The following is a 60,948-nucleotide window of genomic DNA, read 5'->3' as shown; positions in this document are numbered from 1 at the left end:
TGCGACGATCTGGGCAGCGCGTGAGGACTTACCGTCCACTAGAAATTTTTTTTGTCGATGGTTCCTGGGTCGCCTAAGTCCGTTTGTCTTGGTTCTGGACTTAGTTTGGACCATTGCTTTTTGCTTTCCGGTGAGGTTGTTTCATACCCCTTAATGCTCCTTTTTTTGTGTGGTTTTGTGATCTGTTTTGGTGGGTATGGTTGAGTATAAATCTGTTGCTGCTGTTGCCTCGGAATCTTGTGACGAAGAGGGTTTTTGGTGAAGGGCTTGCGTCTAGGGGTCTTTATGTTCTTGACCTCTAGAATGATGGAGTCCGTTGTGTGTTTTGGTGCTGTCTCATTTTGTGTTTTGGTGTTGTCTCGTTTTGTGTTTGGTGCTTTCTTATTTTGGTCTTATCTCGTTTTGGTGCTGCCTCTCTTTTGTTTAGGTGATGTCTCTCCTTTTTTTTTTTTTTTTTTTTTAATGCCCGTTGTTTGGAGCGTGCTTCCCTTTTGTTTGGAAAGATGCTTCCCTTTCGTTGGTAAAGAATTTGTATATTTTGGTTCGGAGTTTGTCTTCTTTACCTTGTGTGTCCAAGCTTGTTCAGTCCACTTTGTGTTCACCCGGAGTTGTGGTATTGGTGGTGTTCAAAGCTTTTGTTGCAGGGGGAGTATGAGTATCCAACCTCAAGCTCGTTCAGTCCACTTTGTGTTCACCTGTTGTTCGTGGGATTTGTGGCGTTCAAAACTTTCGTTTCAAAGGACTGTCCTAAATATACTTGAGTTATTTCGGTTTTTAGTTATTTTGGGTTATCACTCATTTGTGTAACAAGTTGAGAATTATTAAAATATATGCTCCAACTTGAGAGGGGGGGGGGGGGGGGGGGGGGGTGTTATGGAATATATATTTCATATATAGAATCTCTATATATTAGGCAATCTTAGGGATTTAGGTAGGTAGGAAATATGGAAACTTGTTTCCTTTTCGTAGTCTTCTAGCACATATTTATAGGGCTTTGTATTCTTTTTTTTTCTATATGACAGTTTGAAACAATATACGACAGCACATTAGAAAAATATCTCTTCACTTTCGTAACAATAGGAAACAACCATGTGTAACGAGAATAATCATCAACGAAGATAACAAAATAGCGATAACCATTCTTATATAATAGAGGAACTGGACCCCAAATGTATGTGTATATTAAATCAAGAACATTCGAACTAGATGACTCAACACGTGGCAAGGGAAAATGAACAGACTTGCCCAATTGACACGCGTTACACAAACTGCTATTACATCGAATATTACGACTAGACCCACTAACCAAACAAGATTGAAGAATACATCTGAGAACACGATGATGAGGATGACCTAGACGATTGTGCCAAATTGATGCAGAGGCACGAGCGGAAAGAAACACAGAGGGAGACGAACTTGACAACGGTAGCGTGTATAGACCCCTAGAGCTATTGCCCCGAAACAAAATTTCCTTGGTATTGATATCCTTCACAACAAAAAAAAAAGAGGGGTGAGACTCAAAAAATACTTTATTATCCGACGCAAACTTTTGAACAGATAACAAAGAATTTGACAAAGTAGGGACACGAAGGATATTAGAAAACTTAAAAGACCTATATGGGTATTAAAGGAAGCATGACCAACACAACTAATAAATAAACCCATACCGTTACCGACACACAATGTGTCATTACCAGCATATTCTTCAGAGGTAGATAGGGCAGCAATGTCTGGAGTCACATGATAGGTTGCCCAAGTTTTTGGGATCCACATCTGAGAACCACTAATGTCTAGACCATTATTCTTATAGCTTAAGTTAGCTTGAGTGGGAGGATGATAGCGGTTATAGCACACGACTGCCTCGTGACCAGTGCGCCTGCAAATCTGACATTTAACCTGTTTACAACCTCCATCGTTGTCGCGAACGCGGCCACCACGCCCATGACCTTCGACCTCCTTGCTGTCGACCACCTCCACCACGTTGAGAGTTACCACCGCCACCACGTTGAGATTTACCACCACCACCGCGCTGGTTGCCACTTCGACCAGACCTGCTAACCCCGCGTTGGGCAATGAGAACTGTGGGCGAGCCACCGTAATCTCAGCTAGCGATGAACTCCTGCTCTCCAAGAAATTCCGCCAGTTCTTGCAGTTAACACTCGGAACTCTAGACGCAAGCCTTGGCAAACGAACAAGTTTTGATCGTCTAGGCTTACCGTCCGACCGACGAAGGTGAGGTTTTTGATGATAACCTGAGCCCGGCCGATGTAATCCGGTACGGAGGAGTCCCCCTGATCCAAACCCTGAAGTTGGCTAAGAAGGTTCAGCGTGCGAGCTCGAGAGGACGACGAGAGAGCTTGCACGTCGGCGTCCCAGAGAGCACGGCGCATCCGACGACCAACGGCCAATGGCATGACCTCATTGGAGAGAGAGGAAACAAGCATGGAGAGAAGATCTTGGTCCTGTCGCATGGATGCGGCATAAGCGGGATTCGGCCGCGGCTAGGAGCTATCGTCGGCGTCGGGAAGAAGAACCGACGGAGAGGGTTTCGTGCCGTCTATGAAACCCATCAAATCGTGCCCATGAAGAAAGGCAACGACTCGCGTACGCCAAAACAAGAAATTCTTGTAGGTCAACTTGATTCTGATAAAGTGGCGAGTGGTGGAAAGAAAACTCTAGCTTACTAATACCATATGAGAACTGTATCAATTATATTGAATGAGTTGATTACAATGAGTACAGATAATGAGAATATATACAAGGAGGAATTACAGAATGACTGGGATAAGGAGTTATAAACTGACTCAAATACATAGAGTCCTAATAATAGTCACCACAAGTTTAATGTAGTTAGATGGAAACTCATGTCAACCCTTAAAAAAAGGATAAAGACTTCAAGTTTACTCAATACTATCTTTTAGAAAGCATTCAACCTAAACAAATGATGGTTATTTACAAACACTTAAGTCATAATGCGTGTTAGAGGTGACCACGCCCCGCAACTGTTATAACATGAATTAGGGTCTATATTGCATGGAAGGCATATAATGTTGCAAATAAGGCTGAAAAAAAAAATAATCCTATGGAAAAAGGATTATTATTTTTCTAGGAAAAACTGGAAATTCAGGGAAAGAACGAAGGGATTACGGTGTAGTTGGTTAGCACGAGTCAAGTGAATCACTCTTTCCTTAAAACCTTATTTGCTGTCTCCCAAAAGGTGGTAGGAGCGTTCTGGCCTAGGCTTCCCGGGATAAAACGTACTACAATTCCAAGTTTAAGCAGTCAAACAATGGAATCCGGCGAACTAGAGCTTGTGATGAACACAGTCACACAGGAGGCTAAGAAAAGAGTTGAAGCAAAGTTTTGAGATTACAAAACAAAAATCATAGCATTTGAAACCGGCGTATACGAGTCAAGACTTTTCAAGTGAATTTTTGGATTTGATTTGCACACCCACCACCTCTCACCCCCTCTTGCGCGCGAGAGAAAACCTCTATACTATTCAATTCAATAAGCTTTAAAAAGGTTCTTGTATAAATAGTGGTGCAAACCCACTTCCCAAACCAATGTGGGACAAAGGCTACTTTAAAGCCCTTTCCCATTCATTTTTCCAACTCAAATGGATCTACTTTGAGGATCAATATCTTATTCATCCATTATCCGTTTTGAGCGTACAATATATCAATCTCTTCGTCTCACTAAGAAGAACCCAAATTCACTTTGACCCGACCCAAATCGGAAGTCGACCGTACTAATATTTGTACCACAAAATAGCTACTTGTAATGCAATTTCTTGCTATTTTAAGCTATTCTTTCCAACATATAATTTGCTAACTACAGACACATAATATGTTAGTTATATATCATGTGTCTGTTAACATATTATGTGTCGGTATTTAACAAATTATATGGCTTACTATGGATACATAATAGGTTAACTGCAGACACACAATGAAATGTCATTTTAGACCAAGGTCTACAAGGCAAGGTAAACCCTATCCATGTCATAATTTGCCCAAACTAACCTAGGGGTGTGATTGAGTGGAAGGGACTCATCTATCATTAACCAAAGGTCAAGGGTTCGATCCTTATTTTAGGTATAGAGTAGCCTTAAATCTTTATGCTAGCTGTCCCACCTAAAAGATAGGTGATGTCATTTTTGAAAATTAATAAAGATAAAAAAAAAGGAAAAAATTTAAAAAGCTAGAAGCATATTTTGAAACTCTCATGATTATTTGCACCCAAAGAATTAATGCCCCCGCTTCAAACATTTCTGATGATTAACATGATCGAAGCCCGTGCCTCTCACTTGCAAAGCGAGCGCTCTACCATTTAAGCTACATCCCCTGTTCATGCTTTTGTAGTCAAAATGCAATCTATATATAATACAGAAATAAGTATTTAAAAAATAAAACATCCCATGTTCATGTTTTTGTAGTAAAAAAAGTATTTTTATCAAAGCCAGGTTTCAATCCTAGGACCTGTGGGTTATAGGCCCACCACACTTCCACTGCGCCACTCTGATCTTGGTTTTTGTGCCCATTATTAACCTATTTACCCTCTCTCTCTGGTGGAGTATTTCTCATTTATTTGATTATGGATGTAAACACTATTATTTACAATAATCCTTTATTTATTATCGGAGATCATGTTGATAAGTTCATTGAAGAAAACCCCGTGCACACCCAAAATACCTTTGGTACACCAAAAAAAAAAAGGCACAAGTGTCAAATAGACCCATCTACTACTGCGAAGTGCTTAATTCTCACCACGAACTAAATTAAGTGTCAAATAGACCCATCTATCAGCTAAATTTGTTCGATTGACATTTTTTATAGGTTGCTAGCAGGTTGTCTATTTAATTATTAAAAATAAATAAATAAATAGAATATTTTTTTAAAAAAATAATAATAATAAATAATAATATTAAAAAAAAAAAAGAATATCATCCACCGGCGGTCCTCGCGGACAGCCGGTGGCTGATATTCTTTTTTTTTTTTTTTAATTTTTTAATTTTTATTTTATTTATTAATTTATTTTTAATAATTAGATAGGAAACCTGCTAACAACCTGTAAAAAATGTCAATCGAACAAATTTAGTTGGTAGATGGATCTATTTGACACTTAATTTAGTTCGTGGTAAAAATTGAGCACTTCATAATAGTAGATGGGTCTATTTGACACTTGTGCCAAAAAAAAAATAAATGAATAAATTACCCACACCCCAAGTCTGGGTTGGATCCTTGCCGATTTGAGTCTAGGGCTGAGGCGAGATTGGCCTTGTTAATTAGGGATGTGCATGGGATCATATTTTTAATTATTTTTATAAATTATTCCATTTTATGGGTCTAATTCGACTAACGATGCTTGACTAAAGTTATTTATCATTCAAATTTTCATAGTATTAAGTTTAGTATTAGTAGATAAAATGGATATATTTAGAAACTATGTTAAAGTACTATTAAATACAAAATCAAATTTAAAAACAATAATAAAATAATAAAATAGTAAAGAAAATAAGTAAAAAAGAAAAAGATAGTTTGATCCGTAAATACTCAACATGATAGGTAAAATAAGACAAATGAAGTTATATATATATATATATATATATATATATATATATATATATATATATATATATATATATATATATAGCATTTTTAAGTAATTTATATAGATATATAGATAACTGTACAAAACAAAATCAATAAATTTCATTAGCTTATTTGGTAATAAGAGTGTTTTAATTAAGAGAAATTACACTTTGGTCCTATAGCTATAGAGGTCTTGTTAATTTCAGTACTTGATTTTGAAAAGTAACAATTTAGTCCCATAACTATACAGTTTTTAACATATTTGGTCCACTCGATCAAATCATTGGTTAAATGTCGTCGAAAAAATATAAACTATTTTTAATTATTTAACCATAGAGGCAAATTAAAGAAATGTAAACTATTTTTAATTATTTAATCTTGTGAAAGAGAAGAAAGAAGAGTAGGGAAAAGCAATGATGCCTTGATGAACTCATACGCAGATTGACCGATTTGCCCCATCATCATTAAATAATTAAAAATGATTTATATTTTTCGGCGATATTTGGCCGGTGATTTGGTTGGGTGAATTAAATGTGATAAAAGTTGCATAGTTATGGTACTAAATTCTTAACATAATGCACATAAACTCTTAACAGAATACATATAAACTCTTAACATAAATACAACGTCGTTTTGGGCATGGTGCACGATATAACGATTGGTCCAGATTTCAGCAATTATACTGTGGACCGCGGTTCACAAAGTTTTGTGGACCATGGTTCAAAACGGCAGACACTATAGTGTATCTAAACTGACACTGTCTCACGTAGTCACGTATTATTTTTATTATATTATCAAATAAAACTGCAATTGAATTGAATTGAAATGAAACTGTAGTTGTGTTGAAATGAAACTGCAGTGTATATAAAATGAAACTGAATAACAATTTCACATATTTGAGTGTATATTGTCCAGCGAAACTGTAGTTATATCAAAATGATATTGTAATTGTGTTGAAATGAAACTGCAGTGCATATTTGATGCCTGGATCACAATACATTGTGGACCGCGGTCCATAGTATAATTTGCCTCCAGATTTAGCATAGGCTAGACTTACAAATTGCCAAGTCCAAACATTTTTTGTCAAGTTTATTCAAGGTTGGTTCGATCCTAAAATAAGTATTACTTTAATCTTAAACAAAAACATTATAAATTTATTTTCACAGAATGTTGTTACTAGTCATACTGTTTGTAACGATTTGACGCCTTACCATATAGAAAACATATCACAGGAAGAATTTATTTACAGTTTTCACGTTTCCGTACACCAAATATAATGACCAAATCGTACCAAAATCGTTTGTAACATATCAAATGACCTAGCTTCTCTATACAAATAATAGTTGAGCACCATAATTGCTTTAGTTGAAAGGTCAAATCCCCATCTTTTGCATTAAAATAAACATTATGAGATATGTTTGTTGAGATTTTTTTATTACTATTAACTCTATTACAAGATAGTATCTGTTTTATACTTTCTCTATCTGTTACAGTCCAAAGAGCAATACTCTACCACAGCGGTTCGATCCACAGAGGTGTCATCTGAGCACAATGTGCTTGGCGCTTGTTGGGAATTTAATTCAAAACTAATATAATGTTCTAACAATTTCACGTTGTAGTAATTGGCAGAAAAAAAAAAAGAAGTTTAGATGCATAAAGGTATATAAGTGATTTCTCTTACTTAAATATCATAAATAATCAAAATAAGTTTAGATGCACAAAGAAACACATATATCTTATAAATATTAGAATATAAAATTTTAATTTTTGATGATAAAAAATAAAACTATCTAGCATAATTTTTTTTTTTTTTTTAAAGAATGAATTGAACGTAGCTTAGTAGGTTGCATTTCGAGAATATTACATTTAGCATTTAACAAATGCAAATAGTTTTTTTCTTGACAACTCTTTCTATTATAATTAGATTTTAACATCGATATTATAATAAATAAATTAAAAAAGAATATTTTGTTGACAATAAGGCAATGATTCATATATTATATTCCATATCAAATAAGATATAAATGAAAAGTAAAACTCTTTTTTTTTTTTAAATAGTGAATTTTTAATTAAAAAATTAAAACTAATAGAAGTTAAATTTTCGAATAAGAAAATCATATTAAAATAGATACAAGTTATTCATTAATTAAAAATTATAATCAAACTAAACTATATTTGTAGACCAGGACTATGTGGTCTAATGGTATCCGGGTTGGACTTCCATTTGGAAGATTGTGATTTTGAGCCTCAGTGGAGGCGTTATTGGCTCTTTGTGTTTCAGTAGGTTGAGAAAGTATATGAACAGATACTACATTGTAATAGAGTTAGTAGCATTCAAAAAAAAAACTATATTTGTAGAAACTACTTATACACTACATATGTATGCATGTATTTGTATTTACATATATAGTACGTAGAAGAGAAACTGGTAAAAGAAAAAATATTGAGGGTAAACTTGTTTAGAAATTCTAAATTTACAACACAAAGATCTGTTGGAAATAATGAACCAAAAGTCGATTTAATATCCCAAAATAATATTTATATATACACACGAAAATATATAAAATAGTATTGGATATATATATATATATATATATATATATATATATATATATATATATATATATATATATATATATATATATATATATATATATGAAATTGTTTTCAAACAATTTGAAATATTTGAAATAACATATTAATAAATAATTGGACATGTTTTATTTTTCATAATTTTTAGTTTTACAATTCAAATTTTTATATAATAAAAATTATTTTATTACAAATTTCTGTAATAAAATATTTTAAAATATTTGGAAGTAATTTATATATACTAGAATAATTGTGAAAAGAAAATAATTGTTAAGGTGATGTAAAAGTATAGCTACTGAAATTGCACCGTGAATATTGAATACAAGATGAACCTTAGAATTCTACTTGATTTTAGGTTATGCAACAATCGCGTTCATTAATTAGATTTGTTAATTAAATGTAAATAACGAAAATTGAAAGCATAAAATAAAACAATAACACATGAGAATTGTTACGCAGTTTGGAGCGCTTCTCCTACGTCTGCGGGGCAACCCACGTTTGTCCAATCAACTATAGATTAGGGGTGTAAATGAGCCGAGCGGTTTGTGAGCCGCTCGGTCAAAGCTCGGCTCGAGCTCGGTCAAAATCGAGCTCGAGCGGCTCGTTTATTAAACAAGCCGAACTCGAGCTCAAATATTCTATGCTCGTGGCTGGTCGAGCCGCTCGCAAGCCATAATTAAATAAATAGATAAATATTATATATATGGTAAGGATCAATGACTACTATTGACTTGTAATTAAAGTAGAGTTGTAAACTTGTTTTTAGTGTTTGGACTCTTTAAACATTGAAGTTTGGACTTTTAAATTTTTAAAGTTTTTATTATCTATGTATAGATAAAATAATGTTTATTATTAATTGAAATATGAATTCACATAGGTCAAAATCGAGCACGAGCTCAAACAATCGAGCTGATCGAGCCGAGCTCGAGCGGCTCGAAAAATTTGCGAGCGGAGCTTGAGCATCATTTTTTGAGCTCGACCGAGCTCGAGCTCGAGCTCGAGCCGAACCATGCTTATCGAGCTCGAGCTCAAGCCAACCCAATCTCGAGCTCGGCTTCGGTCGTTTACTGCCCTACTATAGATGTTCACTAAGGAGTATTACAAGAGGTAAGTACAAATGTCTCTCAACCTTTACCACTACAATCCTTCCTAACACCTATTCAGGACTGAACCGTGCATGCCATAGCAATCTTCAAGCGAAGCTTCAGCTGTACCAAGTACTGACTATGTAGCTCAGGCAGAATTTCTCAAGAAATAATAAAATAACAATAGATATTTATGCAGTAGCTTTCTAGAAATTCCTTTACTCAATATATCAATTCTCAAAAACGGCAACTTTCTTCATTTAGATGGCTCCCTTTTATAGTAGTAGATATGCAGTACATTGATCGTCATATTCAGCATTCCATAACCTTCATTAATCCACAGCCACTCGTTTTATTTTGAATGCCTCATAACACGCACTACATTTCTGACTCCTTCATTTTCAATCTTAATTTCACCAATTAATTGTAGCCATTCAAATTAATTATTAGTTGATAGAAAATGGTCCAAAGAATTTCTTAGTCTAACTTAAATCTAAACATAAATAAATTAGCCAACTAAGGTTTAATGTGTACAAAATATGTACACTTACAATCTCCCCCTTTGACAATTTAATTCGCAAAAACTATAGTATCTTATACCTTGGGCAAAAAGGATAAACAATTTAATTTTATTCAAGGCCCTTAGTATATGTACTGAACAATACCTAAGGAGAACAATAAATAAGCAAATTCCAAGAACTCTTTTGGACCATGTTCCATCCATGAACCCACTATTATTAAATTTCATATAACCTGTACTGTCGAAGAATCCATGAGGCTTCACAATTCAGAGAATAAGCATTGCCCAAACACAATACACAGTAGACGGATTAGCCAAATAAAGACTTCAAGAGATATAAATAAGAATCCCAATAATATAAATAATGAATCCAATAATAATCAGAAGCCAAATCCCAATAATATGAATTATGAATCCAATAATAATCAAAAGCTAAAAATAACCACCATCCAACCATCAGCCAACTGCTACCAATCAGTGCGACTCCGATGAGAATTCAAGATTGCAATTCAATAGGGAAAGATAGGATTACAAGAGTGTATATCTGAAATTACCTCTAACTGATCCTATCTACCAGGTTATTAACAGAAGACTAATCCTAACCACATATAAACAACTATAGGTTAAAACATAAATATAATAATAACACTAATATTATTCACACACCCCCTCAAGCGGACGGTGGCAAGGACACAACGTTCAGCTTGTCTCGAAGAGTAATAAACCTGGGCCCTGCAAGAGGCTTCGTCATGATGTCTGCAAGCTGATCTTTCATCGATACAAAATTAACCACAAAATCACCACTGGCTACCTTGTCTCGAACAAAATGGTAGTCTATCTCAACATGTTTTGTCCTGGCGTGAAACACGGGATTAACACAAAGATACGTCGCGCCTAGATTGTCACACCACAAAGTCGAGGACTGCCCAGAATGTAGCCCTAACTCCCGAAGAAGGGAAACAACCCACGTTACTTCAGCTGCCACATCGGCTAAGGCCTTATATTCTGCTTCGGTCGAGGAGCGCGCTAATGTCCGCTGTTTCCGAGAAAGCCACGACACAAGGTTTGTCCCTAAAAAGACTGCATATCCACTGGTGCTCTTCCGATCGATGGGACACCCGGCCCAGTCGGAGTCCGAATATGCGTGAATAGAAGTAGTCGGTGAGGGAATCAGACGCAAGCCATAGTCTAACGTGCCTTTGACATACCGTAAGACGCGCTTAACCATGCCCCAGTGATCTACTGTCGGAGTGTGCATAAACTGACATAACCGGTTTACGGCATATGATAAGTCCGGCCGAGTGATAGTAAGATACTGTAAGGCCCCAACAATCCTTCGATATTGCGTTGGATTATCAAAAGGTTCGTCTGACGGAGCAACCGGCTGAGTAGTCGAAGCAGGAGTAGATAAGGGTTTACAGTCGACCATGCCGGCCCTGTTCAAAATATCTTTCATGTAACGCCGTTGAGACAGAATAACGCCTGCTGAGGTGTCAACTGTTTCAATCCCCAAGAAGAAGCTGGGTTTCACGAGATCTCGGATTTTGAAAGCAGTCGCAAGACGGCACAACAGAGTATTAACAAGCATTGCACTGCTCCCTAGCATAATGATATCATCCACGTACACCAATAAAAACACTTGACATCCATCCAAGTTGTAGTAGAATAGGGATACATCCGTCTTCGAGGCGCTAAAACCGGTAGTAAGAAGAAAGTCATGCAGGCGTTTAAACCACGCTCGGGGTGCTTGCTTGAGCCCGTAGAGAGACCTCTGTAGGTGGCATACGTGATCCGGATGAGCCGAGTCTTCATACCCCGGAGGCTGCTTCATATACACGGTCTCAGCTAGATGCCCATTCAGAAAGGCATTGTGCACATCCAGCTGCCGTAGCGTCTACTTGTTGGATATAGCCAAAGAAAGAAGAAGACGAACAGTTGTCGATTTAACAACTGGACTGAACGTGTCGAAAAAATCTTCTCCGGCTACTTGATTATAACCCTTGGCCACAAGCCGTGCTTTATACCGTTCGATAGACCCATCAGCATTCCGTTTGGTGCGGAATACCCATTTGCACCCAATAATATTCATCGTGGGTTTAGGCGGGACTAGACTCCAGGTATTGTTGTGCAATAGGGCGTTAAATTCTTGATCCATAGCATCCCGCCACTGTGGATGACCAACAGCTTGGAAATAGCAAGTTGGATCAGCTGTAACGGCTGTGAGGACCTGAAACTCTTCATCAGTACCTCGAGTCTGACCACGTAGACGCATGATATGAGCTCGTTCTTGTGGTTGAGCCCGACCCCGACCCCGCCCCCGAGTAGTCGAGATAGCGGGCTCAATTGCCAAAGGTGGCTCTTCTTGAGCTATAGGACTCGGGTCAGAGTCTTGTAATATATCGGGTTGCACTGTAGTCTGAATATGAGCGGGCACAACGGGTCCAGATGCCCACGGTACAGGGTGTACCTGAGCCACACGAGGAGCTATACCTGTAACAAAAGGAAAAATGGTTTCATCAAACCGCACGTGGCGGCAGACATAAATTTTTCCACTGGTTAGGTCCATGCATCTGTAACCTCGGAAGGATAGAGGATACCCCAGGAAGACACAAGGTGTAGACCGAAACTCTATCTTATGCCGATTGTAAGGCCTAAGATAGGGAAAACACAAACAGCCGAAGACACGTAGAAACTGATAGGGTGGTATTTTGTGATGTAGACGGGAATAAGGACTGTCATATTTTAGGACAAGAGTGGGTAGGTAATTAATGAGACATGTTGCTGTCTCAAAGGCAAAATCCCAATAGTGTTGAGGGACTGATCCTTGAGCTAAGAGAGATAAGCTCGTTTCGACAATGTGTCTGTTGCGGCGGTCAACTCTTCCGTTTTGCTCGTGTGTGTATGCACACGACTGGCGGTGATTGATCCCGAGGGTTTGAAAAGTGGTGTGTAATTTTCGGTACTCACCCCCTAAATCGGATTGTATGGACTTGATAGAGCGCGAGAATTGTCGCTCTACCAAAACACGAAAAACATCAAAGGCTTTATAGATGTATGATTTTACCCTTAATGGATAAAACCATCAATAGTGTGAAAAATCATCTACAAAGAGAAGAAAATAGCGGAAGCCACTAGACGAGATAACTGATGAAGGCCCCCATATATCCATGTACAGTAAGTCAAGTACATTATTGCTAGAAGTATTGAGTCTATCTAATGGAAAACGACAAGACTTGCCGAGATGGCAAGCCGTACATGACCCGAAACTAACACTATTTTGCGTAACTGAACAATGTTGCAGAATTTTATTCTGGACCAATTTGTGAGGGTGACCAAGCCTGCGACGCCATATCGTGGGTGTTGCCCGAGAACTGACGAACGCGAAATGACTTCGGGAAATTGGCAACTTGTAAAGACCTCCAGAAGTTGGGCCTTTAAGAAGCACCGCCTTGGTTTTGGAATCCTTCACAACGAAACAACTGTCATGAAATTCAAAAAACACAGAATTGTCTTTAGCAAATTTTTGAACAGATAAAAGGGGGACAGTTAATTCGGGGACATGTAACACATTAGACAGAAACAGGTGTTTTGACACAGAGGGGATCGATGCATGGCCAACCCGCGAAATTTCTAAACCTGTACCATTTCCCACTCTCAACGTGTCCGGACCGGTATATTCCTCCAATGATGTTAACATTCCAGCTTCCGGAGTCGCGTGAGCCGTGGCCCCAGTGTCAGGGTACCACGCCTCGGTTGATGGTACGGTAGTGACCGGAGTTTCGCCCGAAACGGCGACATGTGCCTGCGTAGGTGGTTGTGTTGTATACCGTTTGTAACAGTATACTGCGGTGTGTCCTTGTGCCTTACAAATTTGGCACCGGGGACCACCACCACGTTGATTGCGGTCGCCACCCCGCTGATTCCGGCCGCCACGCCCACCGCGCCAGTTACTCTGCCTGCCTCCGTCGGAGTTGCCGTGACCGCCGGTGTGGCGTCCTCCGTTTCCACTGCCTCGGCCGGTGTAGAAGGCCGAGTGCGACCCGGTTGCAGCGCCATCTGCGAAATCATCAGCAAGGATGAAATCGGCAGCTTGGAGATGATCCGCAAGGTGCGGAAGGGAAACCGGAGCGTGAGCTGTCAATGACGCCGCATATGCCCTGTACTCCGGACGCAAGCCCCGTATCACATACAGATTTTGCTCGGCCATGGACAGCGGCTGACCGGCTTGTGCAAGCGCTTCCACCAATAGCTCTGCTTTGCCGAGGTAATCACCGGGCGTGGACACCCATTGCCGGAGCGCCTGGAACTGCCCAAGCAGACTCAAACACCGCGCCTGCGTGTTAGAACCGAGGGCGGTGCAAATGGACCTCCATACGTCTGCGGCAGTGTCACGGCCAACCGCGAGGTGAAGAACCTCGTCCGACATCGATGATATGAGAAGGCTCAATATCGATTGGTCCTGAAGAACCCAGGCCTTGTGCGCCGGGTTGGGGGTCGTCGGAGCAGTGGTGGTGCCGGTTCCCGATTCGCCAGAGGAGGTTGCAGAGATAAACGCCGGCGGACAGGGTGTGGTGCCGTCCACATAGCCAATGAGATCCTGACCTCTGAGAAACGGGAGAAGCTGGGTCCTCCAAAATAGAAAGTTTCTCGAGGTCAGTTTCATCGAGATGAAATGGTGAGCTCCCGACAAAGGGTTACCGGTCGCCGGAGCTGAGCCGCTGGCAGCGGCGGATGGGGTCCTCTCGGAGGAATGCGACGACATGGTGGGAGTAGGGAGGGGGTTGGTTGTTTGCGATGGAGGATCGTGTTTAGGCTGATACCAGATGAGAATTCAAGATTGCAATTCAATAGGGAAAGATAGGATTACAAGAGTGTATATCTGAAACTACCTCTAACTAATCCTATCTACCAGGTTATTAACAGAAGACTAATACTAACCACATATAAACAACTATAGGTTAAAACATAAATATAATAATAACACTAATATTATTCACAACTCCAATTCCAACAGTTTTACCAAAACTCCCCCTTAATCCATACTCCCTCTTTGTATATACTCCCCCTTTTTTGCCAATGAATTGACAAAGGTGAACATCTATATTCGTGGATTGAGTCTGACGGAGTGCCCTATTGGATTGGACCTGTACAAGAAAATTAGAAACAAGAAACGCAGAACTAGATAACAATTAAATAACAAATAAGCACCTATAGACACGAATATCAAGTTGGAGCAGATAATGCAAACAGAGCATACCCAAGTAGTAAGCACATTTAGATAAATCACATTTGCACACAAATTCATATTAAGCAAAGTCAAACACAGATTCATACCAGATAGCACGGTAAAACACACAAACAAAACAAGCACGGTCATGTAAAGCATATTCAGCCAGGGATTCAAATAGAGCAAAATCAAGCACAGATTCATATAAATTAACTTCAGGCAAGAATTCATAACAGTTAGCACAATAAGTACACAAGCAAACACAGATACGGTCATGACCGGACCAACAAAAACACATTCACATAGTAACACAGAAGAATACAAATATTAAACAAATTTTGCATCAAATTTTCATTCAAATAACCATAGAGAATTCAAAGATTCAACACAAGAAACATCAATAAAATAACCTAAGCAAAAATAGGTTTATCAGTTCAAAAGCACTCAAAATAACGCAAGTAGAACATTTAGTAAACACATAGAAAACAATCAAGAACAAAACGCAAAGAATCAATCCGCAGTTTAGTAAACACATAGAGTAGTAGACAACGAAAAGGACTAATTGCGAGAAAGTTAAAAAATAAAATAGAGGGAAAATCAATCATAGACAAACTCCAAAAAAAAAAAACAAAAAAAAAAAACATATATGCAATGTGAGAGCATGTAGGAACAGAACCATTAATTCAAAAGATAAATTCTCTGATCCTGGCGAACAAATAAGCAAACCACAGTTTCACGATCCTCTACTGAAGTTAAATATCGTGTCATGGCAAGTGCAGCAAGTGAAATTACATGGCTCAAACTACTCTTATCCGAACTAGATATACCAGCTCATCTTGCTCAATCTACATTGTGACAATCAAGCATCTCTCAACATTGCCAACAATCTCGTCTTCCATGAACGAACCAAGCATGTAGAAATTGATTGTCATCTCATTCGAGAAAAGATTACTTCTGGTACACTATGCACCACTTTTGTTCCATCTGATCAACAAATTGCCGAACATCTTCACAAAGGGTCTCCTCTCTCAAACATTCTACGCCATCACTTCCAAGCTCATGTACCACCCTTGAGCTTGAGGGGGAGTAAAGAAGAATAATATCTATATTTATATTACATATCTTCTACAATATTATATATATGTATTCGTATTCATAATTATTTTCATATTCTTACGGTCATAGTTTAGGTAAATTCCTAGATCATTGGTTCTCTTACCTTTTTCACCGTTCTTTACCGTTAGCATAGTTATATATATACACACATTGTATTCTTCTTTGATAGACAATTCATATATGCAATATATATTTTCCTTCTCTTTCTCTGCAACAATGCTTTGCAGTTTATATCCTCAACTCCTTACGCTTATAAGCTAACGAGTGTCAGGTCGGGGATTTCTGCCTTGTTATCAAAAAGGGAGTTGGGTAAAGCAAACTCTCTCAAGGATTTCTTGTTCGTTGTGCAGGTTTTACAGGTCGGATGCTCCTCAAGAAAGCTGGTCGGACCCGATCGATAAACTTCCCGACTGAGGTCTTTTACCCGATTATTTGCCCTTATCTTACGAAGAGTCAAAGATCTCAAGAAGAGGCACGTGGCGATGCTACACGTTGACAAAGAGGGCTTGCTGGATGGTGATGCGTGGATGCTACGTGGGTTACATGCCGGCCGGCCGGAGTTGTGTCTCCGGCCTAGCAGCTATAAGTACCCACGGCGGCTATAGTGTGGAGGGACTTTTGGAACGATCGATAGACTATCTACAGAGCTGTCCGACTGCAGTCAGTCGGCCCTCGGGATAGTCATTTAGATTGTATTAGGTCCTTCCTTGGTCAATAAAAGTCTTTATTTGCTTTGACTTGATCTTATTTAATATCTTGACCGCATTACGTGGAATTTATACTATCATTTTGGCGTCGTCTGTGGGGACCCGAGTACGAAAGCTAACGTTTGACGAGTACAGGTTCTTTATATCACAATGTATCCATATATGTACCAAATGGCCGAGGATGAGCAAGCCGATGCAGCCAGTTCATCCGACCACCAACGTACTCAGTACCAGGGTCAGACCATAGATTTGAACCTCAACCTATCACCACCACATCCGGTGGCCCAGAACCCCGTCAACTACATCCAACCGGGATACCCGCTGCCCGGTCAGCTGTATCCATTCCCCGGGCAGTATCCATACCCGATCCCTACACCACAATATGGGTGCTGGCCCGGTACACCAATGTATTATCCACCGCCAACCGGTTATCCAAAATACATGCCTATGCACACGGCTCCAGCTTCCGCTCCCCCGATTTACCCGACCATGCCGACCGAGCCGAAGCTTCAGCTCACTTCCTGGGCTAGGCGCTCGGCTCGCTCGAGGTTGGGGTCGCAGGGTGCCGAGGCCATGGAGGAACCACGGCAGGCTCAGCACGTTCAGCCGGAAGCACACGCTCAGGTAGCTGAAGACTCTGAGACAGAAGCCAACCGGGCGATGGCATTCGAGCGCTCCGACCAGCAATGCGGCAAAGATTGGGACCGCAAGATCCGAACAGATGCACGGTTGATTTTCCGATGCAAGCGGCAAGCCAGGAGGGATCGTCTGCGCATAGTGGGTCTAAAACTCATTAGCGACGACGGGCTCGGGAACCAGCTCAAACAGCCGTACAAGATGAGACCCGAGGATTGGTCAACGAATTTCGGGCGGAATTCACTCGTTGGCAAAACGAGCACGCTGTGAGGCCTCCGTCCAATCAATCAGCCTCCCTGTTGAGGACACCCTTCACGGCGGAGATTATGGCTCAGCCTTACCAGCTCGATTTGCGAGTCCCTGGCAACAAAGAATATGATGGGCGCACAGACCCTGAGGTTCATGTGAACACCTACTACGGAAACATGCTGATGATGGGCGTGTCCGACGCCGTAATGTGTAGGGATGTTTATTCCACGCTCACCGGTCGGGCGGCGGAATGGTTTAGATCACTTCAGCCGGGCTCCATTTCTGAGTTTGCCAGTCTGGCAATGAAATTCAACCGGAAGTTTGTGACCTCCAAGGTCATAGGGAAGCCCTACATGTACCTTGAGAAGGCCAAGCAGTTGGAAGGAGAAAGCTTGTCCGAATTCTTGGTCAAGTGGAAAGCGGCGGTCGGGGAGGTTGAGCCGATAGACGATATGACGGCCATCCACATGCTACACATCTCCCTCCGGGCCAGTTATTTGTACCAGGACTTCATTCTCCATCCGCCAACCACTTATGAGGAGGCCCTCCGTAGAGTGACGGATTACGCCAATACCGGTGAGGCTAATGCCGTCAAGAGATCACAAGAGGTCGGGATATCATCCCGGAAGCCCTCCGGTCGGGTAGATCATCGATCGGGTGATGACCATCCCCGACCCTGTACCCGGCCGGGAGAGTTCACGACATTGAACCGGTCAGCGGCGGAAGCCATGCAGTACGCCCAATCCTGCAGCCTCATTAAACTACCTCCTCCCGGACCAGAAGGCAGGGACAAGTCAAAGCATTGTGCTTATCACCGTTGTGTCGGGCACGATACGGAAGAATGCACGCACTTGAAACAACTCTTAGAAGATCTGCCCAGTCTTGGAAAGTTGGATAAGTGTGTGGGAAAGCGGGAGGAGACCAAGAAAACGACCGACAAAAAAGATCATAGACGCTGTCATTATCGTTCTGATCGGTCGGATCAAGATCGCAGAGATCCTGATCCTCCATCCAGCAGCCGACCGGCACCCAAACCGACCATCCATGTTATATTCGGAGGTTTGGAGGACGCATCCCAATCCCGGGAAAGTTGCCCGGTCGCAATCGTGGACTCCCGTGAAACCGGGAAACGACAAAAGATGGAGCCTATTACCTTCTCATTGGAAGACCAACAGGATAGTGGAGACCACGGGATGGAAGCCCTCGTGGTCACAATTGAAATTATGGGGACCGATGTCCAAAGAGTGATAGTGGACACCGGGAGCAGTGTGAACGTCCTTTATTTGGACGTGTTTGAGAAGCTAAAATTGGATAAGGAAGAGCTGATTTCGGTCGGCGTACCCTTGTCAGGATTCACCGGGGCCACCATACGCCCCGAGGGAAAAATTATGCTCCCGGTAAAGATCGGCACCCCGCCCAAGTCAGTGAAGACCGAGCTAGAGTTCGTTGTGGTCAATCTGCACTGTGTCCACAATGTTATTTGGGCCGACCGGCCATCATAAGGGTCGGCGGAATCATTTCTATGCTGCATTTATGCATGAAGCTCCCGACCCCGGTCGGGGTTGGAGTTGTACGCGGCGATGTCCAATCGGCGCGAAAATGCTATACCCGGGCAGTTAATCGGCGTGATGCTGGTTCCTCCCGAGTAAACAGCATTGTCAAGGAAGCCGTGGGCGAAAGAAAGGAACAACTCGAACCCTCCGAAGAGATTGAAGAAGTTCCTTTGTCTGAGGAACGACCGGAGAGGAAAATCAAGATTGGTCGGGCCCTCACCCCCGAGCTGCGATTAGAAGTATTGGCGATCCTCCGGGAATTCGCTGATAGCTTTGCATGGGGGCCTGAAGATATGCCCGGGATAGATCGCACCGTAATTTGCCACAAGCTCGCTGTAGATCCCACGGCAAAGCCAGTTGTTCAGAAGACTCGGCATCTGTCATCTGACCGCCGAGAGTTTGTTAGAGAGGAGGTGAAAAAGATGGCAGCGATCGAGCACATCCGACCGGTCACTTATCCCGAATGGGTGGCCAATATTGTACTAGTTCCCAAGCCTCCATCTTGGAGGATGTGCATCGATTTCACCGACCTCAACAAAGCATGCCCGCTCGACCCGTACCCGCTCCCGAGTATTTATCAGATGGTCGATGAGACGGCCCGGGCCGAGCTCATGAGTTTCATGGATGCATTCAAAGGCTATCACCAAATTATGATGCACCATGAAGATGAAAGCAAGAAGGCCTTCGTTACACCGGATGAGCTGTATTGCTACCGAGTGATGTCGTTCGGTCTCTGCAATACAGGAGTAACTTATCAAATGATGGTCAACATGCTCTTTGTGGATTTATTAGGCCGAACAATGGAAGCTTATATTGATGACATGCTGGTAAAGAGTTCGGACCGAGCCGACCACACTCGGGATCTACGGCAATGTTTTCAAAAAATGAAGAAATACCAGCTCCGGTTGAATCCTACCAAGTGCACGTTTGCGGTGCAAACGGGAAAGTTCCTCGGCTACATGATGACAAAGAGAGGAATCGAGCCCAACCCCGCTAAGGTCAAAGCTATTCTTGATATGCAACCGCCCACGACCGTTCGGGAGGTTCAACAATTGACCGGCCTGTTGGCAGCCTTGAGCCGTTTCCTTTCAAAGTTGGCCGAGCGCACCTTACCATTCTTTAAGGTATTGCGCAAAGTTAATGGGTTCGTGTGGGATGACGAGTGCAGAGTGGCCTTTGACGACCTCAGAGAATATCTGATGTCTCCGATCGTGTTGTCAAAGCCCAAGGTCGGTGAAGAACTCGATGTTTATCTCACCGTTTCTGATCGAGCTGTAAGTGCAGTTCTATGCCGAACCGACTCGGAAGGAGTGCAACGACCGGTTTACTATGAGAGCCATGCGCTCCATGGTTCCGAGCTCCGTTACTCCCGGCTAGAGAAGATGGTCTATGCTTTATACATAGCGGCAAAGAAGTTGGCCCCTTACTTTCAAGGTCGACCCATTCATGTATTAACCGATCAGCCGATCGTGGCGGTTCTGTTGACTCAATATGCAATTGAGTACCGACCAAGACCAGCTATAAAGGGTCAAGCGTTGATAGACTTCTTGGTCGAGTGTACCGCTCGGGAAACGCGACCCCCGGCGGTCGAGGATCCTGAGGCGGCATGGTAGTCGTTGGCCACCGATGGATCAAGTAGCAAGAAAGGAGCAGGTGGGGGAGTCATAGTTACAAGCCCTGAGGGTTTCAAAGTCTACTACGCATTGATGTATCAGTTCCACCCAACCAACAATGAAGCCGAATATGAGGCCTTTGTCAATGGCCTACAGTGCGCTCGAGACTTGGGGGCAGAATACATCCGGGCTCAGACTGACTCGGTACTAGTGGTCGGGCAAGTCTTGGGTGATTATGAAGTGAATGGTGAGCGGTTACAAGCTTACCGGGACCTCGCCATGGAGAAGCATACTTTGTTTCGGGGGTACACCGACTAGATAATGTTGATGCCGACATCTTATCTAAGTTGGCACAAGACGCCCCGGACCACATGTCAAAGATTGCTCGGACTCTAATGATCCCGAGGCATAGCATCCACCGATTGCCGGTCGTACCTATCCAACCGGCAGAGGAAACTTGGATTTTGGACCTTATGGAATATCTCCAGCACGGTCTGCTACCGAACGACCCTCAGCGCGCTCGAAAGGCCAAGCTAAGAGCTCCAAGGTTTCAGGTTCAAGAAGGACGTTTGTATAGGCGGTCGTATGGAGGCCCATTGATGCGCTGTTTGACTTCGTTTGAAGCGGATTTAGTGATGAAGGAATTGCACTCGGGCATCTGCTCGTCGCACCAGGGAGGCCGATCATTAGCCCGACGTATCATGGTGATCGGGTATTACTGGCCATCTATTCAGCTTGATTGTTAGAAGCTCGCAAGAGGGTGCGAAACATGTCAATCATTCGCTCGAATGCTTGGACGACCGGCCACGTTTTATCAGCCGGTCACGACTGCAATTCCTTTTGCTCGATGGGGGGTGGACATTTTGGGACCTTTCACACAACTTTCCAGTCGGAGACGTTTTGTCATCGTGGCCATAGATTACTTCTCTAAGTGGATCGAGACCGAGCCATTAGCCACGATCAAGTCCCAGCAGTGCGCCAGGTTTCTAGGGCGAAATGTTATTTCCCGATTCGGCATGCCCGTCCATCTCATCAGCGACAACGGCCGGCAGTTCGTAAGCCAGTACTTTCAGAATTTTCTTGCAACGATCAGGACAACCTCCATCCGATAGTCGGTGGCTTACCCCCAAGGGAATGGACAAGTTGAGAATGCCAACCGTACAATTCTGGAGGGTTTGAAGAAGAAGTTGCATTCCACCGGTCGTAGCTGGGTTGATGAGCTCCCATATGTTCTTTGGACTTATCGCACGACCCCGAGGGAAGCAACGTTGGAAACGCCGTTCGTGTTAGTATATGGAGCTGAAGCTCGGTTACCGATCGGGGCGTGGATCCCGACTGCCTGGGAACGATCTTACAATGCCGAGGAAAATGAACACTCCATGGCCGTGGATCTGGACGGCGTCGAAGAAAAGAGAGAGATGGCCGCTCGGCGTATGGCCGAGTATCAGAAGAGAGTTAAAAGCTTAGAGGACGTCCGGGTCAACCCTCGCTATTTTCAGGTGGGAGATTACGTTTTACGACGTCGCGAAGCGAGTTAGCCGTTAGAAGGGGATAAATTTGGGAGGGTCCGTACGTTGTCACGGCCGTCGTGCGCCCGGGAACTTACCGATTGGAGACAACGACCGGGAGACTGATTGAGGGCACGTGGAACTCGGAGAACCTTGTTTTATTAAGACATTAGCATGATTATGTAATTGTAGATGGAGTGGGGGCTCGACCTGCGAATGGGCCCGTCCATCTTTAATTGCTTTTGTAAATATTGTAAATATGTATCCACGATCGGTGATTGCTCGACCGTTTGCACACGGCGGCCCGATCGGTTTTCCCTATCGCTTAAATACGAAGTAGGTTGGTTTAGATCTGCTTCAGAAAATGGTCTTGCTCGTGCTTCACCCGACCAAGACACAACATCAACATACGACAGGGGTGAAAGCCCCACGACCACAATGTCGCTTAAACTTGCCCGATTACACCGGGGTTACATTTCAGTTATAACTGATCAAGGTACATACCTCTCCCTTGGTTCCGGCCGATAGGGGTATACAATTAATTAGCTCTAATAGCCATCTACATCTTAGCCGGACGAATTTTAATAACTGGCACAATGCGCTCATCTTCGGCGGACACTCAGGTTATGCCATCGATCGGGGAAAGCAGAGCCATATCAAGATATTCACGATTAGCTTTATTTCTTTCCACCGCCGCACTCACTCGTGCCTTGTGTGCACGGCAGTGTGGGGGCTAAGGTGAAGGAAGGAGACAGGAGGCCAAATGGTCGGGCAAGACCCGAACGAAAAGGCGAGTAAATTTTCAAGAGGCCAATAGGCCAATGGGTCGAGATACGAACGACCGGGCCATTGGGACAATAGCTCGGGCAAAATACGACAAAGAAAAGATTAAATAAAAAAAAAACGGAAAAGTCGAACAGATGAAGTTTGGTAAAAGGATAATTTCATTTAAATAACAAAAGTGCCCGGTACAAAACGGGATCGGGCTCCCAATAGAGTGCACTTAACAAAAAAGAAGAAACAAAAATAGCATTTACATGGTCGGCAACTACACGACCTTGTACCCATCCTTCTCGGCACCGCTGGGATCGGCTGCATCCTCTTCAGCTGGCTCGGTGAAGGGCGCCGGGCCGGGGTCGGCAACACAGACTTCAAGTCATCACCCTCGAAGACCTCCTCCATGATGGATCGGGTCTCCTCCCGCATAGTTCGTTGCCCGGACTTGAAGGCCCAATGCCCGAACTGCCAGATAAGGTCCTCCCCGACCTTGGTCTTCATCAGTTCCTTGATGAACTTTTCACCGGACGCCTCATCACGGCAAAGAAATTTCGCAAGGTCCCCAAGGTTCCCCAGTCGGGCCTTGAGGTCGGACGCTTCCTTCAGGGACGCCCCGGCCGCCTTCTCCACAATGACCAAAGCCTTCTCGGTCGACTTCAGCTTGTCTTGGAGCTCGGTGATCTCCTTTCCACGCTGATCGGCGACCTTCTTCAGAGCGTTGGCCTCGTTGGCCAGCATCGCTTGGCGCTGAAGGTGTTGGATCGATCGGTAAAGCTGCAAGAGCAAAATGGGTTTGCTCGATCAACTATGGTTGACAAAATAAGCATGATGACCAAATCTTACCTCGACCAGCTCCTGACCGCTCCGCTCGACCACCTGTGCAGGTGTCAACTTGCTGATGTCCTCCTTGATCGGCAGGAGGCTGCCTATGCGGGCAAGGATGGAGTCGTCGCCCATGATGGCCCCGCTCGGGGGGCTGTTTTGCTTCTTTCGGCGCTTGAGCGCGCCCCCTTCTTCCGCGTCTGCCACGCTCACTTTTTCCTTCCCTTTGTGGCCAACCGTTCGGGCGACCAGGACATCGGTCGTCAGGTCCTCGACCACGGCTCCTTCAGCCGTGGTTAATGTGGAAGCGCCCAATGGGCGACCGCTTGGGATGGGTTCGCCTTCGGCTTCTTTATTGCCGGATGATCCGGCACCCTCCTTCTTCTTCCCGAGCGGTATCTTGGCTCGGGGGGCTCGGGGTGCTCGGGGCGCGTTGCCCAACGGGAAATTGCGTCGAGGACCCATCCCTACAAAAGATCACATGGTTAAAATAAGCAAATTACAGTTTCAATCGGGAAAGTTAGATAGGTGTTAGACCTTTTTTGGTCGGTTTGGCCCGAGTAACCGCTAACGCTATTGATACGCCCGTTGGTCGGGGTTTGTACTTCTCCTCCAGGTCGTATTGAGGTGGCAGCAGTCGGGCGGCCTCATAGCTTTCCCTCGACCGAAAAATCTTGTATTCATGGATCTCACTAGAGATCCGAAAGATTGCATCCCAGAGGGCCTGAGTCTCGACCGGTTGGACTTGTTTCGTATAATGCGTAGACCAGGTCCGGTCGACCGGGAGGATCCATGGGTCGTATTCGACCGAGAAGATGCGGTTCTTCCATCCACGGTTGTTCCCGGGCAGATTGTCGATCGTACATAGATCAGCCCGGGACGGTATCATCAAGAAGTCTCCCCCGTACTTCGCGGCTAAGGTCTTGACTTGGTAGATAAAGTTGAAAATCTCCATCGAGCATGCGACCTCATGCCGAGAGCATATTTGAGGAAAGCACGCCAGGATTCGGTGGGCGTTCGAGCATATCTGGGCGGGTAATACCCGGTAATAGCCCAAGAACACGGTCAAAGGGCCAGAAAAAGGGAAAGTGATCGGGGCCAGCAGGGAATCATAATGCATCCGGATCCACTTTCCCTGGTGGCGTTCCATTATGTTTCCTAAGGAACACCGCGTATCGAATCGAACTCGACCGCTCAGCCTTTCGGCGATCCTCGCCGCTTCGCCGGTCGTCAACAAGCATTCTTGCTGCTCGACGCTTTCGCTGTTGAGGAAGGCGAGCTCTGGTCCGGCAACTAGTACGGTCGGCTCTTCCTCCATTGGCTCTGGTGTGGCCTCCCGATCGTGGGCTGAGGTAGAAGCCCCGGGGTCGGTTCATATTGTTCGAGTGGGCGTTTCCTAAACGTCCTCGGCCGGTTTTCCTTGGCCACTTGTTGAGGTGTCGTCGCTACTATCACTTCCGCTGCTCGAGCTACTTGAACCACTCGAACCTGATGAGCTTTCTAAGCTAGAAGATTGGTGGCGCTCGGGGCTCTTGGTCGGTCGTTGAACGACCTCGACGACTTCAGGCGAGGATGCCTCTATTTCTATTTCCTCACTGAGCTGCTCGACCGCATCGTCATAGTCCGCACCCGAGATGTTTTGGCTGTCGGAGTCTGACATGTCCCCTTCATAAAGGAGATGGTCGTTTCAGCGTTTGGGGTCGTTTTGTTTCGGTCGGGGTTAGTATGTTACGGGGGTCGTTGTTACAAGAGAAGGTAAAAGAAGAGTTAAAAAGAAATAAAAGTAGGGACAAGAAGAGCTTACCGATTGATCGCTGGTTGATTGAAGTTGTAGGAAGACGTTTGCTCGATCGACGCACAATGCAATTCGCTCGGGATGCTCCGATTGCTTCGCACAGATTGGTAAAAGTTCAAATGAACCTCAGAAGTGCCTATTTATAGGAAAAGTTTGGGCGGGAAAACGGCCCACTTGCGCGATGGGACCGTTACAAACTCCGAGGCATGCAGAAGCCGACACGTGGCACGACAAGTGACACCTGTCCGGTCGGGATCGTAGGCCGAATGAAGTGACTTTTCATCCCGTCCCGTTTTTCCCCGAGCGGTCAAAAAGGCCCGGGCTGGGGGGCTTTTGGTAGGGTATATCCCGACCGACATAGCTTGGGATTTCTTGTTCGTTGTGCAGGTTTTACAGGTCGGATGCTCCTCAAGCAAGCCGGTCGGACCCGATCGATAAACATCCCGACTGAGGTCTTTTACCCGATTATTAACCCTTATCTTACTAAGAGTCAAGGATCTCGAGAAGAGGAACGTGGCGATGCTACACGTTGACAAAAAGGGCTTGCGGGATGGTGACGCGTGGATGCTGCGTGGGTTACATGCCGGCCGGCCGGAGCCGTGTCTCCGGCCTAGCGGCTATAAGTACCCATGGCGGCTATAGTGCGGAGGGACTTTTGGAACGATCGATAGACTATCTACAGAGCTGCCCGACTGCAGTCAGTCGGCCCTCGGGATAGTAATTTAGATTGTATTAGGTCCTTCCTTGATCAATAAAAGTCTTTATTTGCTTTGACTTGATCTTATTTAGTATCTTGACCGCATTACGTGGAATTCATACTATCAAGCTCGTATCATATTCAGTCTAATAGCTATTCACACTAGGAACGGTCCAATTTAGGGGCAAAGTGATGATCATATTAGTTTTTTCATACGTGAGGAGTTTTTAAACTTTCAGCCTCTCTTAAAAAATGTGAGTATACGGTCGCCACGTCAACCAAGTTAATTTTATAATAGGAATAAGGTTCAAATTAACCATCGAACGTAACGTGAAAATGCAATTGGGACACTCAACTAAAAAAAATGCAATTAGACCATTCAACACTAGTAAATCATGCAATTTGTCCCAAGTGACCTGCAATGGCAGGTTACCAACAAGTAATTAGTAAAAAATAAAAAATATCAAAACAAAAAAAAAAAAAAAAAAAAAAAAAAAAAAACAAAGTCTCCGATCGTAAAACAGCCATGGCCACTGCTTCATATATATTTTTTAAAGCTTTGAAGGGATGAAGGCAGCCATGGCCGCTGCCTTCATCCCTTCATATTTTTTTGAAGCTTTTAAGGGATGAAGGCAGCCATGGTCGCTGCCTTCATCCCTTCATATTTTTATTTTTTTAAGCTTTGAAGGGATGAAGGCAGCCATGGCCGCTGCCTTCATCCCTTCATTTTTTTTTTTTAAAGCTTTGAAGGGATGAAGGCAGCCATGGCCGTTGCCTTCATCCCTTCATAATTTTTTTTCAACTTTGAAGGGATGAAGATAGCCATAGCTGCTGCCTTCATCCCTTCAAAATCCCTTCATAAGAGAGCCATAGTCGTAGACAGCCATAGCCCGACACCTGCTGCTGCCGACTCCCGCAGTTTGGCGCCATTTGTCGAGAGAGAAAGAGAGATGAGAGTAGGCTCAGGTCGGAGAAGGCCGCCGCCGCCGTCGTTGGTCGAGAGAGAAAGAGAGACGAGAGGACACTTTTGATCTGTACGCATCACGGCATCGGGGGAAGAGAGGTCCGCCGCCGTCCATGACCAGTCATCACCGGAGCTGCTGGTTGGAGACCCTGTTTTTTTTTAAAATAATTTTTAATTTCTTTTTAAAATTTTTAACTAATTATCGGTTGGTAACTTGCTATTGCAGGTCATTTGGGACATGCATGATTTTACAATGTTGAATGATTTAATTGAACTTTTTTTTAGTTGAGTGGCCCAATTGCATTTTCACGTTACGTTGAATGGCTAATTTAACCCTTATTCCTTCTATAATATTATAATATTAGAGGATACTAATCGATTTCCTCCGCATTCATTTAATTTGGTAGGTGGAAGGTGGGGAGTTGTCAAGTACATGAGAATGCTTTTAAAGAAAGACATTCGTAGGCGCTTTGACCGTCCTAGATTTGGTCTATAAATAACATATTCAGTATTGGATTAGACCTCTACGTACTCAACACAATCTAAAAGTATTTGATGAGTCAATTCCAAGTTTCCAACCGCCCCAATGTTTTAAGGTAAATTACATTACAAGTGCATCATTGATAAATATTTATTTTAATATACGAAATGTATTATATGTTAACTTTTAGATAGTATACTAAATATTTACTTTAAAAAATAATATGTAATAATATGTTAAAATGAACCTTCAATGTATTAAAAATAAATATGTATGTCGATGATCCAGCTTATAATGTAGATCTCATAGTATATTATAGAGTTAATACCTCCAATGGTCCTCCGAGTATTAGGGTATTACCAGGTGTGGTCCTCCGAGTTTAAAACGACCACGAGACGTCTTCCGAGTTTTAAAAAATAACCACCTGTGGTCCTGCGTTATGATTGGTGTCAAATGGGCGTTAAGTGTGAGGGCAGACCGGTCATTTCTCGTATGAGTTAATACCTCCAATGGTCCTATGAGTATTAGGGTATTACTAGGTGTGGTCGTCCGACTTTAAAATGACCACTGGACGTCCTACTAGTTTAAAAAAATTACCACTCGTAGTCCTCAGTTAGGTTTGTTGTCAAAGGGGCGTTAAGTCTGAGGACAAAGTTGTCTTTTCACTTATATTTCTTTCTCCTCCGTTCACAACAATGGTATGTTTGCAACTGTAACACCCTACTTTTCTAAAATCTAAATCCCAAATACCTAACTTTAAACAAGATAAAAATGTAAGATTAATTAACTTAAATCCAACCAAAATCAACAAGTCGGGTGTCACCGCCACAGTCACCAGTCGTGATGACTGCACAGGCTACAAAAGGATATCTATCTAGAGTCAAGCTCATCGAAACATCATCAATACTTGGGGAACAAACCCCGGTGTTCAAACACCAACAAAAGATCAGTCTAAAAGTAACTAACATCAAACATCAAACTACTACGACAGAATTTAAATCTAGAAACTACCACATCATCTACGCGCTAATCTAACACGTGCGCTCTCAAACACTTGGCTCACCTGAAAGGGGTTGTAAAAGTAAATAGAAAATAAACCCGTTAGCAAATTAATGATAAGTATAAAGCCACTCAACCCTGTAAAGTACTATAGATATAGATTTGGAAAACATTTGGCAATCACACGTAATCTCAAGTACTTACAACGCTTAAACAACAATCTCAAACCATGCTCATAACTTTGGAAAAGTCATCCAAAGACTCCATCTTTGAGGAGAGAGAGAGAAGTTAATGGTATAATCCACAGGTGGTTCGCCAATCTCCAGAGCTGCCCGTTTTTTGAAACCCACGGCTTTCGCCATTGACGACCAGAGGCCAAAGCTTCCTTCGTTGCCATTCTCGCCGAAGCAGAGTGGCCTCTTGAGGTGGCATTCTATGGGTGGAGGGATCCGCAAAACTTGTGAGGAAGAAATATAGGTGAAAGGACAGCTTTGCCCTCAGATTTAACACCCCTTTGACAGCAAACCTAATAGAGGACCACGGGTAGTAATTTTTTTTAAACTAGTAGGACGTCTAGTGGTCGTTTTAAAGTCGGGGGACCACACCTGGTAATACCTTAATACTCGGAGGACCATTGGAGGTATTAACTCTTTTTCGTAGTAGAAATGACAAGTTTGCCCTCACACTTAACGTCCATTTGACACCAAGCTTCTGGTGGTTATTTTTTTGAAGTCGGAGGACGTCTCGTGATCGTTTTAAACTCGGAAGACTACACCTGATAATACCCTAATACTTGGAGGGCCATTGGAAGTGTTAACTCTATATTATATAATGATTAAGGTTTCAATTATTATAATTACTTCTATCGATTTTTTATTTTAAAATTTGTCATGGAATGGAAATAAAATGATTCGGCCCAAAAGCCCAATATCAATGCCCAGTATACTTATTTATTTTTTTATTTCCCGACATTTGACACTAATATCTGTATCTTGTAGAGTGAGAGTAATATAATTGAGTTTCAATCTAGTTCCAACCATAAGTCTACTTATTTATAGGGATGTCATCGAAGGGTTTGTCTACTAAGACCAAAAATTTTAAGGGTTAGAGCAATAAAATTTTACCTCAATAAATTCGAAGGCCTGAATTGTTAGCTCAAAATTTATTGGCTAGCCCAATAATCTAGGCTACTGAAGGATCAATTCTTCAATCGTTATGCTGTGCATCCGTATGCACCATGCATGGTGCATACAGATGCCAAAACAACGTCGTTTTATTAAAAAACGCGCGTCTTCCCTTTTAAAAAAATTCAGGTTCAATTCCCAGCAACAACATTATAGTGTTCATTCATTCTGAAATTTTAGTTCATATATTATGGAATTATAGTTCATTGATTATGGAATTATAGTTCATCGATTATGGAATTGTAGTTCATCGATTCTGAAATTTTAGTTTATAGATTATGGAATTTTAGTTCATTCATTCTGGAATTTTTAGTTCATAGATTAGATTATGGAATTATAGTTCATAGATTAGATTATGGAATTATAGTTCATCGATTATGGAATTATAGTTCATTGATTATGGAATTATAGTTCATCGATTATGGAATTTTAGTTCATATGTTGTTGCTGGGAATCGAACCTGATTTTTTTTTTTAAGGGGAGACGCGCGCTTTATTAAAACGACGTCGTTTTTGCATCCGTATGCACCATGCATGGTGCATACGGATGCACAGCATAATTTGCCTCAATTCTTATACTATTGACTCTGTGGAGTTTGGACCCTCGTGCACGCGTATATGTATATGTATATGTGTCTTATGTTGTATATTTTTTGTGTCTTGTGTTACGAAATTTTGTACTTCAAATAAATTAGTAATTGTGTCTTATATTATTAATTTGTGTGTGTTGTGTTGTTAAATTATGTGCCTATGAATACAAATTATGTACCTAAATCATATTGGAAAATAAGTAAATATATAACATGTATATATGTCTTGTGTTGTGATTTGTTATGTCTTGTATTATAAAACTAGTTTTTTACGCGCATTGCGCGATTGGGATAATGCCCAATGTTTTTTTTAAAAAATAAGTACTTTAAAGTATATCAAGACAAGATTATATTAGAACTATTCATGCATAGATAATTGAATGTTAAATTTGCGTATTTAAATAAGCAATTCTAAGATTACAAATGCAAGATAATATATTCAAGATTGATTATAATTGTCAATAAAATAATTGTATAGGTATGGTTGAAATCAAATACGGGACATAAGGGAGAGAAAATATAAATTATGGCATAAAATATTAAATATATACTAATATTGAAGAACTAATTGATGATTGCCAAACAAGGACATTGCGAGATAGTTTCCCACTTCAATTTGTTGTGTGATTTGAATACTCTTGTTGTTAATGATTGACTTTATTAATTATATATATTTTTTAATTTTTTCATGGTATTAATAAAATACTTGGTAAATAAATATATAACATTATTTTGTATTATAACTTTGATCTTTAATTAAAAAATAGTGCACAAAAAAAATAATAGACAATGTAGTGAATATAATCAATTGATGAATTTGAATGTAAATAATTTTTACATTGGAGAAATATAAAGACAATATAACTAATAAAATTATTTCTCTTAATTAATTTATTGATAATGAATAATTTTTTTTAAATAAAGTATTGTAGGGACAATGTAGCGAATATAATCAATTGGTGAATTTGAATGTAAAGAATTTTTATATTGGAGAAAAATAAATACAATATAACTAATGAAATTATTTCTTTTATTTAATTTATAGATAATGAATAAATTTTTTCGAATAAAGACATTGTAGACACATAATTCTAAATTAAAGAAAGCATATGTATTATTTTTTGTTGTAGCTACTAAATTATTACGGATTATTTAATTTAATAAGAGTAAAATAGAGTACTAATTATGCAAACTATGATTGGGATGAGGTTCGAACCTAAGACCTTTCTTAGGTTAACGGTGAACTAACAGAAATTAACGGAAAATATAATATTTAACGGAAAAGTTAACGGAAAATCATATTCATTAAGGATAAATTAGGAAATCTTAAGGAAAAATTAAAATCTGATCAATCTGAGCCATTCATTTGATTAAAAAATTTAACCGCCATTTTTTCTACCCATTATAGGCCTAACTCTCTTGGGCTCTTATTAGTATAGTAGATTTTGTTCCTTATGAGTATGGATTCTGTACCTTGTCGTTTTGATCCAGAGTCCATAATGTTATGTGGACCCTGGTCCATAATTTAAATTGCCTTGAAGGATACTATTTGTTTCACAAGTGATATGGAACAAAATATCAATGAGAGTTTGTATATATGTAAGTTCATCTTTAATAGTTTTTAATATAATTTTTATTAAAATTTTAATAAATATATTAATCGGTTTGTTATAAAATAATTTTTTGTTACGAAAATAAATAATTAAAACACTATTATAATTATTATATTTTAAGTGTAAATATATTAATTATTTTTAGTTGGAATTTAGAAATTGATGTATGGATTATTAAATAATGTATTGGTTTATGTTTATTAGTGTAAATATGATAAGAACGGAATGAATTGTATTGAATGAGATGATTACAAAGAGTACAAATAATGAGAATATATACAAGGAAGAGTCACAGGATGACTGGGATAAGGAGTTATAAACTGACTCAAATACATAGAGTCTTAATATTCTCCCTCAAGCACACATGGTGTACTAGTAACTTGTAGGTTGTCTCTAAGAAAAGAAAATCTAGGGTCAGGTAGAGCTTTCATAAATATATCTGCAAGTTGATCTTTGGTTGAGATGAAGTTGACTTGAATATCTCCAGAAGCCACTCTATCTCGTACAAAGTGATAATCAATTTCTGCGTGCTTGGTGCATGCATGAAAGATTGGATTGGCACACATATAGGTAGCACCTAGATTGTCACACCATAGCTTTGGAACAGAAATACCTAGCGCATTTATTTCGCGTAGCAACGAAATAATCCATAATACCTCTGCAGTCTGCATAGACATCTGCTTGGGCTTTGTATTTTGCCTTAGTGGAAGACCTAGCAACATTTCTTTGCTTCTTACAGACCCAAGATATAAGATTAGTCCCCAAAAAAACAGCAAAACCACTAGTGGACTTACGATCTTCAGGACAACCAGCCCAATCAAAATCAGAAAAAGCATAAATTTCCTTTGACATTGATTTCCGTATACGCAACCAAAACCAATTGTCTCCTTAACATACCTCAAGACACGTTTCAATTACTCCCAATGTGATGTGGTAGGAGCATGCATGTGCTAACAAAGTTGATTAACCGCAAAGGATAAATCAGGTCGTGTAACAGTGAGATATTGTAGTGCTCCAGCCAGGCTCCTGTACTGCGTAGGATCATCATATAAGTCTGCACTAAACGGAACAGTTTTCGAAACAGATATAGGAGTAGAAAGAGGTTTGCATTCTGCCATTCCAACACGGTTCAAAATATCATTCATATATCGCTGTTGAGACAATAGGATTCCAACATCACATTTAATAGTTTCAATGTCAAGGAAAAAATTTGGTTCACCAAGATCTCTAATCTTGAAAGTGGCAGACAATTTTGAGAGTAAGTGAGTAACTAAGGCCTCATTACTTCCCAATACAAGAATATCATCCACAAAGACCAACAAATAAACCAGTGCAGAATCTTGAGAGAAATAGAATAGGGAGACATCTGTCTTTGATGCTTGAAAATCAACAGATATTAAAAACGTGTGTAAGCGATTAAACCAAGCGCTAGGAACTTGTTTTAATCCATACAGGGAACGTTTTAATAAGCAGACTTGGTGTGGAAAATTAGCATCAATATAACCAGGGGGTTGCTTCATATAAACAGTTTCATCCAAATTTCCATTTAAAAAAGCGTTATAAACATCTAGCTACCTGATAACTCATCCAGATGATAAAGCTAAGGATAATAGAAGCCTTACAGTTGTGGGTTTCACCACTGGGCTGAATGTATCAAAGAAATCATGACCTGGAACCTGATTGAAACCGTTTACTACTAACCTGGCTTTATGCCTCTCAATTGTGTCATCAGTCTTCCTTTTCGTGCAAAACACCTATCTACACCCAATAATATTCATACCTATTGTGGAAGGAACAAGGGACCAAGTCTGATTTTGTAGTAGAGCATTAAATTCTTGGTCCATAGCTGATGTGAGTCTAATTGAGCATGTTTCTTGTGTTCATTTGATTACATTTGTTGGGTTCAAATTCATGAAAGTGGTTCTTTAATTGCATTTTTCATTGTTTTATCAATTAGATGTGGTTTACACTTGTTTTGAAAGTTTTACGGTGTTTGTTAGTGTTTTGAAACCATTTTAGGTCAAGTGCAAGAGCAAGGGAAGTTCTAGGACAAATTTGGAATCAAAATGGACCAAGGAGGCTGCTATAGAGGATTGGACGCGTCGAGATTCGGACTCGATGCGTCCAAAAATTCCAGTAAGTTACGGGTCGAGTTCAGGACTACTCGACGCGTCGAGCAGTCCATCCGAAGAAGCAAGATTTCTGACGCCTTAGACTCGACACGTCGAGCAGGCGGGTTGTAGCATTCGGTAGCTTCCTAAACTTCGGGCAGAATTTCCTATTTTGCCCCGGTTTGATTCCCGCTATTAAAGGACGCCTTGCCCAACCCTAGACCAGATCGTGCTCAGTTTTGGAGAAAAGAAAGAAGAGAATTGAGAGCCACAAATTGTCTTGGGGACAAGGAGAAAGCTAAGGAGATTCGGGAGAATTGCTTGGTTTATTCTTATACTCTTAGATTATTTTGTACTCTCTTTATTTTATTATGAATTCTAGTTTAGCCATGCTTGGCTAAACACCTTAGAGATTCTTGGGTGATAGTATTTATGAACCTTTGTGCCTAGTTCATATTATTCTTAATATATTATTATTTGGGTTTTATACTTGTGTTGTAATTGTGAATTATTTTGTTAATGCTAGTAACTAGTGGCCATAGTTACTTGTTTCGTATGATATCTTTGTGTCACAACGGGATTTGGGCATGATTTAGGCACACACAATTGCACTCAACTGTTGCACATTGGGAGAGGACAAATTGATTAAGGAGTTTAATTCTTGAATATTGCACATCGGCAGATGGTAGTAGTTAGAAATTTATTGTGAATGCTTGTTCTTATTTTATTGGGTGTTTATATCACGGGAGTGGATATTCACTAAGGTTAGAGACTACGGGAGTAGCTCTATACCATCTTTGCATTCTCACACTTGTTTAAACACAGATTTAATATTGAACTTAGATTGACACTAGGTGATTAAATACTTGAATCCTAGGAATCTCATTCTCTCTCTACTGTTTTCACAAACCTGTTTGTTTTCTTTTAATTGTTTTAATCAATCATCCATGATAATCATTAGGATTATATTCATAAGAATAAATTAGTAGCTAGTGCCTGATACGCCACACTTCCCTGTGGATCGGTAACTCGTTACTCCGAGTAATTATTTGTTTGAAATTATACTGCAATCAATAGATTCACGCCACTCATGATATTTAACAGCTTAAGTGTAACACGTAGGTTCCGTAGGACAAACCTGAGCAGCCAGAACCGTAGGAGGAGCCTGAGACTTACTGTGAGTCGCCATGGAGTGGGTGCGGATGGTTGGCCTCGTCGACTTGCCACGCGGACACCGTGCAGCATCTACAGGTTCGGCCGAGGATGATGTAGGCTACACGGAATCAGCTTGCATGGGATCGTCCAGCAACACGGCCTTTAAGGTCGAATCTGGATGAATAGAATCCGGTTAAGCATTGCTGACGTCATGGTGGATAATAGATTCCGCCCCGGGAGCAGTCTGAGTAGGTGGTGTAGCCTGCAAGGAAGATTTAGTAGCAAAAGGAAATACGTCTTCATCAAATTTGACATGCATGCATGTGTAAATCTTATTATTAGTCTGTAAGGCCATGCACCTATAACCCATAAAAGACTCAGGATAACCTAGGAAGACACAATGAGAAGACCTGTATGAAATTTTGTGACGATTGTATGGTCTTAAGTGGGGATAACACAGACAGCCAAAGACACGAAGAAAAGAATAGGAAGGAGGAGACTTGTGCAACACATGATGAGGACTAGAATTGTTTAAGACACTGGAAGGAATTTTATTAATCAAATAAATAGCAGTCTCAAAAGCAAAATCCCAAAAACGATATGGAATAGAGGCATGAGCCATAAGAGTGAGCCCAGTTTCAACAATGTGCTTGTGTTTTCATTCAACACGCCCATTTTGCTCATGAGTATATGTACATGACTGTCTACGATTAATGCCTAGTTGCACAAACGAGGAATGTAATTTCTTATATTCAGCTCCTAGATCAGATTAAATGTACTTGATTTTGCGATTAAATGAACACTCAACTAAAGCACAAAATTGATCAAATATGGCATAAAGATCATATTTCTGCTTCATAGGAAAGTACCAAGTGTAACGAGAATAATCATCAACAAAGATGACAAAATAACGACAACCATTAGAAGATAGCAAAGGAGTTGGTCCCCAAATATCGGTGTATATCAATGTAACACCTCACTTTTCTTAAACCTTAATTACGGGACTTAACTTAAAAGGGAAACTAAATAGTATTAAGATAACATTAAAAGCTTAACAGTCAAACCACAAGAGGTGTCACCGCCACAATCACCCCACACGGTGATTGCACAGGCAAGGAAAAGTTCTAATTAAAGTCAAGCTTAAATAACTTCAAACAAACTTGGGGAAACTCTCTGGTGTCTGACACCATCAAAAATAGCTAACAATAACAAACTTCCAAAGTCTTAACAAACATAATTGATAAAGAGTTTAGACTACAACTAGCACTCTAAGGCCTAAGCTAAGCTAGTCTAACTCGACCGCGCTCAAGAACTGGGCCACCTGAAAGGGATTAACAAACAAGCAAGTAGAAAAATAACCCGTTAGCACGAAGCTAAGTATAACGTCACTCAACCCTGTAAAGTACTATAGCATATACTTTTGGAAAACATTTGCCACGTTCACTTAGATCAAGAAATCTTAATCACTTCAAACAACGCTTAATCATACTCAACAATAAGTTCTAGATGCTTGCAACCTAATCAAAAAAATAGACATGCTTTCTCAAACATTTAATTCATCCACAATCTCATGTTTTGCCAAGCGGCGGCCCTGGGCGACGGACCACTCCATGGTCTGTCCCCTGGGATCGTTGCTCCACGGTGCTAGCCGGCGAACCTCCACGGGGTTCGCTGGCTAGTACCGTGAGGCAGTGTGGTGCACACTGCCTGGTGCACCAGAGGCCTTCTCTGCACCTGCAATCCAACTTAAAGCAATCCAACACTCCCAAATCCTCAACAACTCAATCATAGATCAACAATATCTCACTAATAGCTCAACAATAACAATAATCTAGCATTTCTAAGCATTTACACTTCAATCTAGACTTCACAGAGTCAAAATAAAGCTAGTTGGGAGTCCATGGGTTATACCTCTTCTTGTTCTTCTTCCTTGTGTGGATCTCAGCCTCCTCTCCACTCAACTTCCACCACCTAAACACCCCAAACAATAACAATGATCTAAGCCTAAGAAAACTCAAAGAATGGAGACAAAGAAGACACTAAAACAAAGGGAGGAGATGAATGGTGAAAGACGGAACTTACTGTGTATTCTCCTTCTTTCTAGTAGACAAAGATTGGGAGAGGCAAGGGAATGAGATCAGGGATTCAATTAGGGAAAGCTGTGGTTTTATAGGGTGCAAAACCTAGGAGATTCTCTCATGATTGGTGGAGGGCAAAATGGTAATTTGGTTGATTCTCTAATGGCCCGTTTGGTTCACGGAATAGGCCGGGAATGGCTTAGCATTCCCAGTAATAGGCCTATTCCGTTGTTTGGTAACCATTTCTATTACCAGGAATAATATTCCTGGTAATAGCCTATTACCTCAAATAAGGTAATAGCTATTACTAGGGGCCCCCCTGGTATTAGCCTATTACTGAACGCTCAGGAATAGATTTTAGAATCTATTTCCTTTTTTACCCCTTTCTTTAATCTAATTTTTTTTATTCTATATATAAATTTATCCTATTTCACACCGTCGTCGCCACCACCACCATCACCGCCGCCGCCACCACCACCACCACCACTGCCGCCGCCGCCACCACCACCACCACTGCCGCCGCCGCCGCCACCACCATCGCCACAACCGTCGCCGCCCCCACCACCACCGCCGCCCCACCACTGCCACCGCCACCACCACCGCTACCACCCCAGCACCACCACCGCCACCACCACCACCATCACCACCACCGCCACTACCACCACCACCGCCACAACCGTCGCCGGCCCCACCACCAATGCCACAACCGTCACCGTTACCACCACCACCGTCGCCCCCACCACTGCCACCGCCACCACCACCACTGCCAACACCACCCAGCAGCAGCACCACCACCACCACCGCCACAACCGTCGCCGCCCCCACCACCAATGCCACAACTGTCAGCGTCAACCGTCACCACCACCACCGTCGCCCCCACTACTGCCACCGCCACCACCACCTAGCAACACCACCGACACCACCACCACCACCACTGCCACCACCACCATCACCACCACCGCCACCAACATCGCCACCACCACCACCACCGCCACCACTACCACCACCATCGCCACCATCACATATTTTCATAAGGGTATTTATGTCTTTTAAAACATATTTCATTTCTATTCCTTAAATCAACCAAACACTGTAATATAATTCCTAAAGTCTATTCCTTCCGCGAACCAAACAATAGAATACATTTCCTATTCTATTCCTTGCCTATTCCATTCCTTATGGAATAACATTCCTATTACCTCAAAATTCATTCAGTGAACCAAACGTGCTGTAAAAGCATCAAACAAAGAAATGGAGGCTTGTGGTCTACCATGCAACATGGACCAAGGTCTAGAAGGATAGTTTTAAATAGTTTGGGGGTCAAAATAGATTTTTCCAAAAATAATTTCTAGATGACCACTTGGTTTAGGTTTCTCATATTTCTCCTGGCTAATAAGCTACTCAAACTATTAATAAGTTAAACATAAATATAGGTTTTATATAACATTTAATGCTATATATATATATATATATATATATATATATATATATATATATATATGTGTGTGTGTGTGTGTGTGTGTGTGTGTGTGTGTGTTTAGGATCAGGTGCGCAGGCTACTTCCCATGCGAAAATGCGGTATGTGCACTTGAAAGCTCAAAACCATGCACTTGAAGGCAAAAAAATTACATTTGAAGGCAAATAGATGTGCAATTGATGTAATTTATGGTACCAAAAATGGAGGTTATTCAACTAAAGTGTTATTAAACCAATTACCCATACAAATCGTTTGTAAATCTCACAAATTTCATTAGAAATTTAGTTATATTTTATTGAAAAGAATGCACAAGATATAACAAATAATAGCCAGAATTGTGCACTTGAAGGCAAAGAAACATGCACTTGAACGCAAAAAATCTGCACTGAAGGAAAAAAAATGGTTCACTTGAATGCTAAGTTTAAAAAAAAAAACACACAATAGTAAGACACACATACACTTGTAGGCATTAAATTAAGCATTTGAAAGCATAAAGAGGACCACAAGAAAGCAAGGGAGAAAAAAAGGACATTAAAAGGGAAAATACGAAAGAAATTAATTATGCACTCTTAGAAAGAAAAACATGCACATAAAGGCTACAAAACGTGCACTTGAAGGCCAAAGATTTGCACTCAAAGGCACAAAGATGTACACTCAAAGGAGAAACTAAGTACTGAAGTGAAATTGATGCACTCAAAGATGAAAAATATGCACTTGAAGAAGGAAAACTGTGCACTCGAAGAAGGAAAAATGTGCACTCGGATACAAAAGAAAAGCTGACTTGTTTATTCAAAATTACAAATATGCCACCACACGTTTTAAATTAAAATTCAATTATGGCTGTTGATTTGGATTGCATCTATGGTTGGAAATTGTTCGCATTTTTTTCTTGTTTACCTTATGAGGCTTTTTTATTTGATCCGCAATTTATGGTACCAAAAAGGGAGGTTATTCAACTAAAGTGTTATTAAACCAATTACTCATACAAATCGTTTGTAAATCTCACAAATTTCATTAGAAATTTAGTTATATGTTATTGAAAAGAATGCACAAGATATAACAAATAATACCCAGAATTGTGCACTTGAAGACAAAGAAACATGCACTTGAACGCAAAAAATCTGCACTGAAGGAAAAAAATGGTTCACTTGAATGCTAAGTTTAAAAAAAAAAATTACACAATAGTAAGACACGCATACACTTGTAGGCATTAAATTGAGCATTTGAAAGCATAAAGAGGACCACAAGAAAGCAAGGGAGAAAAAAAGGACACTAAAAGGGAAAATACGAAAGAAAATAATTATGCACTCAAAGATGAAAAATATGCACTTGAAGAAGAAAAACTGTGCACTCGAAGAAGGAAAAATGTGCACTCGGATACAAAAGAAAAGCTGACTTATTTACTCAAAATTACAAATATGCCACAACGCGTTTTAAATTAAAATTCAATTAGGGTTGTTGATTTGGATTGCATCTATGGTTGGAAATTGTTCGCATTTTTTTACCTTATGAGGCTTTTTTATTTGATCCGCAATTTATGGTACCAAAAAGGGAGGTTATTCAACTAAAGTGTTATTAAACCAATTATCCATACAAATCGTTTGTAAATCTCACAAATTTCATTAGAAATTTAGTTATATGTTATTGAAAAGAATGCACAAGATATAACAAATAATACCCAGAATTGTGCACTTGAAGGCAAAAAATCTGCATTAAAGGAAAAAAAATGGTTCACTTGAATGCTAAGTTTAAAAAATAAAAATAAAATATAGTAAGACACACATACACTTGTAGGCATTAAATTGAGCATTTGAAAGCATAAAGAGGACCACAAGAAAGCAAGGGATAAAAAAAGGACACTAAAAGGGAAAATATGAAAGAAATTAATTATGCACTCTTAGAAAGGAAAACATGCACTTGAAGGCTACAAAACGTGCATTTGAAGGCCAAAGATTTGCACTCAAAGGCACAAAGATGTACACTCAAAGGAGAAACTAAGTACTGAAGTAAAATTGATGCACTCAAAGAAGAAAAATATGCACTTGAAGAAGGAAAACTGTGCACTCGAAGAAGAAAAAATGTGCACTCGGATACAAAAGACAAGCTGACTTATTTACTCAAAATTACAAATATGCCTCCACGCGTTTTAAATTAAAATTCAATTAGGGCTGTTGATTTAGATTGCATCTATGGTTGGAAATTGTTCGCATTTTTTACCTTATGAGGCTTTTTTATTCGATCCGCAATATATATATATATATATATATATATATATATATATATAATATATCAAATGCGGTACTAGGCTTTGGGTAAAAGGAGAGGTTAAATCTCAGGTAAAAAAAAAAACGCGTTGGCAATTTGATCTTTTTACGTTTAGGTCAAACTTAAGGTGTGTGGTTTCTGTGTTTAAGGTGCATCAGTTCTTCAGTTAAAAATTTAAGGTGCGTTTTTAGTTGAAACTTAAGATGTGTCAGTCTAAAGCTTTAGGTGCGTGGTTTTCCTTTTTAAGGTGCATTGTTTTCCTTCTTAAGGTGCTTTGTTTTACTTCTTAAGGAACGCCATTTTTTACAGTTTGCTTCTTTAATTGAGAACGAGCCTTTTAAAAAAAAAAATCATTGATTTGAGTCGTTAATCTAGATTTGATCAACTTAAACAAATCTAACCTCATCTTTCACCTGGGAGCATCTCCGCACTTAAACTGCGTCTATTATATATATATATATATATATATATATATATATATATATATATATACATATAAAGGGGTGGGGTGGGGTGGGGTGGGGTGAGGGGGGACAGCTACTCCCACAGTGGCTCCGTCCCTGGTACTATGGACTAATTGATATCGCTACTTATTTACTTTAACCAAGAAGCACACATCCTTAATGAATTTTTCTAAACTAAAATCCAACATAAAATATTGAAGTATTTTTTTTGGGTAGTATTGTCTTTTGATAATTCAAAACTTTATTAGGTCATCTCCATTAGTAATTTTTGGACCAGATTTGGAGAAAATTTTAGTGAAGTAGGGGAGAGAGGAGATCCTCTTGTAAGGAAGAGGTTTTTTCAGAAATGTTGGGACCCACTGCTTTCTCATGTAATTCCTGCGCTACTCGCGTGAAGGCTACAATGACGCCCATCGTGTGCGTTAATGGCATTGTTTTACATTTCTTTTCTTTTTTAAAAAAAAAATCAGCATTTTTTTTTCCTTTTTTCTCTTTCCTACAATCTTCTATTTCCTAATCAAACTTAAAAACTCTTCAAAAATCACAACAACAACAACAACAACAACAACAACAACAACAACAAAAACAAAAACAAAAACAAAAACAAAAACAAAAAAATCCATTGTTAAGGATACCCTTAGGCCCTAGCTATTAAAAGATTCAAGCATGAGTATACCAAGTGGTTGAAGTCACAAACTGAAGTGATCATTCTATTACCAAATATATCATATTTTAATCAATTTGATTAATATGAATAGTCATACACTCTCATCTATGGACTCCCTACTCAGGATACCTCATAATTATATAACAGAAAAATATCTTTGACTGTTTATTTATTTATACTTGTATATATGGACTGAATTTCATTGTTTGATTTATTATTTATAGAGTTAAAGTCACCTACATGAACTCATTATTATAGTTGATATTACCAACTATCGAATTAGTTCAATCCTATGGAACTGCTGCGCTCTCGGCAAATTATATTTCAAAACTGTTCATAATTATGAATATATAGTTCAAAAATTATGAACATATAGTTTTATAATTATGAACATAGAGTTATGAACATAATTACGAACATATAGTTTTGTAATTATGAATACAGAGATTCAATAATTGTGATTATGAAATTAAAAATTATAAATATATAATTTTATAATTATGAATATATAGTTCAGTAATTATGAACATAGAGTTCTGTAATTGTGAATATAGAGTTCAATAATTATGAATATGAAGTTAAAAAATTATGAATATATAGCTTAATAATTATTAACATAGAGTTCAATAATTATGAATATAGAACCGCGTTCACCTTGACTACTCTCTAAGTAGTCATTTATGATAATAGTGATTTATCATCCTAAATGTAATAATTTTTAACAGTAGAAGAAAAGAACCAATAATAGCAATTCAATACCGTAATGTAATAAGGATTTTCAAAACAATATGACTATATTCGTTATCAAAATCAACTGATGGTGAACCATTTCATTTTTTCAGCCCGTCGCACGTATACTTCTGGACATAAGAGATCTTTACCATAATTGATTAGTTAAAGTTCCCAATGATCTCTCGAATTTTCACTGATTGATTAACCACTTGAATTACCTAGCGGAGCTGGTGATGAACCATTTTCATACTTCTATATACAATTATATCAAGAGAAAATGACATTTTTTCTTCCTTATGAATAATATGCCTATAGTTTTTTTTTTCCTTTAAATTATTCATGTATCAACAACCTTAGCTCCTCAATAATTTTGAAAATGGTAATTTTTCTCCTCTGTTAAATGAGATTTTGAATTGTTAGAAATAAGAGCAAAATAGGTATTTCAAGTCATTTTCCTTCTCCAACAAATTATTATTTATATGTGAGAATCAGAATAAATGCAAAAAATAATAGACACCATTTGCAAATATTATAATTATAATTATAATTTTAAACTAATGCTTGTAATATAATTAAGACTTAAATACAAATTAACAATAATGAATATTTGTGTTAAGTATATAATTGAGGGGGGGAATTTTCCCCTTAGGGCATCCACAATGGTTTTTCCATCTTCTTTTTAAATTGTGGACCCAACTCCTCCACATCACCTTATAATTAGAATCGAAACGGACCGGTGGGGCGGGACTCGCCAAAGTCTACCATATGGCAGGGGAGCATTAAGAATCCTGCCAAAATACAAGCCTAAAATAGGTCGGCTCGGCCCAGCCAACGGGCCAGTCAAATTTAAAACGTTTTAAATTTAAATCAAAATTAATATGAAAAAAGTTAATAAGCGTATACTAAAATAAGTTGAATAGTTTAAATGTATATTAATGCATTTTTAATTTGTTGAACACAATAATAAATAATATAGTAATAAGTCATAATAAATAATCAAATATATAATATGTGAATTTATAAGGCAATAACAAATAATTTATACAATGTACTACTTACTAATACATTTTTTCAATATAAATAAATAAATTAACATATATTTATATATATAATTATATAAATGATTTATATATATACACTAATATTAATAATGTATACATACTAGGCGGGCTTGATGGGCCCCGCCAAAGCCCGCCATTTTTTGCGGGACATGTGGGTAAAAAGCACGGCAAAATACGGGCCATAAAATTCAAAGTCCGTCTTGTACTGTCTTTTTGGCGGGGTGGGATGGGCTAAGCCAGTTTTGACAGCTCTATTTATAATCTCCTTTTCTATTCTATCTCCAATCCTTCTCTCCTTTTCTCACTTTTTTATAATTAAATAAATTTAATTTTATAACTATAATTTTGATTTTAAATAAAAAATAAATTTAAATAACTAAATGAAAATTTTGAAATAAATTTTAAATACTATATATACCAAAAATTAATAAAATTAAAAGTTTTTAAAATAAATTTTAATATAGAAATTTACAAAATAAAATAACAGATTAAGCCAAGCACCTTGTGCTCGAATGACATGTAGTGACCTCTCTCATGTGGAAGGTCGGCGTTGTTGACTCTTTGTACTTCATTAGATTGAGAAAGTATGTTTGAACATATACTACAATGTAATAGAGTTAGCAGCATTTAAAAAAGAATTAAACAAAAAGAAATCAAGCCGTAGCCAAAAACAAACAAACAACCAAACAAAATCAAGTCATATCTTGATTTTGGTTCATAACAAACAAAAAATTTTGGGTAGAAAGGGGGTTTATCTCGGGTAATCATCTTGGTTTCCCTTCTTTGATGGGTAGAAACAAAAGGGAGATTTTGGGTATATTAAAGGTAGGATGGTTAGTAGGATTTAGAGTTGGAACCACAAGTTCATCTCTAGAGCTGGGAGGGAAGTTTTATTGAAAAGTGTGGTTCAAGCTATTCCTTCTTTTGTCATGAATGTCTTCCTTCTGCCTCTGTCCACGGTTAAGGAGATTGAGGGATTGATGAATGGTTTTTGGGGGGTTGTGAGGGAGAGGGTGAGAAAGGAATAAGATGGAAAGCTTGGGATAATTTGTGTGTTCTAAAAAAAATGGGATGGTATGGATTTTTACAGATTGAGAGAGTTTAACCTTGCTATGCTGAGCAAACAGGTTTCGAACTGTTGCACAATCACTCTTCTCTTGTTGCCAGGGTGTTCAAAGCCAAGTATTACCCCAATTGTTCTTTTTTGAAGGCCAACATGGGTAGTAATCCCTCCTTTATTTGGAGGAATATTCTGGAAACCAAAGTTATCTTTAAAAACAATAGCAAATGGAGAGTCGGAGATGGGTGTTCGATCAAAATCTGGAAGGATTTTTGGTTCCTTGATACTACTAACTCTGATGTGACCACTCCGGATCCCCCTTATCCTTTTATGAGCAATGCCAATGTGCCCTCTCTTCTTAATGATTAAAATTCTGCTTCGGACGAGGACATTATCCGGGACATTTTCAACATCAGGGACCCCAAGGTAATCACTAGTATCCCTTTGTCTACTGATAGAAGGGAAGATAAGCTTATATGGGCTAGGGAAGGTATAGGTCATTTCTCTGTTAAAAGCTGCTATAGAGCCCAGTTACATGATCTTCAATAGTTATGCTCTGGAACCATGTTCACCATGCTCTGGAACCGTATTCACCATGTGCATGGTGAACACGGAATAGATCCATAATTTCTAAGCTGTAGATTCATAATTTCTATACTGTAGATTCATAACATCTATACTGTAGATTCATAATTTCTATACTGTAGATTCATAATTTCTATACTGTAGATTCATAATTTCTGTACTGCGAAGACGAAATAATGCGATTGCAAAGAGAGAAACGTCGTTAACAACAAATGAAAAACAAAATTATGAATCTACATCATAGAAATTATGGATCTACCCTTGTGTTCACCATGCGCATGGTGAACACGTTTCCACAGCATAATTTGCGCATGATCTTTCTATTCAGACTCCTCCCAATTGTTATGCCATGGACCTGAGTCCACCTTGCAAGGTGGACCCAGGTCCAAAACGATGTAGCTTTGCGCATCTGGAATAACGGTGCCATTAGTGGTACCGTTTTCTCAACTAATAATTTTTTATTATTATTTTTTTTTTGTGAATACAGAGTTCAAAAATTGTGAATATAGAATTCAAAAAGTTATGAATATAGAGTTAAAAACTTGTGAATATAGATTCAAAAATTGTGTTATACTGTTGATATAATTGTGAATATAGAGTTCAAAAATTGCGAATATAGAGTTCTGTAATTGTCAGGAACGAAGCCAGAAAACTTGAATTGGGGGCCGATGTAGTAGAGAAAATTTACAATGTTAGTCCACATTATAATTAATTGCACCATATTATTATATACATCATACATTATTGTGATTATTATTGATAATGATTTCTAATTATGCTATGTGTAATAAAGTATAAAATACATAATTATATGAGTACGATCGACACAGATGTCGATCGTTACTTTAGAATTTTTGTTACATAACACAAAATATAATAATAACAATAACAACAACATTTATTTAAATATAGATTGTCACTTAACATCAAATAAAAAGTTTTGTCAATTATTTTATCACCAAATTTTATCATAATTAACTTATATTCATTTTACTGGTTAACTGAATATTTCAAAATTTGAGAGATAAAAACAAAAATCAAGATGAATTAAATAATCAATATTACTTTTTGTCAATTTCAAAACTAATCATTTAAACTAGTAAATGTACATTTTAAAAATGTAAATAAATAATTAAAACACACAATAAATCACTAATTAATTAATCAACATATATAACTAATAAAACCAAAGCATATATCTCAAATTTAGAGATTTTTTTTAAAATTAAAATGTATACTTGATGCCGCGCCATTCATTATTAAAATCTTGATAAAAGAAATAAGATAATAAAGAAAAATGATCACTTTAATTATTTGATTTATTTCTTTTTATTTAATGAATTTGAACTTTAATATATATTTTGAGTTTATTTAATATAAACATAATAGATTTTTCTTATAAAAATAATTAGAGGGGGGCCAAAAGTGTATTTTATCTCTACTACATCAATATATACATACATATTTACTAAAAAATTTAAGGTGAGGGTAAGGGTGGGGTGGGGGTGGGGGCCCCCTACTCCCTAAGGTGCCTCGGTCCCTGGTAATTGTGAATATAGAGTTCTGCAATTGTGAATATTGAGTTATGAAATTGTGATTATAGAGTTCAAAAATTGTGAATATTGAGTTCTGCAATTGTCAATATAGAGTTCTGTAATTGTGAATACATAGTTCAAAAATTGTGTTATATTGTTAATTTACTTGTAAATATTGAGTTCTGTAATTGTGAATATAGAGTTATGCATGTAATGGTGAATATAGAGTGTAATTTTTATTTTTTTAAAATTCAAACGGCATCGTTTTGAAGCAAAAAGACACTTGTTTTGAACACGAGTCCACCTTGCAAGGTGAACGCGGGTCCACAGCATAATTTGCCGACTCCTCCTACTTGGACAGTAGTATGGAATCTTAATATTCCCCCAAAGGTGAAAGTATTTTTCTGGCAAGTTTGTTCCTCTTGTCTTCCTACTGCCAATCTTTTACAACTGAAAAGAGTGGACTGCCCTACTTTGTGTCAAGTTTGTTATGAAGAACCGGAAACAATTTTCCATGGTGACTTGCAAAATGGCGAAGGACTGCCTGACCAGAATGACCAGATTTTTAAATCCTGAAGGATACACATCCTTCCTTTTCTAATTGGATATACAAGATAATATCAATGCTCTTAACAGTAATGATCTCTCTCTTTTGATTATGTTGTGTTGGAATCTTTGGCTTAGCAAGAATGATAAAGTATGGAAGAATGTTTCTACTTCAACTTTGCATATTATTGAAAGAACCTCTACGTACCTGGAAGAATGGAGGAACCTCACTGAAAGGGAGAACATAAACAGATCTGTTCAAGGAGTTGTTACTATATATCAAATGGAAAAAGGCCCAACTTAGATAGTCAAAACTTAATGTTGATGCTGCTCTTGATGCAAATGGGGGTAAGATGGGCTTTGAGGGATTCTAAGAGATGATCAAGGGCATTTCAAAGCAGCCAAATGTATTCCATGGAGACATGCATGCCTTTTCACCAAAGGAGGCTGAGGCATTGGCAATTCGGGAAGCCCTCTCTTGGCTCAAGCTCCATCAGTTTGATCATGTTATGTTATTGTAGAAACTGACTCCTTAACTGTGGTGCAAAGTTTAAATTCTATGACTTGATTTTGTTAGATATCAAAGATAAGCTTAGTTGATTTTCCCATGTGTCTATCTCTTTTGTCAAGCGATCTGCGAATGAGCAGCTCATACTCTAACTCGGGAGTCCGTTTCTAAGCCAAGTTGCGAGGAATGGAGGAATGGTTTTCCCACCATCCTGCTTTTTTTTGTAATGTGCTTGCAGATGATTTAAGTAATGAAAATTAGTCTTTGCCCTTTAAAAAACAAAAAAACAAAAAACGAAAACAAAAAAACAAAACAAAACAAAACAAAAAACGAAAAACAAACAAAAAAAACAAAACAACAAATTTTTATTTTTTTTTAAATATAGCATTAATGGTAGGGGACAAGATGTCCTCGAGTGCACGTGGCCGCGTGTGAGCGCAATGCTATTAGTGGACTGTCATGCACACTTACACCTTTCTCTTCATTTTATTTGGAGAGGAGAGAACTTATTTTCTTTTCAGAAGATAATTTTCTCTCTTACAACTATATATTTCTCTTTTTTAATCTCCACAATTAAAAATATCCTTATATGAATATCATTCTTCCTAAAAAATTAAATTCCCAACCCCACACCCCCACAATCCTTATATATGCATATAAGGATTGTTGAATCCTCAATCCTTATATGAATATCATATTTAGCTTTTAAGCCACCAATGCCCTGGACCCCCACATTGCTTTCATGGGAAAGAAAATGTACCCCATTACCAACTATTTCATGCTCATCATTGAAAAGTACCCATATATAATTACTTCACAATTCCCAATAAACATTCACTGACAACCTGGTATGATCTGTCAGCTTTTTCCCTTTACAATTTGCTTTACTTCTTCTATACCTTTCTTTAAACCTCTGGTTCCCATGAAGAATTAATCAAATAAATACAAAACCAATCATTTGGATTTACCCCACATTTGCACAAGGTACCCATCACACTTGCTGCCAATAATAGACAACCCAGCTGAACTTTCCATCTTGGCCCTGGGCCCCACCTGATGCATCCCACTGGCCCCACCATGTTTGAGGTTGTGTCTGTACTCAACTGCCACATGTTCAAACACCTCAACCTCAAACATGTTCAGCCTCAGCTTTGGGTTCATGGAGTCTCTCACATATGCAAAGGGCAATTGGTCTCTTGGATTGAATGCTTCAAGTTCATTGAATAAGAGGCATGAGAAGAGATTTGTTGCCTTGCTATGCTTCCTTATAATCACTGCACTATCTGGGACATCTGGTGAGAACGATAAAATCAATACGTACTGAAATTCAGATATACTGTAATGTCTAATCTAATGTTATAAATTTGAGATTTTACAGTAAGTTTGAAGTTCAGGATAATGTAACCAGTATTTTTAACGACATAATATTCCCTCCGTCTCATTTTGTTTATCTGGTTTGATTAACGAGACTTGACTAAAGTTATTTTTAATTTAATTTTTCATAATAATAAGTTTAGTATTAATATATAAAATTTATATATTTATAAACTACATTAAAAGTACTATTAAACACACAAAAAAAAATAAAAATTACTAAATAAAATAAAAAATGAAGAAATAGTTAGTTTGACTGATGAATAGTAAACTGGACAAGCAAAATGGGACAGAAGAAGCATCTGAAGATCAAAATCAGATTTTGTGTTTGATTAATTCTTACTCTACAATATGCCTTTAATACATTCTTCTTTTTTCTATTCCTTTCACTTTGCTTTGGGATGATGGAGAATCCATTTTTACGCCATTGTCCACTCTCATTCAACTAGGACTAAAAAGGAGCTAGCATGCGTATCTTACTCAATATAGCTTTTCCAAAGTAGATTAACCAAACTTCAACTAAAGGTGGGAAGTTTCATGATTTCTAATACAATATTAAATCTTGTAAAATTACATCACTTTCATAAAAACATGTGAAATGATATTAAATTTTGAGAGATTCTCTCACCTATTGAACTAGTCTTTTGATATAGGCAATACATATTATTGGCGATTGACCGGAAAAACCAGTGCATGGTGAGAAAGGGTTATTTAGAAGAGGGTTACCTGGTGTTAAAATAAGAATTCGGTGTGACAACTATTTTAAGTGAGATAGAGTTGTCTGCTCATCCAATGTTGGCATAGCGGAAGGAGCTGAGCAACCTCGGTGAACGGACTCCTAAAATCTAAATATTACTTTACAATCTCACCTATTGATCGAACTAGTCTTTTGAGATGACAATACATGAAACCAGTGCATGGTGAGAAAGGGTTATTCGGAAGAGGGCTACTTGATGCCAAAATAAGGGTTCGGTGTGAAAATTCTTTTGAGTTAGGTAGAGTTGTCGTCTGAACATCCAGTGTCAATGTAGCGGAAGAAGAAACCTAGGTGAGCAAACCCCTCAAATTTAAGTATATTTCACAAAATCTCTGGTAGGGCGATAATCCTATCAATTTCTACTTGTGACTAAGCTCTCGAGTTAGAACTAACTATTAACTCCGAATTACTAAAAACACATTGCACATAGAAAAGAAGAAGACTATTGCAAATCAAAAACCAGAATCATCACTTTCATCATCCACTAATACTATATATATATATATATATATATATATATATATATATATATATACCTGAAGGATAAGGCTTCTTGGATGTCCATGGCTGCATCCCATTCTCACAGTAAGTCTCCATTTGCATCCTCAAGCCATCAACAGCCCCCCACTTCTTCCACCGAGCCGTCGCCATGGCTTCCTCCATCGTATGCAGATACAAAGGATGCTTCGAAATCGCCATATCCACGCCCTCCTTAACAACCAGCGAATGAACCAACAACAATGGATCAACTACTAACCGCATCTTCGCATCTGCCCAGATGCTGTATTTTGCGTTTGGGAACAGCCTGTGGGTTAAGTACTTTGGTATCACCCCATTCATGGCTGCATTCTCGTACAGCCTCTCCTTGTCAACCCTCACAATCCTCCACACCCCAACGGTGATGATTTCCTTAGATTTTGTGGAGATTAGGTTGTAGTTGTGAAGACCGTTGATTGTTACATCGTCCACAAACATGAAAAAGCAGACAGTGTTCAGGGTTGATGATCCTAGGCCCTTTGGCTGCCGGATTTTGTCATGGTCGTTGAACATTGCTGACACTACAACTACCCCATTGCATCCTTCCATGGCCGTCTTATCTAATCGTTCCAAGAAATGAAATAAAAATCAGGGCACAGACTAGTTTAGTAGAATGATTACATAAAGAACAGATACGTTTCAAATGAGCCAGCACAGACAGTTCAGTTAGTTTCTGGGGCAATAGATTGTTGATAAATTAAAGACACATGATCGAGCTCGAGTAGTGATAGTGTAGGAATTGTTCTTTTAAGGCACTAGGTATTGGTCCTCCCAACACCTCGGCCCGGGATAATGGAATTGCTCAATTAGTTGCAGAGGTGATAGATTGTTGGTAAAAACACGAGTTCGAGCTCGAAATGTCATAGTGTAGGACTTGCTCCTTCTGGGCACCTGGTATTGTCCTCCCAACACCTCGACCCGGGATAAGAGAATTGCTCAATTGGTTTTCAAAGTGATAAATTGTGGGTAGAGACACAAGAATGACAAAGTCGAACTCAAGCAGTTATAATGTAGGACTTATTCATTTTGGGCACCAAGTATTGGTCCTCCCAATGCCTTGGCCCGGGATCCGAGAATTTTGTGTTTTGTAGGAAAGATTTTAAATGAGGCTGTTAAACACCAGAAAATGATCAAAAGCCACAAAATTTAATGAAAATTAATTGGATCATACAAACCCGAGTTGCTAACCGGAAACGGTTTCAAGAATCCGCAGGGGATTTCCTTGAGATCGTCGCTATGATCGAAATACGAAAACCGTTTCTCGGCGGTGAAATTGCCGCCGAAACTCCCTTCGCCGTCGCCCTGAACATACCTAAGGTTTCCGGCGCCCAACGCCGACGATGAATCCCGGCAAAGCCGTTCGATTTCCCTCACGACGTCCCAGTAACCTGCGAAACCGGCAACGACCCATTTCTCAGAACAGAAAACCCACCCAAAACCCGGCATTAGAGCGGCGAAAAGACGAAAACTTTACCGGAGAAGAAAACAGGGGAGACGCAGGAGGGGCGGAGTGTGGGCAGTGCGTGCTTGTGCTCGCCATAGGAGGAGTTGTAGGAGAAGGAGGTCTGGATTGGAGCGTACAGCGGCCGCCGGAAAAGGCCGTCGGCGGTGGAGAGAAGCGTGCGGAGAGCTAAAAAGAGAGCGGCGGAAAGGTAGAGAAGGGAGATGCAGAGTAGCTTCGAGTGGAAGAGAGGCGGTTTGGACGTCGTTGCCATTCCCATAATAGGCCATTGCTTTCATCGATATATAAGTATTGTAGTTTTGTTAGTATATTTTAATGTGAAATCTAAAACCTTGTTTTTCTCACCAATTGTGTAGTGTTTGTGATGGTGATATTAAAATTTTGAAATTGGAATTTCAATCAAGGAAGAGATAAATGGTGAATGCCTAAAAAATGGATTTTGATTTCAAGTTATATCAATGTATAAAGTGAATGTTTTATGAAAAATTTATACATAGGGTTCGTAAGTAATTCAATTTGGGACGATGGTAAGATTACAACGGTGATGTAGTGAACAAAATGAATTGATCATTCTAATTACACTACACAACACTCGTAAAATTGTTATCATTTGTTGAAATTTTGTGTTTGAAACAATTCACAGCTCTAATCCCTCTAACCCTAACTATTACTGTCAAAGTGGGCCGACAGAGGCAAGGCTATAAAATACTGGCAAATTATTATGTGGACCATAGTCTACACAATGTTATGTGAACCATAATAAAAAGTACATTTTTAATATACTAAATGTACATTATTTTTGTATTGTATGTACATTATACAATATAATGTACACTCAGTACAAAAATAATGTACATCCTCTGAATACAATGTACATTATTTTTGTACCGAATGTACATTATTTTGTACTGAATGTACATTATTTTACAGTATACAAAAATATGGTCCATACAACTTGTGTGCACCATGGTCCACACAATAATGATTGATAAAATACTACCCATTCCACCCCACCAAGGCCCGTGTTCCAGCCAACGGCAAATACACAGTCCACACAGCTCTAAAATGTGTGGATCACAGCCCAAATGACGTCGTTTTGGCGTTAATTTTTTTTTTTCATTAGTCAATAAATGTGTCTGTTGTAGCCGTTTATGTGTTAGAAATTAGAATAATGGATTTTTTTTTATTAAAATAATGCATTTTATGAGTTAGAATAATGTACTTTATGTGTTAGAATAATTAACCTTTTGGGTAAAATAATATATTTTATGAATTAGAATAATGTACTTTATTAGTTAGAACAATGTATTTTATATTTTAGAATAATGTACTTTATGTGGTTTTAGATCGTGGTCCACACAATTGTGTGGACCGCTTGCATTGTGTACCATAGTCATCATAAAATTATTCACTAAATAGATTATGGTAACTACATATAGATAAATTACCTATTGAAGGTGTCAATACTGCATTGAGACTCAAACCCATTATACCTCCCATATAGAAGAGTCATTTTGTACCCCTAGACCACAAGATTATTTGCAAATTTAGATAATTTAAACAAACATTAATACATTTTCAAAAAAAAAAAAAAAAAAAAAAAAACAAACATTAATACAAACTTAAAGTCAATAATGAGTCTTAATAATTTAAAACAAAATTATTACAATGTTTAAAAACTAAAAATAATAAAATCTAAAAATTAATTAATTTATGTTTGTTATGAAAATTAATAGTTGTGGCCATTATGTTAGTAGTTAGTTACCTTACCTAGTTTATAGGAAAACATATATATTGTGTAGTATTGTTATGTTGGCCAATTAATGAAAATTTCCCGTATTTCTTCGTTTTGCACTATGAAGTATTGTTTAACATAGGACTATATTATTCGTGTTAGACTAGAATTCTATCTGGTATCTATATATTCGTTCTATATACTCTCAGACATTATTATTGAATACAACACAATTATATTCTCATCTGGTATCAGAAGAACAGACATTGGGAAGATCACTAGAATTAAATGTACCAATAGACGAAGACGCTAAAATCTTACGTAAGACTCGAGAATGAGGATGTGTTTCCTTTTGTTTCTCCTATTGCCTCGCAGGTTTCTAAGCCACGTTCCGAACCGTGGGCCACTGCACCAATTTTGACGAGCCCGAGGGAATGATGTCTCGGCCACCTTTGTTGATGGCGCTCGGCAGATTGACGGGCCAGTGTTGACTTCTGGCCATGGTGACGGTGATGGTCACGAGCAGTCCGCATCGAGTGAGCGGACTGTCTCGGACCAACAGGTTGAGCAGCGCGGCAGACCGCGCGGACATCCTCGGCGAGTCACTCTGCCTCCTCCGTCGCATTGCATGAACACTCGTAGCTCGGGTCCGCATCAACATGTTGCCTTAACCACTATTTCCACCGTGGTGCCTGAGCCTACCTGTTACTCTCAGGCGGTCAAGTTTCCTGAGTGGCGTGATACAATGGACGCGGAGTTCAATGCCTTGGTCCATAATCATACATGGCGTCTTGTTCCATCTCAACTAGGTATGAATGTTGTTGGTTGCAAGTGGTTTTTCAGAACCAAACGGAAGGCCGATGGTTCAATAGAATGTCATAAAGCTCGGTTGGTGACCAAGGGTTTTAATCAGGTTGCTGGAGAGGACTTTTTTGAGACATTTAGTCCTGTGGTTAAGCCTACTACGGTACGTCTTCTCTTGTCTTTAGCTGTATCGCTTGGGTGGTCTATTCGCCAGTTGGATATTCACAACGCCTTTTTAAATGGTGAGCTAGCTGAGACTGTTTACATGCGCCAGCCACCTGGTTATGAGGATCACTCATTACCTGATCATGTGTGTTTGCTTAAGAAATCTCTCTACGGTCTCAAACAGGCTCCGCGTGCATGGTTCACAAGGTTACATGATTTTCTAGTCTCTGTGGGCTTTGCGCCTTCAAAGACGGATGTGTCTCTTTTTATCTATTCTCGTGACAATGTTCGTCTTTATTTCTTGGTGTATGTTGATGACATTTTGATTATGGGGTCTGTCTCAAATCGTGTTACTGCTCTTATTGATAAATTGGCACTTGAGTTTAAAGTTCGTGATATGGGTGTGTCTTCTTTCTTTTTGGGAATTGAAACGGTCCCGTTATCTGGTGGTATGATTTTATCTCAACAACGGTACATGAAAGATATTCTCAAACGTGCTGGCATGGTGGACTGTAAGCCAGTGGTCACGCATGTCTCTACCGCAAAGCCCACCGACGACGTTGTCATTCCCTATGCCGATCCAACACAATACAGAAGTCTTACTGGTGCTCTCCAATATCTTACGGTAACTCGTCATGATCTGTCTTATGTGTTAATCTCTTGTGTCAACATATGCATGCTCCCACTACTACGGACTGGACCTCTCTAAAAAGAGTCCTGCGATATGTCAAAGGCACCCTGCATCTTGGTCTGCGTATTTCTCAGTCTACATCGATGGATATTCACGCCTATTCTAACTCAGATTGGGCTGGCGACCCGAATGATTGCAAGTCTACTAGTGGTTTTGATGTGTTCTTGGGCAGTAATCTTATATCTTGGGTTTGTCGGAAGCAACAGACAGTAGCACGTTCTTCAACTGAAGCAGAATACAAGGGCCTGGCTGATGTATCTGCTGAGGTTACATGGCTTGTTTCTCTGTTACACGAGATCGGCATCCCACCTGCGTCTCCACCTCGACTATGGTGTGATAATTTGGGAGCTACTTACTTATGTGCCAATCCAGTGTTTCATGCCCGCACGAAGCACATTGAGATCGACTATCATTTTGTTTACGATAAAGTAGCCAAAAAGGAGTTAGAGGTGCACTTTATTTCAACCAAGGATCAACTAGCAGATATCTTCACAAAGTCTCTTTCGTCTATTCGTTTTAATTCTCTCCGTGACAAGCTCAATGCTTTAGCTAGCCAACCTTGTGCTTGAGGAGGAGTATTAGGACTATATTTTTCATATTAGACTAGGACTATATTATTCGTGTTAGACTAGAATTCTATCTAGTATCTATATATTCACTCTCTGTACTCTCAGACGTTATTATTGAATACAGCACAATTATATTCTCATCCACTTTTCTCTGTTTTATTATATATTATTTTGGCGTAACAATCACTGAAGATTAACTGTTGAAGATAATGAATTCTCTACAACAATGTTATTATTAATATTGGTGGGCATAGGGTAGAGTTATCACTTATCAGCCCTTATCTCATTAAATGGTAAGATAGATCGTAATGCAACTTAATTGTCTAAATTGATTAAAGAAAGTTGAAATTATTGAATATCAACCTCTTATGAATAGATACTGCATTGGAATAGAGTCAGTATTATTCAAAAAAAAAAAAAAATTGAATATCAACATCTCTAACAAAAACATCAAAATGAAAGCTAAGAAATAAAACAAAATACAAAATGAGAACGTCGTCTTTTCTTTGTTTTCATAATTTTGGCGCACATGCACATGCACAAACTTAAAAATAAAAAGTGGACCCAGTCCGACCGAATTCTTTGTTGTGTTTACTAAAAAATAATGGGTTCTGTCCTATATTTTACAAGTTAGCCCAACCCAAATTGTCATTATATTATGGGAAAAATGAAATTTTGTTTTCTAAATTATTCTTATTTAGTTGTTTCAGTTCTGCCTTCCTACAGTTGTCAATTACAAAATTAAATTTTACTCTAACCAAATATGTGGCATTTACTATTTGTTTTATATTTGACACCTAATACCACTTTATATCATATAATATTATTGATTCTTTTCCTTATGTTGTACTGTATTATATTACTAGCTGATTGGCTGCCAATGACATTGTGATCTAGTGGCACGAAGTGACTCTCTTAAATGGGAGGTTATGAGTTTGAGTCTCAGTGGGGGCAGGTGACATTCACCAAAAAAAAAAAAAAAAAAAAAAATATGTGACAACAAAAGAACAAAGTATTAAAATCGCACATATTTGATTACAAGAGACACTACTTTTGTGATTGAGAATAAAACAATCAAATCAAATGAGAATGTTTTCAAAAAAAAAAAAATCAAATGAGAATAATTTTTATTTTTTTCATTGTATATTATTTCCATTAAATGTTTTTTAATCAAGTTTCGAAGTAACATTCTATTTTTGTTAGAACAAAAAAGGACCCATGGCCTCTTTTGTTTTTTGTTTTTTTTTTGTTGTTGTTGTTTTGTTTTTTTTTTTTTAAATTGTCATTATTATATTGGTTGCTATGAACAAGAGGTCTAAAATCTAAAATAATAATGTATGTGCACATGGAGTGGTATAAATTTTTAATTAAAATGAAAAGAAAATAATTGAATATAACTCATGTAGACACAGCCCTATGAATACAATCGAAAAGAAAATGTAGTAGCTAGGAAGTAGGAGCTAGTGCGGTTTTAATTGGTGAAAAAATTAGTTGAGTGCCCTATGAATATTGTTTAAATAATTTTAAGGCAGCCTATACGATGTAACAAACTGTACTCTTCAACTAGTGATGTGGGTAAAAAGGCCGTTGGAATTTGGAGTTTGTAATTAAGGTATATATGGTGCTTAAATTGAGGAAGCTAAGGTAGTTTTTTTTTTTTTTTTTTTTTTTTTTTTTAAACAAAGCTGCCAAGGGATTAAAAAAATTGAAATTTGATTGTGGTTGCTAGTTGGAAACTACCATGATGTGCATGTTGGGCACGCAAGTCACATTCACATGTGATTTTTATATCTTGAGTACCATTGACTCTGTTACAGTACATTATTTTTTCATAGCTACTTTCTCAATCTACTGAAGCACAAAAAGTCAATACCGCCTCCAATGAGGCTTAAACTCGGCTACAATCTCCATATATGTGAGAGCAACTTGGTGACTTCTATGTCTTTTTTAAAAAAAAAAAAAAACAAAAACAAAAACAAAAAACTCCAATTAACAAATTGAGCCATTTTTCTTTTTCTCCTCTCTTGTCACTCATCAACAAAGGAAAAAATCTAACAAAAATTCATGAAAAACTTTGCAACAAGAATGCTCTAATAGCGATGACCGAAGGAAATACTTTCATTTTTGGGAAAGTGATGCTTCGGTGAGACGGCTTGATTGAAGTGTAGAGGAAATTAAAGCATGGCGAAAGGTTTTAGAAATCATGATCTTTGTTGACCACATAATATATAAAATATGAATGTGTTGTCTAACCTCCCAAATGCTCTGTCGGGCCGGGGTGTGGGGGGCCCTTAGGGTTGGGGTTCAGCCTTTTGGAAGAATGAATGTGTTGTCTAATTACCAGTTTAGACTTTTAGATGATACAAAACATATCTTTTAATTTAGTATTAGAGAAATATCAATGCAAAAGGTCATCAAAACTATTTTCACTTATTGTTTGGAAACCCTCAAAAGGTAATCGATTTGTATATATAAAAGAAATGTTAGGACCATAATATATAAAACAATTTATTTACTGGGGTAATTTTTTTTGAAATACTCATGATTCTTTACGAGTAGTATATGTTCTATACTTTTCTCAAACATTTTTAACCCAAACAAACCTATGACCACTTATTTGAAATGATAATTGGATGCTGTTACATGTAGTTGGCAATCTAATTATATATAGTATATTATTGTTTGAAGTGAAACAAAATTTTATTACCTTTCTAATAGAAAATGATCCAAGTTGTCAAGTTGATTGATTTTTTTTTTATTTGTTTTTTAATAAATAATACAAATACAAACTTAAAGCGATGCATCTGACTAATGAAAGATGTGCGAACTGGGAAAGCTTCACGAAATGTTCAAAGTCAAAACTTGGAAAGAGCCCATTGATAATCCCTATGATTATTTTATTTTTGTTTAAATTTTTATAATAATAAAAATACACGAAACAAGCATACGAGTAATAGAGATCTATAGATCTAACCACAATTATATTTACAATTAATGAAAATTATGTGAATATTATAGTGTCCATTAAATTCTGGTGTTATTACTTAACGAAATTTTTTTTAATGTACAACAACATTAACTAATTCATACACAACCAATGAATTTTAAAAAATTATTATCACCTAAATTTAAAACAAGAAAATAACATTTCATGTATTCATCTTATACGTAATCTTTCCGATCTCACAAAAGATAAAATTTCTCATTTAAAAGATCAGTGTTTGGTGTCCACAAGGAGGCACTCGCATAAAAGGGGAAACTCCTACACTTAGATACGCATACGGGCATTCATGCATCTTGTATTCTTATGTGCCCACGATTGTGAATGAGATGACGTGAGTTTCTTCCCCTTAATCAAAGGTCTCGAATTTGAGTCAAGACTCAAGACATAAGAGAATGCATTGCCACCCTTTAAAATCCTCCCAATTGTGAATATGACAAGTTTTAATGTATAAGCTCTTAGTATACCCTGAATAAAGAAACATGCTCTAACAAAAAAATCGTATATTATGGCAAATTATGCTGTGCATCCGTGCATGGTGCATACGGATGCAAAAACGACGTCGTTTTAATAAAACGCGCGTCTCTCCTTAAAAAAAAATCAGGTTCGATTCCCAGCAACAACATATGACCTAAAATTCCAGAATTGATGAACTATAATTCCATAATCGATGATATAATTCCATAATCGATGAACTATAATTCCATAATCTAATCTATGAACTAAAAAATCCAAAATGAATGAACTAAAATCCAGAATCTATGAACTAAAATTTCAGAATCGATGAACTATAATTCCATAATCGATGAACTATAATTCCAGAATCAATGAACTATAATTCCATAATCTATGAACTAAAATTCCATAATGAATGAACAATATAATGTTGTTGCTAGAAATCGAACCTGAATTTTTTTTTAAAAGGGAGACGCGCATTTTTAATAAAACGACGTCGTTTTTGCATCCGTATGCACCATACGGATGCATAGCATAACTATGCGTATATTCTTATCTTTTTCATTTTCCTCAATAAGTTGAGAGTCCATTCAGGGATGATGGGCTAGAATTGCAAATTGCCATTTTATATTCTTGGCCCAGGCCAACACATTTATTGGGCCTTAAATAATGTGGACTTCGACACTAGTCCCCAAACTAAAGGCCCAATAGCAATAGTTAGGCAAATTGTTACACCATGGAGTGGACCATGATCCTAAACGAAGTATAAATTGTGTATTTTAGTATTAGAATTGTGAACTTCTAGAATATAAATTGTGTACATAACTGCTGT

At 38.9% G+C, this 60,948-nt stretch overlaps 1 protein-coding gene and 1 long non-coding RNA gene across 2 annotated transcripts; one reads left to right on the top strand and one right to left on the bottom strand.

The window, feature by feature from the left end:
- The first annotated feature begins 240 nt into the window (after nucleotides 1–240).
- Nucleotides 241–26,691, top strand: LOC109192020. Its single transcript, XR_002056030.1, has 3 exons — nucleotides 241–361; nucleotides 19,169–19,174; nucleotides 26,682–26,691. It is a non-coding gene; the product is annotated as an uncharacterized LOC109192020 (long non-coding RNA).
- Nucleotides 26,692–49,353: 22,662 nt separating this feature from the next.
- LOC109191984 lies at nucleotides 49,354–52,978 on the bottom strand. Its single transcript, XM_019342618.1, has 4 exons — nucleotides 52,708–52,978; nucleotides 52,409–52,621; nucleotides 51,233–51,793; nucleotides 49,354–49,857 (listed from the first exon to the last, which is right to left on the bottom strand). The coding sequence occupies exons 1-4, from the start codon at nucleotides 52,952–52,954 to the stop codon at nucleotides 49,520–49,522; spliced, it is 1,359 nt and encodes a 452-aa protein (XP_019198163.1). The 5' UTR covers nucleotides 52,955–52,978; the 3' UTR covers nucleotides 49,354–49,519.
- Between the last annotated feature and the right edge of the window lie 7,970 nt (nucleotides 52,979–60,948).

Source organism: Ipomoea nil, unplaced genomic scaffold, assembly GCF_001879475.1.
Source record: "Ipomoea nil cultivar Tokyo-kokei standard unplaced genomic scaffold, Asagao_1.1 scaffold1735, whole genome shotgun sequence".
In the NCBI taxonomy this organism is placed as follows: Eukaryota; Viridiplantae; Streptophyta; class Magnoliopsida; order Solanales; family Convolvulaceae; genus Ipomoea; species Ipomoea nil.
This window is presented reverse-complemented; position numbering and strand designations above follow the sequence as displayed.

Excerpts from the sequence above, each read along its gene's own strand:
- LOC109191984 (XM_019342618.1), bottom strand. The coding sequence starts at position 52,954 with ATGGGAATGGCAACGACGTCCAAACCGCCTCTCTTCCACTCGAAGCTA. Across the intron at positions 52,622-52,707 it reads CTCCCCTGTTTTCTTCTCCG|GTTACTGGGACGTCGTGAGG; the intron begins GTAAAGTTTTCG and ends CCGGTTTCGCAG. Across the intron at positions 49,858-51,232 it reads CAAGAAGCCTTATCCTTCAG|ATGTCCCAGATAGTGCAGTG; the intron begins GTATATATATAT and ends CGTTCTCACCAG.